General features: G+C 44.7%; 3 protein-coding genes across 5 annotated transcripts; 2 read left to right on the top strand and 1 right to left on the bottom strand.

Moving 5' to 3' along the window:
* Positions 1–2,965: 2,965 nt before the first annotated feature.
* LOC139573576 (FAST kinase domain-containing protein 4-like) lies at positions 2,966–25,539 on the top strand. Its single transcript, XM_071397194.1, has 11 exons — positions 2,966–3,101; positions 3,690–4,181; positions 4,399–4,719; positions 11,672–11,846; positions 21,364–21,521; positions 21,657–21,767; positions 22,137–22,281; positions 22,443–22,694; positions 22,772–22,883; positions 22,953–23,067; positions 24,904–25,539. The coding sequence occupies exons 2-11, from the start codon at positions 3,765–3,767 to the stop codon at positions 25,003–25,005; spliced, it is 1,908 nt and encodes a 635-aa protein (XP_071253295.1). The 5' UTR covers positions 2,966–3,101; positions 3,690–3,764; the 3' UTR covers positions 25,006–25,539.
* A 4,635-nt stretch (positions 25,540–30,174) lies between these two features.
* On the top strand, positions 30,175–53,245 carry LOC139573577 (uncharacterized). Of its 3 annotated transcripts, none has more exons than XM_071397195.1 (10): positions 30,175–30,545; positions 41,989–42,278; positions 42,364–49,927; positions 50,045–50,269; positions 51,004–51,092; positions 51,365–51,433; positions 51,558–51,704; positions 51,867–51,995; positions 52,819–52,941; positions 53,135–53,245. In XM_071397195.1, the coding sequence occupies exons 1-10, from the start codon at positions 30,461–30,463 to the stop codon at positions 53,147–53,149; spliced, it is 8,736 nt and encodes a 2,911-aa protein (XP_071253296.1). In that variant the 5' UTR covers positions 30,175–30,460; the 3' UTR covers positions 53,150–53,245. The 3 variants fall into 3 exon arrangements, with proteins under 3 accessions (XP_071253296.1, XP_071253298.1, XP_071253297.1); XM_071397197.1 differs by having other exon boundaries at positions 42,364–49,900; XM_071397196.1 differs by lacking the exon at positions 30,175–30,545 and adding an exon at positions 36,260–36,434.
* A 6,177-nt stretch (positions 53,246–59,422) lies between these two features.
* On the bottom strand, positions 59,423–64,204 carry LOC139573578 (Golgi-associated plant pathogenesis-related protein 1-like). The gene is made up of 5 exons (XM_071397198.1): positions 63,740–64,204; positions 62,600–62,708; positions 62,314–62,417; positions 61,610–61,687; positions 59,423–61,100 (listed from the first exon to the last, which is right to left on the bottom strand). Exons 1-5 carry the CDS (start codon positions 63,750–63,752, stop codon positions 60,940–60,942), a joined length of 465 nt encoding a protein of 154 aa, XP_071253299.1. The 5' UTR covers positions 63,753–64,204; the 3' UTR covers positions 59,423–60,939.
* Between the last annotated feature and the right edge of the window lie 7,458 nt (positions 64,205–71,662).

Genomic DNA, 71,662 nt, shown 5'->3' on the forward strand with positions numbered 1-71,662 from the left:
ATTAGAGGTAACTCTGGGTCTCCCTTTCATGTGGCGGTCCTCATGCGAGCCAGTTTCATCATAGCGCTTGATGGTTTTTGCAACTGCACTTGAAGAAACTTTCAAAGTTCTAGACGTTTTCTGGATTGACTGACCTTCATGTCTTAAAGTAATGATGGACTGTTGTTTCTCTTTGCTTATTTGAGCTGTTTTTGCCATAATATGGACTTGGTCTTTTACCAAATAGGGCTACCTTGTCATAATACAACTGATTGGCTCAAACGCATTAAGAAGGAAAGAAATTTCACGAATTAACCTTTAACCAGTGTCATGACGTTGGCCTGTGGGTAAGGTTTATGACCCCTCCATAAATACCTTTCTCCCTTCCCTCTCTCTCTTGACTCTACAGAGGGACTCTTGAAAAGCCTTTGTTAAACAGAGTCTAGGAACATCAAAGAAGTTGGGGGGAAATGAACCATATTTTGGTAATCCGACCAGTTGAACATATGCGTTGGTACTTAATGAATATGATGTCAGTTCGGTTGTCATCTGAGACATTCTCATCAATGATAGGATGACATAAACTCTACAGTGGAAAGTCTACACATTATAGTTATCAGATTCACATGGAATTGTTGGGCAATTTAAATGTTTGAATATAAAATTATTGGTGAAAAGATTAAATGTAATTTTAGCTTCCAAATGAGAGATTTGGGTTTTCATAAGGTTTGGGCTCTGCTCAATCAGTGGCCCGCCCCTGTGAAGATACATGGGTTATAAAACTATGAAAACACACTCTTCTCACTCCACTATATAAAGCCCTTGACGAAAATGTAACCTCCTATTCCGAGGATGTGAGGACGACGGTCCAAACGTTAAAAGGGACTAACATGTCAACTACAGAACTAAGCCAACCTCAGCGTGAGCTTTGGTTGTGAATGGTATGAACTTTGAACTCTTATTCACTACAGAAGTGATACCTCCTAGCCGTTGAGTTAGCAACAGCAGCTGTAAACGTGGGCTAGGAAAGGACAGACGGAGTATCCCGTCTACCACACAACGACGACACTACAACGTATCCCGTTCACCACCAGAGACACTCTTCAAAGGACAAAGGACTCTGTTGGGCAACACGGCCTTCCATCTACCACCAACCTATTGAAGCGCAGCTCAGAGTAAATATTTCTTGCATTTTCCTTTTCCAAATGGGCGGTAATTTAGAATGCATAAGATTCTGTATTTACGATAGAGTAGCTGCCTACGGCCTGATAGAGACATCACTTCTCCCTTTGTTCTTCAGTCTTCCTGCTCTTTCACTCAAACCCAGCCCCCTTTTCTTTGTGTAACCAGCTGTCATATGTGTTCCGTCCGCTAGGGACGTTTTCCTTTATGACATAATTTGTAATCAAGGTATGATTCATTCTGTGTATATGTAATTCTGTGTGATTAGTTAGGTATTTAGTAAATAAATAATTAAACCCAATTTTGTATTGCTGATTCAACTTGTTAGCCAGGGTTCGTGAAGATAACCAAGAATTTACAACTTTCAGATGAGACTGAAATAAGGTGACGATTAACATTGACTGCTATTGATGTAAAATATTACTAGGTCTTTAAGAGTTTATTCGGAAGATAACAGCTCTATAAATATTATTTTGTGGTGCCCCGACTTTCTAGTTAATTACATTTACATGATTAGCTCAATCAGGTAATATTAATTACGGAGAAAGGATTTTATAGAATAGCATGTCATATCACTTAATCCGGCATAGCCAAAGACACGACACCAGGCACACCTGCTAATTTAAATGCATTCCAGATGACTACCTCATGAAGCTGGTTGAGAGAATGCCAAGAGTGTGCAAAGCTGTCATCAAGGCAAATGGTGACTACTTTGAATAATCTCAAATATAAAATATATTTTGATTTGTTTAACACTTTTTTGGTTACTACATGATTCCATATGTGTTATTTCATAGTTTTTATGTCTTCGCTATTATTCTACAATGTAGAAATTGAGAAAAACCATTGAAAGAGTAGGTGTGTCCAAACTTTTGACTGGTACTGTCTGGTGTATGTTTCTTGCTTTTTTTATCATGGGATGTCATGGGACGGATGATTGTTTCCGCCAATCTACAAAAAAGTACGAAAGAGTACAAAAATGTATGCACTCACTACTGTAAGTCACTCTGGAGAAGAGCGTTTGCTAAATTACTCAAATGTAAAATATATATATATATATATCTTCCCAAAAGGGTGTTTTAACATAGTAATTGTTTGACTTTTCTGACTCATCAACAGCTTTTACATTTGTAAATGTGGCTTATAGGAAATCTCACATGAAAGTATAACATTTCTTTTTAGATGTTTTGCAATTTGAGGGAAAACAATGAGACGTTTAATAGTTTTGAGACTATGAAATGTGTTTCAAAATGTGTTTCACCCAGTAAAATAGTACTAGAGTAAAAGTTAAAAAGTATTTGGTTTTAAATATACTTAAGTATCAAAAGTAAAAGTATAAATCATTTCAAATTCCTTATATTAAGCAAACCAGACGGCACTATTTTCTTATTTTTTTAAATTACGGATCTCTCACAGTCAGACATAATTTACAAATTAAGCATGTGTGTTTAGTGAGTCCGCCAGATCAGAGGCATTAGGGATGACCAGGGATGTTTTCTTGATAAATGCATATATTGGACCATTTTCCTGCTAAGCATTCAAAATGAGTACTTTTGGGTGTCAGGGAAAATGTATGGAGTAAAAAGTACATTATCCTTTTAGGAATGTAGTGAAGTAAAAGTTGTCAAAAATATAAATAGTAAAGTAAAGTACAGATACTCCAAAAAACTTCTTAAGTAGTACCTTAAAGTATTTTTACTTAAGTACTTTACGCCACTGTGTGTATCTAATTCTATGGGTTCCGCGTATAGACATAAAGACCAGGTTCTGCAATTAAAAAAGACGAATTAAAGTGCCTTGAAACAAGCAGACCAATCGCAGCTTCGTCCGACAATCATGTGACACCGGTATCTTTGATGAGGTCATTTTCTTGCGACTATTGCTGACAGCGCCATGTGAATGTCGCCTTCGTCCACTTGCTATCTAGTTTATTTATCAAGGTAAGAACAGTCCTTTAAAGATAGAAATGACAGCTACATGTATTTATGTCTCCACAAGACCTGTTATAGGTGTACTTGTGAATGCAGAGAAAGTTGCCAGTCTGAGTTTCATAATTGTAATGGCTAGAACGGCATAAACCCTCGTCGACAAGGTCAGAATACGCTTGATGGCATCTCAGCTTTTGAGACAGGAATGTTGCTAGTAACGTTAATTCAGGTCAGTCTACTATGACTAGTTGCCACAACCGTGTCTATTCATTGATTTCCTGCAAGTGTTTTGCTTGTAGTAGTACAGCCTACACGATTGTTGACACAATGTTATGTTACACAACACAATTCCCGCGTTACTGTTACTAATTGCTAAATCGTCTCAAGATAGCTAGGCTAAGCTTGTTGACAGCAGTCCGTGGCCGGCAGACTACGGAGAATAAGAATATATAGTCCTTATCATAAAGTTGCACATTATGGGGTTGTTTGGGCATCGCAACATGTGATTGTAGGTTCAGAATCCCCAAAATAATGAGAACCACTGAGTGATATTCACTATCTTGAATTAACTCTCTCTCGCTCTTTCCCTCTCGCTCTCAGGTGTTAGCATGGTGACTCTGGCTGCTGTGTTGTGAATAGGATTCTCTCTGGTCTCGTGCTGCTCTCTATTCCTCCATGACCAGCCGTCTGCTGGGCCGATGTGCCCGTCTCCTCCCCAGGGCCACCCCCCAGGCCTTAGCCACCGCTGCCCGCCTGCCTACGCCTGCAGCTGGGCCAGCAAAGCCGCTGTGGGCCCAGGCCTGGCGGCAGCCTGTGGTAAGGGGACTATGTGAGGGCAGGAGTTTGGTCAAAGAAGAGTATCCCATCGAGCCCAAACGCACCCAGCTGGATGAGCTCTTAGAGAGGGCCCAATCTCCACAGGATGTCCTGCAGGCGTGGGCGGCACAAGGAGGAAAGGCCAATCAGGCGGCTAAGACTCTGGTTCAGCTTGTCAGATTGGCTGGGAGAGAGAAAGGTGGGGCTAAAATGGACCAATTTGAGCTGCTGAATGATCCCAGACTGCTGGACATAATGGACACAGTTATTGCACAGGTAGGAGAGGGTGTAGTAAGAAGGGGCAGGGGACAGGTAGGGTGAGAGTAGATAAGTGGAGGGTTGAGAGGGTATGAAGATGGGTAAGGAGGGGTGAAAGTAAGAGACATGGGGCAGGTTACAGTTAGGACAGAGGGTGGCTCAAAATATTCACAAAAACTTCGGTGCTCTCAGAGTTTCTTTTGAGTGTTTGTAAATTGACTGTCTCTTCCCCCAGGTAGCGTCAGTGTGGAATGGTACGCTGGTCTCTCTGCTGCGCTCCCTCTCTACTCTGGGTATTCCTCCTACAGCTGCAGTACAACGCTCCATCCAGACAGAGGTGCTGTGGCGTGTACGCAGACTCTCCTACAAACAGCTGTCTTTCCTGGCAGACTGGGGAGCAGGGCGGAACGGTCAGATGGAGGTGTTGCTGGTGAGCGCAGCGCTGAAACAGCTGGAGCTCCGCTGGACTGAGATCGCTGACGCCAGAACAGTCAGTACCCTGATGGCTAGGGCTGGACATCTCAGTCCTGCACTGATGGACAGACTGGAGGATAAGGTAACGAGCACCTACAGTGGCTTGCGAAAGTATTCACCCCCCTTGACATTTTTCCTATTTTGTTGCCTTACAACCTGGAATGAAAATCGATTTTTTGGGGGGTTTGTATCATTTGATTTACACAACATGCCTACCACTTTGAAGATGCAAAATATTTTTTATTGTGAAACAAAAAAGAAATAAGACAAATAAAACAGGACTTGAGTGTGCATAACTATTCACCCCCCCAAAGTCAATACTTTGTAGAGCCACCTTTTGCAGCAATTACACCTGCAAGTCTCTTGGGGTATGTCTCCATAAGCGTGGCACATCTAGCCACTGGGATTTTTGCCCATTCTTCAAGGCAAAACTGCTCCAGCTCCTTCAAGTTGGATGGGTTCCGCTGGTGTACAGCAATCTTTAAGTCATACCACAGATTCTCAATTGGATTGAGGTCTGGGCTTTGACTAGACCATTCCGAGACATTTAAATGTTTCCCCTTAACCTCTTGAATGTTGCTTTAGCGGGATGCTTAGGATCATTGTCCTGCTGGAAGGTGAACCTCCGTCCCAGTCTCAAGACTGAAAAGGGTTTCCACAAGAATTTCCCTGTATTTAGCGCCGTCCATCATTCCTTCAATTCTGACCAGTTTCCCAGTCCCTGCCGACGAAAAACATCCCCACAGCATGATGCTGCTACCACCATGCTTCACTGCGGGGATGGTGTTCTCGGGGTGATGAGAGGTATTGGGTTTGCGCCAGACATAGCGTTTTCCTTGATGGCCAAAAAGCTCAATTGTAGTCTCATCTGACCAGAGTACCTTCTTCCATATGTTTAGGGAGTGTCCCACATGCCTTTTGGCGAACACTAAACATGTTTGCTTATTTATTTTCTTTAAGCAATGGCTTTCTTTTCTGGCCACTCTTCCATTAAGCCCAGCTCTGTGAAATGTGTACGGCTTAAAGTGGTCCTATGGACAGATACGCCAATCTCCGCTGTGGAGCTTTGCAGCTCCTTCAGGGTTATCTTTGGTCTCTTTGTTGCCTCTCTGATTAATTTCCTCCTTGCCTGGTCTGTGAGTTTTGGTGGATGGCCCTCTCTTGGCAGGTTTGTTGTGGTGCCATATTCTTTCCATTTTTTAAATAATGGATTCAATGGTGCTCCGTGGGATGTTCAAAGTTACAGATATTTTTTTATAACCCAACCCTGATCTGTACTTCACAGCTTTGTCCCTGACCTGTTTGGAGAGCTCCTTGGTCTTCATGGTGCCGCTTGCTTGGTTGTGCCCCTTGCTTAGTGGTGTTGCAGACTATGGGGCCTTTCAGAACAGGTGTGTGTATTTATACACTGAGATCATGTGACAGATCATGTGACACTTAGATTGCACATAGGTGGACTTTATATAACTATTTATGTGACTTCTGAAGGTAATTGGTTGCACCAGATCTTATTTAGGGGCTTCATAGCAATGGGGGTGAATACATATGCACGCACCACTTTTAGTTTTAATTTTAATTTTTTGAAACCAGTTATTTTTTTCATTTCACTTCTTCACCAATTTGGACTATTTTGTGTATGTCCATTACATTAAATCCAAATAAATAAATTTAAATTACAGGTTGTAATGCAACAAAATAGGAAAAACGCCAAGGGGGTGAATACTTTCGCAAGGCACTGTATACTATTAACCCCACACTACGCTTATTAAGTTATCAAATAGACATACACTACTGTCTATATGTATTTGGACAGTGAATAAAAATACATTTAAATTGTTGCTATACTCCAGCATTTTAGATTTGAGACAGAATGTTTCATATTAGGTGACAGTAAAGAATCTTTTATTTTAGGGTATTTTCATACATATCTGTTTTACTGTTTAGAAATGAAAGCACCTTTATGTATCTAGTCCCTCCATTTTTTAAAAAATGTATAAGTATTTGGACAAATTTACTTAAAGTGTGTTAAAGTAGTCAAGTTTAGTACTATTTGTCACGATATTCCTTGCACGCAATGATTAGGGATGGGCATTTTACATTTTTTGACTGTTCGAATACGCGCATAATTTTTTCCTGAGTACTACCATTTTTCTAAATATATTTTTAGAACACAAGGACCGCACTGGAAAGAAATGTGCGCATTTATCTATAGGCCTATGCCAACAGTGCTTGACAATGCCACATTTATCATAACCATTATAGATAACAAATCCTAATTGCTAAATTGCTCCATATACACAGTGTTCGTTCAATAAAAAAGCAAGTGCCATGAAAGATTAATTTATTGAAACCTTAATATTAACTGGTTATATTATATCATGGAACACGATCTTCAAAAAGGCAGTAACCTCAGCAGTGGCGCTTGCTTGTAGAAACATATGTCTGTGCAATGGCATAGGCTTGCTTTGTTAATTTAGCAGACAAGATGCTATTATTTCCCGAGCCCTTATCACAGTCAAGACACCTATTTTATAGTAAAAAAAGCCATGATGTTCTATAACTGAATATTTTTCCAAATGAAAAAGTTGCCTCTGCGAAGTGATGTGTATCTTGGGATCTGGAACAGTTATTCTCAGTGATCATTTGAAGACGGCTCAATAAATGTTTTCGAAATCTGTCTTTTCAATATAAAGATGTTCTATTTAGTTTATTTTGCCTGTTCTTTGTAATTGGATTCACAATTCCACTCTTTAACTTTATCAAGGACCGCTCTTTAACTTTATCAAACTAATGTTTTTGTGTATTTTCAGTGTGGAACCTGTCTATATTTAGATGGGTTATAGCTCAGGCTAAACAATTCTAAATGGCACTAGCAGTTCACAAAGTAGCCTCAGCAGAAAATAGACGGGACACAATTATTCCAGAACTGCAGATCGTTGTTGAAACATATTTTCCAACATCAATCAACCAGTCCATTTTGAATATGTGATAAAACTGTCGTCATTTGGCAAGGAATGTAGCTTGTGTATCCCATCAGTTAGATACGGTTTAAAAATGTTATCGAGATTTTTTTCTGTAGGCCTAACTGGAGCTTGTGTGCATACTCAGCACCCGTGTGTGTAGGGAGCGGTCGGAACACAATAAAGTGAATGAGACACGGCGGGGAAAGAGAATTGTGTGATGCTTGGTTTCTTTTTTGTTATGCTCTGCAAATGCACATGTACAAATAGAACATTAGAGTCAAAGCAAATTGACTTAGTCAAGAAAACATTTAGAAAAGATTCAGGCCAAAATGTTACTTGCCTGTTCGGGCAGCCACAAAGCACATTCTATCGAATAGTTTTACAGTATTAGATTTTTTTAATTCTCTGGAAAAAGATCAAGACTTGACATCCGTTTGAGTACTTGATTACTCATGCCCATCCCTAGAATATATCAAGCTTGTGACTCAAACTTGTTGGATGCATTTGCGGTTTGTTTTTGGTTGTGTTTTGGATTATGTTTTGCCCAATAGGAACTCAGTGGTGAATAATATCTTGTGCCATTTTGGAGTCACTTTTTTATTATAAGTAAGAATGGATGTTTCTGAACACTTCTACATTCATGTGGATGCTACGATGATTATGGATAATCATGAATGAATTGTGAAAAATGGTGAGTGAGGAAGTTAGAGGCACAAAGATCATACCCCCCCCCCCCAAAAATGCTAACGTTAGAGGTTACTGTTCTTCCTTCAGAAAAGCATGTGTCAAAGATATTGTGCAAATCAACAAAGTTATCGTTCACATCCGCTTGTAAATGTCCATATTCACCAAAAATGACATTTCGGTAGCTTCTACCTATATACAGTGCCTTCAGAAAGTATTCAGACCGTATTCTAAAATGGATAGAATATATACTCTACCGTTCAAAAGTTTGGGGACACTTATTTCCTTATTTTTGAAAGAAAAGCACTTTTTTTATTTTTTATTTTTCATTTAAAATAACATTACATTTATCAGAATTAGTGTAGACATTGTTAATGTTGTAAATGACTATTGTAGCTGGAAGACGCAGATTTCTTTATGGAATATCTACATAGGCGTGTGTTCCAATGGCACGTTATGTTTGCTAAGTTGATCATTTTGTAAATCCTTTTGCAATTATGTTAGCACAGCTGAAAACTGTTGTTCTGATTTTAAAGAAGCAATGAACTGGCCATCTTTAGACTAGTTGAGTATCTGGAGCATCAGCATTTGTGGGTTCGATTACAGGCTTAAAATGTCCAGAAACAAATAACTTTCTTCTGAAACTCATCAGTCTATTATTGTTCTGAGAAATGAAGGCTATTCCATGCAATAAATTGCCAAGAAACTGAAGATCTCGTACGTGGTGTACTATTCCCTTCACAGAACAGTGCAAACTGTCTCTAACCAGAATAGAAAGAGGAGTGGGAGGCCTCGGTGCACAACTGAGCAAGAGGACAAGTACATTAGTGTCTAGTTTGAGAAACAGCGACTTCAACTGGCAGCTTCATCAAATAGTACCCGCAAAACACCAGTCTCAACGTCAACAGTGAAGAGGCGATTCTGGCATTCTAGGCAGAGTTCCTCTGTCCAGTGTCTGTGTTCTTTGCCCGTCTTAATCTTTTATTTTTATTGGCCAGTCTGAGATGTCTTTTTCTTTGCAACTCTGCCTAGAAGGCCAGCATCCCGGAGCTGCCTCTTCACTGTTGACTCTATAGAGTTCCTCTGTGTGGAGATTGGAGAACTTCCAGAAGGACAACCATCTCTGCAGCACTAAACCAATCAGGCTTTTATGGTAGAGTGGCCAGAGGGAAGTCACTCCTCAGTAAAAGGCACATGACAGCCCGCTTGGAGTTTGCCAAAAGGCACCTAAAGACTCTCAGACCATGAGAAACAAGATTGAACTTTTTGGCCCGAACGCCAAGCGTACCATCTGGGGGAAACCTGGTACTATCTATACGGTGGTAGCAGCATCACGCTGTGGGGATGTTTTTCAGCTGCAGGGACTGGGAGACTAGTCAGGATTGAGGCAAAGATGAACGGAGCAAAGTACAGAGAGATCCTTGATGAAAACCTGCTCAGGACCTCAGACAGGGGCAAAGGTTCACCTTCCAACAGGACAAATACCCTAAGCACACATCCAAGACAACGCAGGAGTGACAAGTCTTTGAATGTCCTTGAGTGGCCCAGCCAGAACCCAGACTTGAACCCAATTGAACATCTCTGACAGAGCTTGAGAGGATCTGCAGAGAAGAATCAGAGAAACTCCCCAAATACACGTGTGCCAAGCTTGTAGTGTCATACCCAAGACGCCTCGAGGCTGTAATCGCTGCCAAAGGTGCTTCAACAAAGTACTGAGTAAATGGTCTGAATAGTTTTGGAAATGTGATATTTAAGGGCTTGTAAGTAAGCATTTCATGGTAAGGTCTGCACCTGTTGTATTCGTGGGCATATGACAAATACAATTTCATATTTCAGTTTATTGAAAAAAATTATCCAAAATGTCGACCTGTTTTTGCTTTTTTATTGTATGTAGATTGAAATATGATTTAATACATTTTAGGATAAGGTGGTAACGTAACAAAGTGGGAAAATTCAAGGTGTCTGAATACTTTCCGAGGGCACTGTATGTATAACTTTGAGCTGGATTGCCTGTCTTTGCAATTCATTTATTTTAGTTTGCGCTCGTTAGCATATTTAGCTAGCAGCCTCCATGGAAATTCTCTATTACTTGTGCTAATTTTGTTAGCATTCTGGTAATGGATGCCAATGGGCTTTTCTGAATTTTTCTTGTCGCTCCGTTGTGTACTAAGCCGGTAATACCGTAGATCCCAGGGTGAGAAAAGGACGTTATGACGACATGAAAATCTGGATACTGCTCAACCCTTCCATCTGGTCCTGTGGCCTTGTGAATGTTAACCTGTTTTAAAGGTCTTCATCACATCGGCTACGATGAGCGTGATCAAACTGTCATCTGGAACAGCTGGTGCTGTCACGCATGGTTCAGTGTTGCTTGCCTGGAAGCGAGTGTAGAAGGCATTTAGCTCGTCTGGTAGGATCGTGTCACTGAGCAGCTCGCGGCTGGATTTACCTTTTGTAATCTGTGATAGTTTGCAAGCCCTGACACATCCGACGAGCTTCAGAGTTGTTGTAGTAGGATTCAATCTTAGTGCTGTATTGACGCTTTGCCTGTTTGATGGTTCAACGGTAGGCGTAGCGGGATTTCTTATAAGCGTCTGGGTTAGTGTCCCGCTCCTTGAAACGGTAGCTCTAGCCTTTATCTCAGTGCTGATGTTTTCTGTAATCCATGGCTTCTGGTTGGGATATGTACGTACGGTCACTTTAGGGACAACGTCATCAATGCACTTATTAATGAAGTGACGATGGAGTTTACTTCATCGGATGAGTCCTGGAACATATTCCAGTCTGTGCTAGTGAAACAATCCTGTAGCTTAGCATGAGCTTCATCGGACCACTTCCATATTAAGCACGTCACTGGTTCTTCTGGTTTTTGCTTGTAAGCAGGAATCAGTTTCCGAGAAACATAGGATATTACAGTTCTTCAGGTCATTATCAGGATTAATTTAGTAGTGTTCAGAAACATCTTATCTACTCACTCAGACAGAAAATTACTCCAGTCATCATTTACCATTCAGTTACTATTGGGCAAAACACAACCAACTCAAACAAGCTTGATGAAGTCATTGCATTTAAGGAATTTGGGACCAAATGCTAAACGTTTGACTACTTTGATACACTACTGTATAAGTGAATTTGTCTATACTTCTTCACATGGGCAGACTAAATACATAGTGCTTTCATTTCTAAACACTAAAACATATGTATGAAAATACCTCAAAAGGTGACATTCTGTACAGTTGGCTCATATGAAACACATCTCAATCTGAAATGCTGGACTATATAGCCATTAAAAAAAAAAACGTTTGCTTCACTATCCAAATATGCAACTGCCACCATCAAATCTCTCAACCCAACGCTCCTTGTCTTTTCTCTCTGTTCCCACCCCAGGCGTTAGAGCTAGCTGAAGGGTTTGGGGCGGAGGATATCCGCAGGGTGTGTGTGTCTCTGGCATCTCAGGGACGCCGGTCAGTGCCTCTGCTCAGAGCTCTGTCCTACCACTTCCTACAGAAACCCTCAACAGACCTTACCACACCGCTACTGTTGGACCTCGCCTACGCATATGGTACACACACACACCTGAGTAAAATATTTCACTTGTTGTGGATATTACATTTGTTTTATTTTCTAACTGTTATTTCAAGTCATTTCATCTCCATAGAGCTGCTGCCTATGCTGTCTGACAATCACTATTGGGTAGTTCTTCAAAGTAAATAAAGCATACTGGGGTTTTTTCTCTAGTGAAACTGCAATGTGCGCATTGAGCTCACAGGAAAAAAAATTGAAAGTAATGGAATTCAAAATAATTGAATCTATGTAGGTCAATAAGTTGTTTTAAAAACCGAACAATAACCAAAATGTCTTAATTGCTCAGCAGTAATATATACACACATAATCTGGAGATGTAAAAGGATGTGCCACAGGGTTGAATGCTGGTACCATTGTTATCCTCCTCCTTTGTTAACAATCTACCTAACATCAAACTACCTGCGGTCAACTGATATTTCAGCTGTGAATTTTTCAGTATTGCAACAGATTTAAAGGGGGTAAGTATATTTATATTTCCACACTGAGGTCGAAGTAACACTCTGTAATTGTGAAAATGATGATATGCCCTTTTGGTGTAAGAGCTGTTTGAAAAAAATACCTGTGGCCTCATTTATCAAAGTGCGTGCACAAAAAAACTATTTAACCTTGCGTGCGCCAGTTTTTCCATAAAGGTTGGTATTTATCCATTTTGAACTTGATGGGAAAGTGTGTGCATCTCCACGCAAATCTCAAACCATGTTGTGTGAACCACAACTTCTAGTGGTTCACACATTAGTAGCTCGGCAAACAATTCTGAATGTACATGCAATTTTCACATGCTTCACTGCAAATTTCTTCTGATGTAATTTAAGCATTGACATGGATTCTGAACATCCAATTTCGTTGGTTCTCTATGAACAATTGTAATTTTAAGAGTGAAAAATTAAACAGAACATCATTTGGGAAGATATAAAACATAATTGGGAGGAAAATGTCTGATTTTATAGGGGAAGAGTTGCAGGGGCATATCAGGATATCTTATAAGCATCTGGATTAGTGTTCCGCTCCTTGAAAGCGGCAGCTCTAGCCTTTAGCTCAGTGCGGATGTTGCCTGTAATCCATGGCTTCTGGTTGGGCTCCCGAGTGGCGCACGGTATAAGGCACTGCATCTCAGTGCTTGAGGCATCACGACAGACACCCTGGTTCGATTAAGTTTAAATTTAATAAATGTACGTCACTGTGGGGATGACATCGTCAATGCACTTATTGATGAAGCCGGTGACTGAGGTAGTATGCTCCTCAATGCCATTGGATGAATCATGGAACATATTCCAGTCTGCTAGCCAAATCAAATGTATTTATATAGCCCTTCTTACATCAGCTGATATCTCAAAGTGCTGTACAGAAACCCAGCCTAAAACCCCAAACTGCAAGCAATGCAGGTGTAGAAGCACGGTGGCTAGGAAAAACTCCCTAGAAAGGCCAAAACCTAGGAAGAAACCTAGAGAGGAACCAGGCTATGAGGGGTGACCAGTCCTCTTCTGGCTGTGCCGGGTGGAGATTATAACAGAACATGGCCAAGATGTTCATAAATGAACAGCATGGTCAAATAATAATAATCACAGTAGTTGTCGAGGGTGCACCAAGTCAGCACCTCAGGAGTAAATGTCAGTTGGCTTTTCATAGCCGATCATTGAGAGTATCTCTACCGCTCCTGCTGTCTCTAGAGAGTTGAAAACAGCAGGTCTGGGGCAGGTAGCACGTCTGGTGAACAGGTCAGGGTTCCATAGCCACAGGCAGAACAGTTGAAACTGGAGCAGCAGCACGGCCAGGTGGACTGGGGACAGCAAGGAGTCATCATGCCAGGTAGTCCTGAGGCATGGTCCTAGGGCTCAGGTCTTCCGAGAGAGAGAAAGAAAGAGAGAGTTAGAGAGAGCATACTTAAATTCACACAGAACACCGGATAAGACAGGAGAAGTACTCCAGATATAACAGACTGACCCTAGCCCCCCGACACATAAACTACTGCAGCATAAATACTGGAGGCTGTGACAGGAGGGGTCAGGAGACACTGTGGCCCCATCCGATGATACCCCCGAACAGGGCCAAACAGGAAGGATATAACCCCACCCACTTTGCCAAAGCACAGCCCCCACACCACTAGAGGGATATCTTCAACCACCAACTTACCATCCTGAGACAAGGCCGAGTATAGCCCACAAAGATCTCCGCCACGGCACAGCGCCAACCCAGACAGGGAGACCACGTCAGTGACTCAACCCACTCAAGTGATGCACCCCTCCTAGGGACGGCATGAAAGAGCACCAGTAAGCCAGTGACTCAGCCCCTGTAATAGGGTTAGAGGCAGAGAATCCCAGTGGAGAGAGGGGAACCGACCAGGCAGAGACAGCAAGGGCAGTTCGTGGCTCCAGAGCCTTTTCGTTCACCTTCACAATCCTGGGCCAGACTACACTCAATCATATGACCTACTGAAGAGATGAGTCTTCAGTAAAGCCTTAAAGGTTGAGACCGAGTCTGCTTCTCTCGCATGGGTAGGCAGACCATTCCATAAAAATGTAGCTCTATAGGAGAAAGCCCTGCCTCCAGCTGTTTGCTTAGAAATTCTAGGGACAATTAGGAGGCCTGCGTCTTGTGACCGTAGCGTACGTGTAGGTATGTACGCAGGACCAAATCGGAAAGATGGGTAGGAGCAAGCCATGTAATGCTTTGTAGGTTAGCAGTAAAACCTTGAAATCAGCCCTTGCCTTAACAGGAAGCCAGTGTAGGGAGGCTAGCACTGGAGTAATATGATCACATTTTGGGGTTCTAGTCAGGATTCTATCAGCCGTATTTAGCACTAACTGAAGTTTATTTAGTGCTTTATCCGGGTAGCCGGAAAGTAGAGCATTGCAGTAGTCTAACCTAGAAGTAACAAAAGCATGGATAAATTTTTCTGCATCATTTTTGGACAGAAAGTTTCAGATTTTTGCAATGTTACGTAGATGTAAAAAAGCTGTCCTTGAAACAGTCTTGATATGTTCGTCAAAAGAGAGTTCAGGGTCCAGTGTAACGCCGAGGTCCTTCACAGTTTTATTTGAGACGACTGTACAACCATCAAGATTAATTGTCAGATTCAACAGAAGATCTCTTTGTTTCTTGGGACCTAGAACAAGCATCTCTGTTTTGTCCGAGTTTAAAAGTAGAAAGTTTGCAGCCATCCACTTCCTTATGTCTGAAACACAGGCTTCTAGCGAGGGCAATTTTGGGGCTTCACCATGTTTCATTGAAATGTACAGCTGTGTGTCATCCGCATAGCAGTGAAAGTTAACATTATGTTTTCGAATGACATCCCCAAGAGGTAAAATATATATAGTGAAAACAATAGTGGTCCTAAAACGGAACATTGAGGAACACCGAAATGTACAGTTGATTTGTCAGAGGATAAACCATTCACAGAGACAAACTGATATCTTTCCGACAGATAACATCTAAACCAGGCCAGAACTTGTCCGTGTAGACCAATTTGGGTTTCCAATCTCTCCAAAAGAATGTGGTGATCGATGGTATCAAAAGCAGCACTAAGGTCTAGGAGCACGAGGACAGATGCAGAGCCTTGGTCTGACGCCATTAAAAGGTAATTTACCACCTTCACAAGTGCAGTCTCAGTGCTATGATGGGGTCTAAAACCAGACTGAAGCATTTCGTATACATTGTTTGTCTTCAGGAAGGCAGTGAGTTGCTGCGCAACAGCTTTTTCAAAAAGAAATGCGAGGAATGGAAGATTCGATATAGGCCGATTTAGTTTTTTAAATATTTTCTGGGTCAAGGTTTGGCTTTTTCAGGAGAGGCTTTACTGCCACTTTTAGTGAGTTTGGTACACATCCGATGGATAGAGAGCCACTTATTATGTTCAACATAGGAGGGCCAAGCACAGGAAGCAGCTCTTTCAGTAGTTTAGTTGGAATAGGGTCCAGTATGCAGCTTGAAGGTTTAGAGGCCATGATTATTTTCATCATTGTATCAAGAGATATAGTACTAAAACACTTGAGTGTCTCCCTTGATCCTAGGTCCTGGCTGAGTTGTGTAGACTCAGGACAACTGAGCTTTGGAGGAATATGCAGATTTAAAGAGCATGGCTTTCGACCTTCGACTCTCCCGAGCCCGTACGAGAGTTGTAGCGATGAGACAAGATAGTAATTACTAGCAATTGGATACCACGAAAATTGGGGGTAAAATAAAAAAAATGTAGTTCCTCAGTTAGGTGGTTAACTGATTTTTGTCCTCTGACATCCTTGGGTAGGCAGAGGGAGTCTGGAAGGGCATCAAGGAATCTTTGGGTTGTCTGAGAATTTATAGCACGACTTTTGATGCTCCTTGGTTGGGGTCTGAGCAGATTATTTGTTGCGATTGCAAACATAATAAAATGGTGGTCCGATAGTCCAGGATTATGAGGAAAAACATTAAGATCCACAACATTTATTCCATAGGACAAAACTAGGTCCAGAGTATGACTGTGACAGTGAGTAGGTCCAGAGACATGTTGGACAAAACCCACTGAGTCGATGATGCCTCCGAAAGCGTTTTGGAGTGGGTCTGTGGACTTTTCCATGTGAATATTAAAATCACCAAAAATTAGAATATTATCTGCTATGACTACAAGGTCCGATAGGAATTCAGGGAACTCGGTGAGGAACGCTGTATATGGCCCAGAAGGCCTGTAAACAGTAGCTATAAAAAGTGATTGAGTAGGCCTCAGATTTCATGACTAGAAGCTCAAAAGACAAAAACGTCTTTTTTTTTGTAAATTGAAATTTGCGGTTTTAAATGTTAGCAACACCTCCGCCTTTGCGGTATGCACGGGGGATATGGTCACTAGTGTAACCAGGAGGTGAGGCCTCATTTCACACAGTAAATTCATCAGGCTTAAGCCATGTTTGTCAGGCCAATCACATCAAGATTATGATCAGTGATTAGTTCATTGACTATAACTGCCTTTGAAGTGAGGTGTCTAACATTTAGCCCTATTTTGAGATGTGAGGTATCACGATCTCTTTCAATAATGGCAGGAATGGAGGAGGTCTTTATCCTAGTGAGATTGCTAAGGCGAACACCGCCATGTTTAGTTTTGCCCAACCTAGGTCGAGGCACAGACACGGTCTCAATGGGGAGAGCTGAGCTGACTACACTGACTGTGCTAGTGGCAGAATCCACTAAGCTGGCAGGCTGGCTAACAGCCTGCTGCCTGGCCTGCACCCTATTTCATTGTGGAGCTAGAGGAGTTAGACAGGGATCTATGTTGGTAGATAAGATGAGAGCACCCCTCCAGCTAGGATGGAGTCCGTCACTCCTCAGCAGGCCAGGCTTGGTCCTGTTTGTGGGTGAGTCCCAGAAAGAGGGCCAATTATCTACAAATTCTATATTTTGGGAGGGGCAGAAAACAGTTTTCAACCAGCGATGAGTTGTGAGACTCTGCTGTAGAGCTCATCACTCCCCCTAACTGGGAGGGGGCCAGAGACAATTACTCGATGCTGACACATCTTTCTAGCTGATTTACACGCTGAAGCTATGTTGCGCTTGGTGCCCTGACTGTTTCATCCTAACATCGTTGGTGCCGACGTGGATAGCAATATCTCTTTACTCTCTACACTCGCCAGTTTTAGCTTTAGCCAGCACCATCTTCAGATTAGCCTTAACGTCGGTAGCCCTGCCCCCTGGTAAACAGTGTATGATCGCTGGATGATTCGTTTTAAGTCTAATACTGCGGGTAATGGAGTCGCCAATGACTAGGGTTTTCAATTTGTCAGAGCTAATTGTGGGAAGCTTCGGCGTCTCAGACCCCGTAACGGGAGGAGTAGAGACAAGAGAAGGCTCGGCCTCAGACTCCGACTCGCCGCTTAATGGGGAAAACCGGTTGAAAGTTTGTGTCGGCTGAATGAGCGACACCGGTTGAGCATTCCTACAGCATTTCCCTCCAGAAGCCACGCATCCGACCACTTCCGTATTGAGCGAGTCACTGGTACCTCCTACTTTAGTTTTTGCTTGTAAGCAGGAATCAGGAGGGTAGAATTATGGTCAGATTTGCCAAATGATTTGCTAGGGAGAGCTTTGTATGTTTTTTTGTGACATGCTGGTAGAAATGAGGTAAATCAGATTTAGGTTTGCAACACTATTTGCCAAGAGTTTTCATCCATACTGTTCGTGGTTGTTTATTTACCAACACAGATGGATGCTGGCACTAAGACTGCACTCAGTCAGCTGTATAAGGAAATAAGCAAACAGGAAACTGCTCACCCAGAGGTGGCGCACCTAGTGGCTGGGGATTTTAATGCAGGGAAACTTAAATCAGTTTTACCTAATTTCTATCAACATGTTAAATGCGCAACCAGAGGGGGAAAAATTATAGATCACCTGTACTCCACGCACAGAGATGCATACAAAGCTCTCCCTCGCCCTCCATTTGGTAAATCTGACCCCAATTCTATCCTCCTGATTCCTGCTTACAAGCAAAAATTAAAGCAGGAAGCACCAGTGACTCGGTCTATTAAAAAAAAAGTGGTCAGAAGAAGCAGATGCTAAACTACAGAACTGTTTTGCTAACACAGACTGGAACATGTTCCAGGATTCTTCCGATGGCATTGAGGAGTACACCACATCAGTCACTGGCTTTATCAGTAAGTGTATCGAGGACGTCGTCCCCACAGTGGCTATACGTATATACCCCAACTAGAAGCCATAGATTACAGGGTAAAGGGTAGGGTAGAGCTGCTGCTTTCAAGGTGCGGGACTCTAACCCGGAAGCTTATAAGAAATGCTGCTATGCCCTCCGACGAACCATCAAACAGGCAAAGCGCCAATACAGGGCTAAGATTGAATTGTACTACACCGGCTTCGACGCTCGTCTTATGTGGCAGGGCTTGCAAACTATTACAGACTACAAAGGGAAGCACAGCCGCAAACTGCCCAGTGACACAAGCCTATCAGACGAGCTAAATTACTTCTATGCTCGCTTCGAGGCAAGCAACACTGAGGCATGCATGAGAGCTGTTTCAGACGACTGTGTGATCACCCTCTCCGTAGCCGATGTAAGACCTTTAAACAGGTCAGCATTCACAAGGCCGCAAGGCCAGACGGATTACCAGGACGTGTGCTCCGGGCATGTGCTGACCAACTGGCTTGCGTCTTCACTGACATTTTCAACATATCCCTCACTAAGTCTGTAATACCAACATGTTTCAAGCAGACCACCATAGTCCCTGTGCCCAAGAACCCTAAGGCAACCTGCCTAAGTGACTACAGACCCGTAGCACTCGCATCCGTAGCCATGAAGTGTTTTGAAAGGCTGGTAATGGCTCACATTAACACCATTATCCCAGAAACCCTAGACCCACTACATTTTGCATACCGCCAAAACAGATCCACAGATGATGCCATGTCTATTGCACTCCACACTGCCCTTTCCCACCTGGACAAAAGGAACAATTACGTGAGAATGCTATTCATTGACTACAGCTCAGCGTTCAACACCATAGTACCCTTTAAGCTCATCACTAAGCTAAGGATCCTGGGACTAAACACCTCCCTCTGCAACTGGATCCTGGACTTCCTAACGGGCTGCCCCCAGGTGGTGAGGGTAGGTAGCAACACATCTGCACGCTGATTCTCATCACTGGAGCCCCTCAGGGGTGCGTGCTCAGTCCCCTCCTGTACTCCCTGTTCACCCACGACTGCGTGGCCAGGCACGACTCCAACACCATCATTAAGTTTGCCGATGACACAACAGTGGTAGGCCACAACAACGAGACAGCCTACTGGGAGGAAGTCAGAAACCTGGCCGGTTTTTGCCAGAATAACAACCTATCCCTCAACATAATCAAGACAGAGGAGATGATTGTGGACTACAGGAAAAACGAGGACTGAGCACTCCCCCATTCTCATCAACAGGGTTGTAGTGGAGCAGGTTGAGAGCTTCAAGTTCCTTGGTGTCCACATCACCAACACACTATCATGGTCCAAACACACCAAGACAGTCGTGAAGATGGCACGCAAAGCCAATTCCCCCTCAGGAGGCTGACTATTTGGCATTGGTTCTACAGCTGCACCATCAAGAGCATCCTGACTGGTTGCATCACTGCCTGGTACTGCAACTGCTCGGCCTCCGACCGCAAGGCACTACAGAGGGTAGTGCGTACGGCCCAGTACATCACTGGGGCTAAGCTGCCTGCCATCCAGGACCTCTACATTAGGTGGTGTCAGGAAGGCCCTACATTTTTTTCGAAGACCCCAGACACCCCGGTCATAGAATGTTCTCTCTGCTACAGCATGGCAAGTGGTACTGGAGCGCCAAGTCTAGCACAAAAAGGCTTTTCAACAATTTTTACCCCCAAGCCATAAGACGCCATAAGACTCCTGAACAAGTAATCAAATGGCTACCAGGACTATTTGCATTGTCCCCCCCCCCCCGTCCCCCCCCCCAAACCCCTATTTTACGCTGCTGCTACTCTGTTTATCATATATGCATAGTCACTTTAACCATACCTACATGTACATACTACCTCAATTAGCCCGACTAACTGGTGCCTGTATATAGCCTCACTACTGTTATTTTTCACTGTTGTTTTTTATTTCTTTACTTATCTATTGTTCACCTAATACCAATTTTTTACTTAAAAATCGTACTGTTGGTTAGTAAGTAAGCATTTCACTGTTGTATTCGGCGCACGTGACAAACTTTGATTTGATGCTTGTGTTGATTTACTAACTCGCCTACGAATCCTCACAAGGCACCCCGACCTTCGCCCCCTGTATTTCTGTATTTTCTTCACGCGAATGACAGGATTTTGGGCCTGGAGAAGCAGTATATCCTTCAGGTCGGACTCTTTTTAAAGAAAATATTTGTCCAGTTCGAGGTGAGTAATTGCTGTTCTGATGTCCAGAAGCTCTTTTCGGTCATAAGAGACAGTAGCAGCGACTTTATGTTAAAATAAGTTACTAACAGAATAACACAGTTGGTTAGGAGCCCGTACAACACAGCCATCCTCTCCGGCACCATTATTTAAGTGTTCAATGATTTTATATATATGAATGAAAACGTGTATATGTTGCTTGCCTGTGACAGTTTGATAAATCCCAATAATTTGAGGTACATGCAAATCCTAGAATCTCCAAGTACGCCAGAATTGAGAAAGACATGTACACACGTTTGATGAATGAGGCCCCTGGAATTTCAGCCTGTTCAGGCGAGATGGAACTTTTGGCCCACATCATGATCTGATTATAATAGACCAATGATTGTTCATCTGGGTAAGTGGTGGGCTCTAGACCATCCTATCAGCCAATCAGGGCTGTGTATGTAAATATCTTTATATTTTCTAATGCTCACACAATCTGACAATTTCAAGTGCCAAAGGAGGTTCAGGGAAATAAATGATAAAAAATATTTTCATTAATTGAACACAGTGATTTGTTAGACACAGTGTGATCATTTCAAAATAAAATTACAAAGACTGCATGGGGGCTTTAAATGCTCTCTCTCTCTCTCGCTCTCTCTCTCTCAGGGAAGTTGAATTTCCACCACTCCCAGGTCTTCCAGCGATTGGCAGCCGAGTTGTTACCCAGAATGCCAGAGATTAGTTCTGCCGATGTCACTCGCTGCGCCAAATCACTAGCCTTCCTCAAGTGGCTCCATCTCCCATTGTTTGAGGCATTCGCTGAGGTCCGCACACACTAAGACACCGTTAAACACATCTCAAACTGATAGGATCATCTCCTAGTCCTCTTGATTAACCAATGTTGCTTAACTCATCCTCTCTTATTTTCTTCCTTTGTTTGATTTTAAAAAACTATTCAGCACTACAGCGTGAACAGTCAGAAGTACAGCACACTGCAGCTTTGTAACCTGCTCATGTCATTGGCCAGGCTCAACTTCCAGCCCAGCAAAGGGGAGGAGTTCTACAAGAAGGTAAACAATGAGAGTAGCAATTTGTTTGTTTATTTACCTGATGCTGTTTATTTATTTTGTAACCTTTATTTAACTAGGCAAGTCAGTTATGAACAAATTCTTATTTACAATGACAACCTACCCCGGCCAAACCCGACGACGCTGGGCCAATGGTGCTCCGTCCTATGGGACTCCCAATCACGGCCGGATGTGATGCAGCCTGGATACTCAAGGATAAATATTGTGTAGAACAGACGGTTCTCAGTCATGTCAGTGTTGCACATTACATTTCTATCAACTTTAGCTGATGAGGGGAAGAGACTTTTGGCTAGAGTACCTTCCCAGAATGTAGTCCGTGTTTGTCATCTGTCTCCTCCTGTGTGTATGTAGGTCCACTCTGCCCTGGAGGGTGTTCTCCCCAGCCTGGAGGCGTTCCTGCAGACAGACGTGGTGTGGTCTCTGTGTGTGTTACAGCAGGCCAAGCCCCAGCACATCACGGCCCTCACTCAACACACACATGTTGCCAAACTCTCAGGTAAACACACACGCACACTCTAGTACTGGTCCACCCCAGGAGATGGCAGCAGAGGACCGATCCACTGATGTTCTGTGTTAATAGCCCTGTGCTTTCTCAGCTGTACAGACTTGGGTGATTCTGATGATTTTATGTTGCGTTGCTATATTGCTGTTTTACAGAAGGCAGTCTGTCTCGAGTGGAGAACTATCGCCTGAAGCTCCTCCACATCATTGCTACCCTCCAGTTAGAACACCCAGAGTCTCTGTCCTCCACCCTGCCTACAGAGGCCATGTTGCTTCCCTCCACCCTGGGCCGGGACTCCCCCCTCTCCCCTCTACAGACTGGGCTGAAGGGGGCCCTGGGTAATCTGGTGGGGGGGAAAGCAGAGGCCCTACGTACCGGGGTCAACACTATATATGGCTGGACCATAGGTGAATACACGCGCACACACACACATAAACACTTTAAGGCTGGAACAACAGGTGACTGACGTGTTGTGTCCAATAAGATGGAGAGCTGGTGGTGGACAGTGAAATTAAGCCAATGGACCTGGTGACCCTGACGGCCCCTCACCTGCCTGGAGGAGGCGGAGCCAAGTCCTTACCTGAGGGGGCATGCAGGTGAGGGAAGAAGGTTGTCTGTGTTGGTGGGTGTGTGCGCATGTGTTCTGACAGTCCTTCTCTTTTCAGGTTAGCATTCCTGACCTGGGAGTTTCCTAACTATGGCTCCAGGAGTAAAGATCTGCTGGGAAGATTCACCATGATGAGACGGCACCTCAAACTGGCTGGCTTTATCCTTGTAGAGGTATGGAGGGATGACTAGGAGAGAGGGGGCAGTGGACTGAAAGAGACATTCTGGCAGTCATTATGACAGTCACTGTCCATCGCACACACAAACCCTAACCACAGCATACACACCACCTCCACTTTGGGTGGTGACCATTCTTGATACTCACAGGAAACAAAAAGGAGGACCAAGGCACTCTTCATATAATGAATTAAAATACCTTTATTTGTATGGCATGTTCAATGGAAACAAAGTTGTAAAACTCTGACGCGTTTCGGCTGCATGGCCTTTGTCAGGGAGTACTCACGGGGAAACTGTTGAGTGTGGAAAAACCCAGCAGTTCTTGACACACAAATCGGAGCACCTGGCACCCACTACCATACCCTGTTCAAAGACACTAAAATCTTTTGCACACATACACAATCCATGTCTCAAAGCTTAAAAATCCTTCTTTAACCTGTCTCCACCCCTTCATCTACACTGATTTGAAGTGGATTTAACAAGTGACATCAATAGGGGGTCACAGCTTTCATCTGGTCAGTCTGTCATGGAAAGAACAGGTGTTCTTAATGTTTTGTACACCCATTGTATAAAATATTGTGAATATAGCTTGGAAAATAGAACAATGGGACTCAGGGTAATGGTATGGTCTGTCTCCCAGGTCTAGGTCTGTCTCCCTCGAAAGGCCAGTGGCTAAACGGCGCGGTGACGTAGTGCAAGTCAGTAGCCATGGCAGCAGCAAGCATGCTCTGCTCATTTAGGGCCAAGGGCTGCCCCTGAGGTGCAAAGGCCAATAGTCGTCGTGCCTGGCGTGCTCAGCTCTCTCTTGCTGCTCTCTGCCTCTCAGCTCTCTCGCTCTCTCTCTCTCTCTCTCTCGCTCTCTCTCTCCCAGAACAATCGCGTTAGCCAATCTTACTGCTCTCTCATATCTAGGCCAATTGCGTTAGCCTGAGAACTGTGGTGCATGCTGGGTAAACTAGTAAACTGATGAGACTGTCCTTCTCCCCTCGCACGTCATTAGGCAAATTACGTTTACAGTGGTGGATCCCAAAATAAATGTGTGAAGTGATCAAAACCAATTAGATAGTTGTGCAAGACTTTTTATAATTAAAATAATAAGTAGCATATCGTTTTACATTTTTCTTTTTTTATATATATATATATACTGTACCAGTCAAGTTTGGACACCTACTCATTCTAGGGTTTTTCTTTTTACTATTTTCTACATTGTAGAATAATAGTGAAGACATCAAAACTATGAAATAACACACATGGAATCATGTAGTAACCAAAAAAGTGTTTAACAGATAAAAATATATTTAAGTAGACACCCTTTTCTTGACGACAGCTTTGCACACTCTTGACGTTCTCTCCGGTTGTGGCTAGCTGTAACACAGCCTGGGATCGAACCCTGGTCTGTAGTATGCCTCAAGCACTGCGATGCAGTACCTTAGACCGCTGCGCCACTTGGGAGGCCCTATCATATCGTTTTTAAACGTGCATGTTTTTCTCTACTGACGAAACAAAAGCTGATTTTAAAGTTGGTGTCAGATTTCAAAACTTTTCCGCGGTAGGATACACATGAGTATCCTCGATGAAAGATGGCTATTGAGGAGGGGAGGACACTCGTCCTACTAACGAATTGACACACTCCTCAACCACTTATTGGTGTCTGGGGGATGGAGGACAGAAGACTGAGGATATACTTTTGCCCAAATGAGAAAACCCTCTATATTGTTTCCAAACCTGATTTGCATAAAAACACTACTGGGTGTATGTCAGCTATAGTATTGCAAGGTAAAGAGTATTATTGATAGACAAACCACTGAATCTGTACTTTCTGTCCCTCCCTAGGTGCCATACTATGAGTGGCTGGAGCTGAAGTCTGATTGGCAGAAAGGGGCGTATGTGAAGGATAAGATGGGGAAGGCCATTGCTGAGGAAATGGCGAAGTGAACTAGGCCAAACAGCAGAAGTCTGGTTCAGTTCTAGACTCAATTGGACTGGAAAGAGGAGAGCCAGGATGCCAAGGACGGCTCACCAGAACCAATCTGGTCTCAAACAACTCTGAACAGCAACCACACGCACGCACACACACACACACACACACACTAATCAACCCACTCTAAAACAAGCCGCTTGGTGGAAAATCTCTTTTGTTGTTTTATCTTTGGTTGCCTTGCCGATGCGTGGGGCTTTCCTTGTTACCATGGAGACGGCCCCTGAGAGTTCTGTATGCTGAAGAGAGCAAACAGAGGGAGAAAGAGAGAGTGGGCCCTACAGCAGAAAGCAAGGGAAGAAAGACCTCTGTTGCTAAGGATATGTGTTCCTAAGTGACACTCAAAGAGAATAGAGAGCAGCGTCATAGAATCAATGCCCCAATGAATGTTAAAAGCTGTGTATCACCTGTGAATAGAGTGGTCTAATTAAATTATCAATATGAGCTTTGAGTGATATGATTTAATAAATTATTTTACGCTTTAATTTTGATATACGTGGTCCACACACTGTCTTTCATGTTGGCACCGATGTTCCATGACTGTAACTTTGTCTGTATATGAGAGCATCAAATCTGTGATCCATTGTGGGTCAATTGTGACTGACTGATCTACAAATAACAATAAGTTGTTATTTATGATGCAAGGTTATTTGTAGATCAGTCAGACATCATCCGCCTGCAAAGTGGAACAAGCTCATTATCTATGGCTCTGGTAGGTCTTGACTTCCCTCACAGTGTGTTTTAGAGAGGACATTGGGTTGGATGAGCTTCTATGGTATCATTGGTATCCTGATGGAGGTGTGATATTCAGCCTGAGGATGCTTCTCTTCACAAGTTACAGCTAATAATACGTATTTATTATCAAACGTCATTGGTCAGTGGTGTGTGTGTGTGTTGTGAATGTATCCAAAAGGGATCGGCTCACACACAGCTGTTGAGGTCTGTGCCGTACAGTGCCTTCAGAAAGTATTTTACATTTTGTTACAGCCTGAATTCAATTTTTTTTTTTATTCCCATCTACACACACTACCCCATAATGACAAAGTGAAAACACGTAAATGAAAATGTATGTCTCATTAACTTAAGTATCCACACCCCAGAGTCAATACTTTGTAGAAGCACCTTTCTGGGTAAGTCTCTAAAGCCTTGTTTATACAGCAGGTCTTAATGCTCAAATCAGTTTTGGGGTACAGACTGTCCAAACAGCAAGTTACAAGTGACCAAATTGGATTTGTGTGTGTTCGGATAGCAGTCATTTGATGACATGGCTATGCTAGTTGCCATAGTAACGACGGGTGTGCACGGTAGTGTAGGCTGATTGGTGGTGGTGCTCATGCTTCCTATCATGCAGAAGTTATCTAGCAAGCAAAGGTGACAATGCTTGCCATTGACTATTTTCCAGTTGATTTGAATATATAAAATCCAAGTGTAAGAACACCTTTAAAGCCTCAAAGTATAAGATTATCCAACTTTTGAAACGAGACCTTTTTGGCTAGCCAAGGCACTCCACTAGCTAGCTGGATAGCTCTTTAGCATTATAGCACATTCACTAATTTGTTTAAACAATTAACAAGCTAATTAGCTACCATGTATTCCTGTCAAACTGTCAACAGAGTAGCTAGCAACAAGATATGGAAAATAACAGTCTAAAAAGCCACCTTGAGAGCAAATAAATCAGATTTGACATTCAGACACAAGTCACATGGCCAGGAATCAGATTTGTATCGGGCTTCAAACCACCTATGAAGACATCATGTATGGCTAGATGCAGCCACCACCATGCTTGAAAATATGAAGAGTGGTACTCTGTGATGTGTTGTTGGATTTGCCCCGAACATAACGCTTTGTATTCAGGACATAACGTTTATTTCTTTGCCACATTTTCTGATGTTTTACTTTTAGTGCTTTTATTGTAAACAGGATGCATGTTTTGGATTTAAAAAAATATACACTGCTCAAAAAAATAAAGGGAACACTTAAACAACACAATGTAACTCCAAGTCAATCACACTTCTGTGAAATCAAACTGTCCACTTAGGAAGCAACACTGATTGACAATAAATTTCACATGCTGTTGTGCAAATGGAATAGACAAAAGGTGGAAATTATAGGCAATTAGCAAGACACCCCCAATAAAGGAGTGGTTCTGCAGGTGGTAACCACAGACCACTTCTCAGTTCCTATGCTTCCTGGCTGATGTTTTGGTCACTTTTGAATGCTGGCGGTGCTTTCACTCTAGTGGTAGCATGAGACGGAGTCTACAACCCACACAAGTGGCTCAGGTAGTGCAGCTCATCCAGGATGGCACATCAATGCGAGCTGTGGCAAGAAGGTTTGCTGTGTCTGTCAGCGTAGTGTCCAGAGCATGGAGGCGCTACCAGGAGACAGGCCAGTACATCAGGAGACGTGGAGTAGGCCGTAGGAGGGCAACAACCCAGCAGCAGGACCGCTACCTCCGCCTTTGTGCAAGGAGGAGCACTGCCAGAGCCCTGCAAAATGACCTCCAGCAGGCCACAAATGTGCTCTGGCGAGCACATGGAGGGCTGTGCGGCCCCACAAAGAAATGCCACCCCACACCATGACTGACCCACCGCCAAACCGGTCATGCTGGAGGATGTTGCAGGCAGCAGAACGTTCTCGACGGCGTCAGGATGTTTAAGATTCTGTTTCCATGTATTGTTTCACCTACAATCAGTGGAGGAAAAAGTAACCAATTGTCATACTTGAGTAAAAGTAAAGATACCCTAATAGAAAATGACTAAAGTGAAAGTCACCTAGTAAAATACCTATTGAGTTAATGTCTAAAAGTATTTGGTTTTAAATATACTTAAGTATCAAAAGTACATGTAATGGGGCAGCAGGTAGCCTAGTGGTTAGAGCGTTGGGCCAGTAACCAAAAGGTTGCTAGATTGAATCCCTGAGCTGACAAAGTAAAAATCTGTCGTTCTGCCCCTGAACAAGGAAGTTAACCCACTAGGCCATCATTGTAAATAAGAATTTGTTCTTAACTGACTTGCCTAGTTAAATAAAGGTTAAATAAAAATTACAAAAATATTAGTAAGAGTATAAATAATTTCAAATGTATATTAAGCTAACCAAATGGCAACATTTTAATTTACGTATAGCTAGGGGCACATTCCAACACTAAGACATTGTTTACAAACAAAGCATGTGTGTTTAGTGAGTCCGCCAGATCAGAGGCAGTAGGGATGACCAGGGATGTTATCTTGATAAGTGTGTGAATTGGACAGTTTTCCTGTCTTTTAAGGAGGTAAGGCAATAAATAGGCCATAGTAGCGAAGTAATTACAATTTTGCAAATTAACACTGGAGTGATAGATGTGCGGATGATGATGTGTAAGTAGAAATACTGGTGTGCAAAAGAGCAAAAAAGTAAATAAAAACAATATGGGGATGAGGGAGGTAGTTGTATGGGCTATTTACAGATGGGCTATGTACAGCTGCAGCGATCGGTAAGCTGCTCAGATAGCTGATGCTTAAAGTTAGTGAGGGAGATATAAGTCTCCAACTTCAGCGATTTTTGCAGTTCGTTCCAGTTATTGGCAGCAGAGAACTGGAAGGAAAGGCAGCCAAAGGAGGTGTTGGCTTTGGGGATGACCTGTGAGATATACCTGCTGGAGCGTGTGCTACGGGTGGGTGTTGTTATGGTGACCAGTGAACTGAGATAAGGCAGAGCTTTACCTAGCAAAGACTTATAGATGACCTGGAGCCAGTAGGTCTGGCGACGAATATGTAGCGAGGGCCAGCCGACGAGAGCATACAGGTCGCAGTGGTGGGTGGTATATGGGGGTTTGGTGACAAAACGGATGGCACTGTGATAGACTGCATCCAGTTTGCTGAGTAGAGTGTTGGAGCCTATTTTGTAAATGACATCGCCGAAGTAGAGGATCGGTAGGATAGTCAGTTTTACGAGGGCATGTTTGGCAGCGTGAGTGAAGGATGCTTTGTTGCGAAATAGGAAGCTGATTCTAGATTTAATTTTAGATTGGAGATGCTTAATATGAGTCTGGAAGGAGAGTTTACAGTCTAGCCAGACACCTAGGTATTTGTAGTTGTCCACATATTCTAAGTCAGAACCGTCCAGAGTAGTCATGCTAGTCGGGCAGGCGGGTACGGCAGCGATCGGTTGAAGAGCATGCATTTAGTTTTACTAGCGTTTAAGAGCAGTATTTTTACTTAAGTACTTTACACCACTGCCTAGAATGTAACACATGACAGTAATTAGCTGTAGAACTGACATGAGAGAACCATGACTGATCTACATATTATATTTCTGTAGCAGTTCCAACATATATGTAAATAACGTAAATATGTTATAATGAAAAAGGCTCAGATGGTTCCTTTTGAACTCTGGCCCCATGAGTGTTGAGCTCATGTTGCGGTATAGAGAGTTCGCTGCTAACTCCATTGATTGGTTGGTTTATTGACTGATTGATCATCACTGCTGAGCCCAGCCAGCCAGCAGTCCCAGTATTGACTGTTGTCATAGAGACTAGGTCCTGTCTGAGGGGAGTGTGTTTCTGTATGTTGCTGACCTCAGGTGAGCGAGGAGCAGGGAAATATGAGTAAGCAGATGAGAGAGGAGGATATTACCGCTGATGTATGAATGCCAGCCGGGCTGGAATTGACAGAGAGAGGAGACAGGGGATTCTGTTGAGCTGGCAGAGCAGAGGCAGAAACCCCCTGATACACACACATACTCACACACCCAGCGTGGGAAGCTTGGGGTTGCCATGGAGACTGCCATTGATCTGTGGGGTTTGGGGGGAACAAATGGAAAGGGGGAAGGAGGAGACTGAAAGTCTCCCTCTCTTTTCTTTCTTTGTAACTCTCTCCTTCAATCTCCCTTTCACTACCGTTATTTCCTCCATCACTTTTTCTGCAATAGCCCATCTTCTCCGCACACCCTCTCTCCAGCCCTCTGTCTCTGCAGTACCTTCCTGTAAGGATGGGGGCAGCACTCAGACAGCAGCAGAAATCTGCTGACATCATCGCTGAGTATCAAGTCATCACCAGGGAGGGAGGGAGGGAGGGAAAGAGGGATGGGAAGGAGAGAGGGATGGAAAGGAAAGAGGGAGGGGAGGAGGGAGGCAGTGCTGCTCAGCTGGGGAATGAGAGAGAATACTGCAGCTCCCTCTCAGATTCCACACAAACATATGCGCCCACACACACGCACACACACTAGCAGCATCGCGAGATCCACACACACTCTCACTCATAGCATCATCACTGCTCTGCTGCACCACAGAGAGAGGCACACTGAGCATTCACCCTCTTTCTCTCTCTCTCTCTCTGCCCCTTCTTCTACTGCGCACTCTCTCTCTGTTCATCTTGGCTGCTGGGTGGTGTGGAGTTATTGTTGCGTCAGAGCCAAAGAGATCCAGAAACAGCCATGCCGGGGGAGAGCTCTCACAGATCTGTCCCCAAAGAAAGACATCCGGAGCTTGGAGCAGAGCAGACAGGCCTGCCTGAACCAGGTAAGGGGGTGAGGGGAAAATGAGAGAGGGAAGGAGGACAAGGTAGAGTGGAGGTGGCAGAGGAGAGACAGGGAGGGGGAGGATTATGCGAGGCACTAGGAAGGGGAGGAGATGTAAGAGTTACAGAGAGGCTGGTAAAGGAGGGATAATGGATACCTTCTATAATGCCATGTGGGAAGCAGACAGACCGACAGACCGACGGATTAGAGAGGTAGAGCTGGGTCATGTCTGTCTGTGTCTGTCTATCTGTGATCCCCACTCCAGTCCTAGTTCCAGCTCCAGCACCCTAGCCTTCATCCCCAGACCCCCCATCCACAACACCTACCCTACTTAACCCCACAAACATCCCCTTCACCCTACCTGACCCCCAGCTCCATATTCCCCGTTCCCCTCCCTAACCCCATACCCATACCCACACCCCCTTCCCCCACTCTCTCCCCAGCCCCATCTCACTGCCCAGTGGTGGTGTGTTTTCTCAGGGCAGAGTGGAGCAGCTCCTCCCTCCCTCTCTTGTACTTGACTTCCCTTCCCCCAGTCTCACCATGCAGGGACATGACACAGCACCGCACTCAGCAGCAGCATCCACACAGTAACAGCAGGGCCAGATACTGAAGGAACAGATTCAGACAGGGACGGATGTAGGGGTAAATCAGAGTATTTGAAAACGTATTCTTGTTAGATAAGACACCGACTACTGGAACTGTGTGTGTACATGTCACTATATGCTACTTACTGCTAACATAGCTATTGGTGTCCATATGGTTATTGGTATTGTTGTTATGTTGCATCTGGTAGGTTTGTATCTAGCAGACAATAGATGTATTCTGTGTTGCATCTCCCAGACTGTGTATTTACCTGTGTATTATGTTTGTGAGTTAATTGTGTTGAAGTGAAGAGGGATAAGTACACTCAGGGGATAAAATGTATGTGTCAGACAGTAGAGGTACAGTGTAAGGGTTAGGGCAGGGTTCCCCAAATGGCGTCCGAATTTGGCCTGCAGCTGAATGTAGTTGTTGATCCCTGGGTTATGGTATTATCTCTCCGACAGTAGAGGCAGTTGGGGTATAAGGTACAGTAGTCTAGAGGTTAGAAGAGGCGGGCCAGCAGCCGAAGGTTTCTGGTTCAAAAAGGGCAATGGAACTGGAAGGCTGCTGGTCTCTGCCCTTGAGCAAGGCCCCCCACAATTTCTCTCCATCCAGGGTTCTGTGTAGGTTCAGACTGTACAGTAGAGGAACATGTGGTATAGGTAGGTCCAGGAGTTTTGAGGCACTGTGATTTTACCTGCATTGTCCACTAGTGTTGCTGCAGGTAGGAAATCCTAGGAAATGTTCGGTAATTGACACAAGCTGTCTCCTCCAATCAATCAATGTCTAGTTGTGTGTAGATCTGCAAACCTTTATCGCACCAAACCTAATATTTGGCAGGGAATACTATTTGTAGATGAGTGATTCTACACCTCAATTTGCTGAAGCTGACCCTCTCGAACGGAATTGGAAGTTGTAGCTAAAAATAGGACAATTAGGGGCAGAGTCAATGAAAGCAACTTTGGAAGTTTATTGTAGTGAATTCGGGAGGGTTTCCCCGTCCTGGACTTGAACCTAGGTCCAGTGATTGTCAAACCAACACCTTAATTGTTATGCCAATAGGAACTCTTGGTGTTGGCATAACATTTAAGGTACTGCCTTGACAGTCGCTATATCTGGGTTCAAGTACCGGTCAGGGCTACCCCCCAAATTTGCTACATTGGTGTCAGAAGTGGGATGGCGCCCGTGAGGCCATCCAAGAGGTGTGTACACGTGTGGGTAGACTGGGGACACACTCTCCTGAAGGAAGAGGCTAGTGAATCAACCTTAACCAAACACCTAGTGAGCCCATCAAGAGGTTCAAACCTCTTTGCGTAACAATGAAATTGTTGGCTTGACAGTCGCTGGACACACACACAACCAGACATTGATTGATTGATTGGAGACAACTCGAGTCAATTACAGAACATTTTCTAGGATTTCCTATCTGCAGCAACACTATTGGACAATGCTGTAAATGCACAATGCCTCAAAAAGTTCCCCAAAACACCTGGCCCTTGGTATAGGTTCTATAGTGTATATGTATAGTAAAGAGATTTATGGTATAAGGTGCCACACAAGTATAGTAAAGGGATTTATTGTATAAGGTGCCGTACAGGTATAGTAAAGGGATTTACGGTATAAAGTGCTGTACAGGTATAGTAAAGGGATGTACGGTATAAAGTGCTGTACAGGTATAGTAAAGGGATTTACGGTATAACGTGCTGTACAGGTATAGTAAAAGGATTTATGGTATAAGGTGCCGTACAGTAAAGAGATTAGATGTACGTCTCAGACAGCACGTATCAGCTCTGCTGGTCTGGCACTAATGCTGTGATGTAATCCAGATGGCTTTTTGGAGTAAGACGTCTAGTCTATGTATTATTGCACTGCCATTAGTTTTTCGTAAAATACCCATCCTACTAGTTTAGATTTAATATAAATCATATCCTTACATTGTCTTGTCTGTACTGTACTTGGAGTTTTCTGATGAAGTCCTTTAAATCCAAAACATCACTGTTTTGAAATGAGTGCATCCTGCACTGAGAACGCTATGGTTAGATGAGTAGAGAAGGCAGCAGAATAGGATGATGGCGGGAGAGAGAGAGAGTGGGAGGGAGGGAGTTAGGGGGAAAGGCAGAGAGCTGAAGAGAGGTAGTGTGAGGCATTTGGCTCCTGGGGCTTGTCTCAAGGCCTGGGACTGTCTTGAGCAAAGGCTGAAATAGAAGCTCCCTCTGGGGCCTGACAGGCCGTGGAAGCAGACTCTGTGACGCAGTTCCAGCCTGTTCCAGCCTGCTGCGGCCTGCACACTCCAAGCAGGTGTGTGTAGGCAGAGCTACACACACATTGATGCGCACACACACACACACACACACACACACACACACACACACACACACACACACACACACACACACACACACACACACACACACACACACACACACACACACACACACACACACACACACACACACACACAAGTGTGCATCGGCGGTGTCGTACCCACAGCAACTATTAACACATTCCCACACCAGAAACCGTGGATTGATGGCAGCATTCGGAGAAACTGAAAGCGCGAACCACTGCTTTTAACCAGGGCAAGGTGACCGGAAACATGACCGAGTATAAACAGTGTAGCTATTCCCTCCGCAAGGCAATCAAAGAAGCTAAGCGTCAATATAGAGACAAAGTAGAGTCGCAATTCAACGGCTCAGACACAAGAGGTATGTGGCAGGGTCTACAGTCAATCACGGATTACAAAAAGAAAACCAGCCCCGTCGCGGACCAGAATGTCTTGCTCCCAGACAGACTAAACAACTCCTTTGCTCGCTTTGAGGACAATACAGTACTGACACGGCCCGCTACCAAAACCTGCGCACTCTCCTTCACTGCAGCCGACGTGTGTAAAACATTTAAACGTGTTAACCCTCGCAAGGCTGCAGGCCCAGACGGCATCCCCAGCCGCGTCCTCAGAGCATGCGCAGACCAGCTGGCTGGTGTGTTTACGGACATATTCAATCAATCCTTGTCCCAGTCTGCTGTTCCCACATGCTTCAAGAGGGCCACCATTGTTCCTGTTCCCAAGAAAGCTAAGGTAACTGAGCTAAACGACTACCGCCCCGTAGCACTCACTTCCATCATCATGAAGTGCTTTGAGAGACTAGTCAAGGACCATATCACCTCCACCCTACCTGACACCCTAGACCCACTCCAATTTGCTTACCGCCCCAATAGGTCCACAGACGACGCAATCGCAACCACACTGCACACTTCTCTAACCCATCTGGACAAGAAATATACCTATGTCAGAATGCTGTTCATCGACTACAGCTCAGCATTTAACACCATAGTACCCTCCAAACTCATCATCAAGCTCGAGACCCTGGGTCTCGACCCCTCCCTGTGCAACTGGGTACTGGACTTCCTGACGGGTCTTCCCCAGGTGGTGAGGGTAGGTAACAACATCTCCACCCCGCTGATCCTCAACACTAGGGCCCCACAAGGGTGCGTTCTGAGCCCTCTCCTGTACTCCCTGTTCACCCACGACTGCGTGGCCATGCACGCCTCCAACTCAATAATCAAGTTTGCAGACGACACTACAGTGGTAGGCTTGATTACCAACAACGACGAGACGGCCTACAGGGAGGAGGTGAGGGCCCTTGGAGTATGGTGTCAGGAAAATAACCTCACACTCAACGTCAACAAAACAAAGGAGATGATCGTAGACTTCAGGAAACAGCAGAGGGAGCACCCCCCTATCCACATCGACGGGACAGTAGTGGAGAGGGTAGTAAGTTTTAAGTTCCTCGGTGTACACATCACGGACAAACTGAATTGGTCCACCCACACAGACAGCGTGGTGAAGAAGGCGCAGCAGCGCCTCTCCAACCTCAGGAGGCTGAAGAAATTCGGCTTGTCACCAAAAGCACTCACAAACTTTTACAGATGCACAATCGAGAGCATCCTGTCGGGCTGTATCACCGCCTGGTACGACAACTGCTCCGCCCACAACCGTAAGGCTCTCCAGAGGGTAGTGAGGTCTGCACAACGCATCACCGGGGGCAAACTACCTGCCCTCCAGGACACCTACACCACCCGATGTCACAGGAAGGCCATAAAGATCATCAAGGACAACAACCACCCGAGCCACTGCCTGTTCACCCCGCTATCATCCAGAAGGCGAGGTCAGTACCGAGAGACTGAAAAACAGCTTCTATCTCAAGGCCATCAGACTGTTAAACAGCCACCACTAACATTGAGTGGCTGCTGCCAACATACTGACTCAACTCCAGCCACTTTATTAATGGAAAATTTATGTAAAACATGTATCACTAGCCACTTTAAACAATGCTACTTAATATAATGTTTACATATCCTACATTACTCATCTCATATGTATATACTGTACTCTATACCATCTACTGCATCTTGCCATCTTTATGTAATATATGTATCACTAGCCACTTTAAACAATGCCACTTTTATATGTTTACATACCCTACATTACTCATCTCATATGTATATACTGTACTCTATACCATATGTATATACTGTACTCTATACCATCCACTGCATCTTGCGTATGCCGTTCTGTACCATCACTCATTCATATATCTTTATGTACATATTCTTCATCCCTTTACACTTGTGTGTATAAGGTAGTTGTTGTGAAATTGTTAGGTTAGATTACTTGTTGGTTATTACTGCATTGTCGGAACTGGAAGCACAAGCCATTCGCTACACTCGCATTAACATCTGCTAACCATGTGTATGTGACAAATAAAATGTTGATTTGATTTGATTTGACACACACAAACAAAGAAACCTTAGAGTGGCACTTGTCTTATTGTGTCCTTGTAATCATCTCTGTGACAAATGTGTGTGTGTGTGTGTGTGTGTGTGTGTGTGTGTGTGTGTGTGTGTGTGTGTGTGTGTGTGTGTGCGTGCGTGCGAGCGTGCGTGTGTGTGTGGCTGGGTGAGTGGGTGGGTGGGTGGGTGTGTGGGTGTGTGCGCACGTGCAGGGGCTTATCTGTGACATGACTCAGCATAACAATCCAGTGATAACATCCCCACCCTGGGCCTGGGCAGGGATAGACACAGTGCAGCTAAGTGCTGACGCCATTAGCTATCAGCTAGACCACAGGGACAGAGAGAGGAAGGAAGGTAGGTGGTAGGGGGAGACAGGAGAGAAAGGAAGAAATAGAGACAGGGTAAAGAAAGGAGGGAGGGAAAGAGGACAAAGAGAAATGCAGCAAGAAGAGGAGGATGGGCTATCAGAGAAAAACAAAGAGGGAGGGAAAGAGAGAGTCCGCATACTCCATCAGTAAGTGATATCTGGGTTCCTGGTGGAGCAAGTGTGTGTGTGTGTCTGTGTGTGTGTGTGTCTGTGTTTGTGGGTCTGTGTGTGTGTGTCTGTCTGTGTGTCTGCGTGTGTGCTTGTGTGAGTGCTTGCGTGTGTGCTTGTGTGCATACGTGCGTGTGTCTGAGGTCACTGTGCATGGCGAGAGAAGAGAATAAAGTCCTGTTCTCTGGTCAGTGTGTGTGTGTTTGTGTGTGTGTTTGTGTTTGTGTGTGTGTGTGTGTGTGTGTGTGTGTGTGTGTGTGTGTGTGTGTGTGTGTGTGTGTGTGTGTGTGTGTGTGTGTGTGTGTGTGTGTGTGTGTGTGTGTGTGTGTGTGTGTGTGTGTGTGTGTGTGTGTGTGTGTGTGTGTGTGTGTGTGTGTGTGTGTGTGTGTGTGTGTGTGCATATCCCTATGTCTGTACCAAGGTTATTATAGTTTAGTGCTTTTCTAGGAGTTTTTATTTCTATTCGTTTTTCGATTTGGATTTGCAATTCACTTTAGTTTCAGCTCATTTTCAGACCTGATTTGCTAGTTTTTATTGTATATTATTTAGTTAAATTTTTTAGGGAGGCTGAAGCCATTTGAATTATTATATATTTTATTTTATGTTATATCGGAGATGTGCCCATTGTTCAACTGCGAATCTGCTATTTTATTGGCTAGAATGTTCCAGCCTCCCGCCTCCTCCCGCCTGCCTTCTGCCTTTCCGGACATTTATTCCTATTGTTAGAACATTGAGGTCCATCTCTTGTCAGTATATTGATACTCTTTGGTAAATACATTAGGTGATGGGTCAGGTCATAGGTTAGGTTAGGTTTAAATGATAAAGTCAATTTCAATGGACTTGGATTTGAAAGGAATAGTGCCAAGACCGGTGCAAAAAAAATATGGGAGAAGCAAACTCTCTCTTGGCCATTTTTACACCAGTCCAATTATTTTTTACTTTAGTAGTACAGTACATGCCCTAAGTTTAGAAGAAAAACTAAAACTGAAGATAATTCATGATGGTTTTTATTTTATTTGAGTTTGTTTTGGAGTCAAAGATAGTTTCAGAATAGTTTTAGTTTTTCAAACAGATTTGTTAGTTATTTTATTTCAGTTACTAAATTGTTTTTTCATGATTAGTTTTCGTTTTCTTTTTCGTTTCAGTTTTCGTTTACTATAATAACCTTGGTCTCTGCACTCACAGTACATGACAGGACTCAGTGTATTTCAGGGAAATCTCATAAGGAGTTTAGTGTGTTGTCTTAATTTCATCCTGCAGAACCGTAACGTCAGTAAGGAGCAGCAGAGCTGATCATAATAGAATGGAAACTACCCCCTTTGTCGACCCCTCTCTCATTTTCTCTATCTCTCTCTCTCTGACTGATCCAGACCCCCTTCTCCACTCGCACTCTTGCCCTAGTTCTTCTCCTCCATTCTGTCATTTTCTCTCAAAATGATCCTTCGTTCCTGTTGAAGCTTATGGAGACGATGGCATAGTCACTGGAGTGGAGTGTGTGATTAGAGAGAGAGAGAGCACAAGAGAGAGCAAAAGACAGAGAGAGCTCAAGAGAGAGAAAGATGAGGTGGGACAGGAGGAGAGAGAGCGAAAGTGCAAAGACAAAGCAAGAGAGCTAGCAGCATTAGGCTAATTTCAAATAAGAGAAGGAGTAGCATAAACTAGCTACCATGTTGGCATAATTTTACCACCAAGCACTGAGAGCAGTGGTAGCATGATATTTTCAAATTGTACATGAAGTAGCTTGTGAAGTTATTTAACTGTGCTAGCTGTAGTACAATCAAGAAACGGAAGAGGGCAAACAGACACCCTGCATGTAGCTCCCCTTCAGGATCAGGGATGAATATCACACAGGACCAGCATGTTCTCAATGTTACCCATCAATCAATATGGATTCTTCTTTATTCAATTCCTTTCATTCTCTCTTGTCTTTTCTCTCTCTTTCTACTTTTCTCACTTTCTTGCTTGGCCTTTCTCTGTCACACCCCTTGACTTTTTGGACATTTTGTTGTGTTACAGCCTGAATTTAAAATAGATTAAATTGAGATTTTGTGTTACTGGCCCCAGACACAATACCTCATAATGTCAAAGTGGATTATGTTTTTAGAAATGTTTACAAATTAATAAAACATTTAAAGCATTCAACCCATTTGTTATAGCATGCCTAAATAAGTTCAGGACAAAACATTTGCTTAACAAGTCACATAATAAGTTGCATGGACTCACTTTGTGATTTTTGAATGCCTACCTAATCTCTGTACCCCACACATACAATTATCTGTAAGGTCCCTCAGTCGAGCAGTTCATTTCAAACACAGATTCAACCACAAAGACCAGGGAGGTTTTCCAATGCCTCACAAATAATTGTTAGACGGGTAAAAAAAACAGACATTGAATATCCCTTTGAGTATGGTGAAGTTATTAATTACACCAAGGATTGTGTATCAATACACCCAGTCACTGCAAAGATACAGGTGTCCTTCCTAACTTAGTTGCTGGAGAAGAAGGAAATCCCTCAGGGATTTCACCATGAGGCCAATGGTGACTTTAAAACAGTTACAGAGTTTAATGGCTGTGATAGGAGAAAACTGACATTGTAGTTACTCCATAATACTAACCAAAATGACAGAGTGAAAAAAAGGAAGCATGTACAGAATAAAAATATTCCAAGAGTACCTCTCTTCATACTATAAAAAAATTATATTCAGATGTTGTACAATCCAGGTGTGCAAAGCTCTTAGAGACCTACCCAGAAAGACTCAAAAATGTAATCGCTGCCAATGGTGATTCTAATATGTATTGACTCAGGGGTGTGGAAAACCTATGTAAATTCAGAGGTGAAATTAGCATGTAAATCTTGGTGGGGCAAAAGAAAAAGAAGTGGGATGCATGCCAGCAAAGCCACTACACAACACTAAACAATACATTAATTGCACTATAACGGTGACAAACAGTGCCCACAAACTGTTAGTGCCTACATAAAGCTGTCCCAACAGCAGTCCCAACATCTTACCACTGATACAACTGGCTATCAGCGGAGCCTTGTCTGGCAGCGAAACAGTTCATTCAGCTTCATTTACAAGGCATATAACCTATGGCATAAGGGGACGACAAGCGGATTAGAGGCAATCTGTAATTTTGATTAAGACATTAATGAGAGAGCTAGGACGAATGTAACGTTAGTCAATATAACTATTTGTTTAGCACTTTTGAAATGTACAGCAACATAATTCAGAACATGGGCCATTCTTACAGTGTTCTTCCTGTACACTAAGTCAGAACCGTAGGATTAACAAAGGGGGCATATAAGCAGACAATGAAAGCTCTTACAATATTCGATGATTATATTTCTCTGAAACAGGTTATAGGCTACAGTAGAACAGTCAGAGCAGTAGGCTAAATTAAGAATGGTAAATAGACCAAATTATTAGGTTGAAGCACACGGGCTACGAACATTTTACTACACAACATACACTTAGCTACAGTATACATATCTCCCTAGCATATTGCATCATGCATGCAGCAGCATACAATACATTTTTGGACTCACTATGCTCACTTAAACAGGAAGGTGGCACGGTGGTCCTTCGTTGGCAAGTTTTGTCATCAAAGTCTGGCATTCTCTGGATTTATGGTGCTTTCATCGGAGGCCAGATTTACCATTCCGAATTGGAGGACCGTTCAAAATGTATTTTCCCAGTCGGAACTCATTTATTGCCGACTTCCCAGTTGTCTTGAACTCACTGAAGTGAAGTGAAGTTTTCGTAGTTCCAAGTTAACAGTTGTTTTGAGCGCAGCACAAATAATGCTTCATTGACAGCATGTCCAATGTTGAATGTTTATCGTTTTAAACTTGGAAAAGAGACCCTTAATCCCAGATTTGGGACCACACAGCCACTGTCACTGATTCCTTCCAAACCACTCGTTGAATTTGCGATTTCCAACTTGTTTTGTATAATGTTTATGTGCAATGGCCAATGAGCACCAATACATATCTATAATTTCTCTTCATTATTTCTCTTCACATGACAAAGATTAAAAAGGATTTACCAGTGGATTGTTGACTTGATTCATGATGATGACTGCTAGCTAAGATTGTCAAAGTATGATGTTGACATGATCAGTCCAATCAATGCTACTGTACATATAATGTGATTTGACGTCATTTTATCTGTGGCCAATGACCTTGAGCCTTCTTGGATGGGCACTTCTAATGTAACACCCAAAGGGCTAGTATTTTCAAGGTGTCCTCTTACACTTGGCAGTGACATAAAGTCCCCATGAGTGACCGAACACTGAGCCAATCACGGCGCAACGCTAAATATTTTCTGCTGGCTTGCCCACCACCACAGAAAGCACTGAGCTACTGTAGGCTGAAACACCTGCATTTTGTAGCTGCCTTACTCAAGAAAACAAAAAAGAGACCATGTTTGTATGCGGCTATATTAACTCCACGATATATATTATTTTTTACATTGTTTGCAAACTGATATGTGACACGTATTAATGCCAAAATAACATGCACAATTAAAAAAAATTCTAAAAACATGTTTTCATTTTGTCATTATGGGGTATTGTGTATAGATTGGTGAGATACAAATATATATTTAATCCGTTTTGAGTTCATGCTGTAACACAACAAAATGTGGAATAAGTCAAGAGGTATGAATACCTTCTGAAGGCACTGTATATACTGTATATTTGAATCTATGAGCTCTGCTTATTTTAATCCATGTGCTCTGCTCTGCTGTATGTGTGTGTGTATGTGTGTGTGTTTCTGTTCTGCTGACTTTGCCCTATGGCGACAGAGCTGTCAGTCTGACTTTGCTGATAGGATAAGAGAGGGGGGAGGAAAGATGAGAGGAGGGGCAGAGGGGAAAAACACCAACATGCACAGTGCGGGCTCTACTGCCCTAGCAGCAGGTACCACAGCCAGATATGCAGACTTCAGCAAACTAAGGGTGTATTCCATTCCTTTGGGGGTCAGGGGTTACTACTGTGGAAGGGAAAGAGCCTGAGTAATGAACTACCCTGGGCAGTGAGCCCTGTAAATGGAGGGAGCACACATTTCTTTCATTCAGAACTGCCAGTAAATGGGCTCCATTCACCCAGCTGTAGTTGATGGACTGCAAGCAATGACAGTAGGGGCCTTATATATTGATATGTTGATGCCACTTGATGTGTACCCTGCTGTGAGTGTGGTCTTTTCAGTCAAATGTTATCTCTGACATTTAGGTGACATTCTAGATCCTCTAGGTATGGCTGTGTGTGTAGCGGTAATGAAGAGACAACAAGCTTCAAGGAGAGAGCTGAAAGGACTGTTTCTATTCAACAAAGGCAAAGAGGCTACAGCATCCATTACAGATCTTTTTTTATTTTATTATTTTTAATACATTCAGGAGGTAAACTGAAATTCCAGTTGCCTTTTCTCCATTACAGTTACTGTTGCCAGGTCATAAAGCAGCTAGTGATTCTGACCTCATGGACATAACATTACATTACAGAAACAGTTTCTTCTCTTTCGCTCCTCTTTCAGACATGACCAGACATGCCTCCACTGACTCCACCCCTAGTGACAGTGGCTCCACCCCTAGTGACAGCGGCTCTAGTCCCTCCCCCAGCACCCCTCAGAAGCTGCTCCCATCATGCACCTCTCCTTTTGGGCCGCGGCTGGTCCGGGCCACGCCCAGCTCCTCCGCGACCCCGCGACCCCAGCCTGAAGGTTCCGACCGTCGCCACAGTAACACGATCCGGCTTAGCGGAACGTTTGGAGGTCACGGACCCTGTGGACGCCGCAGCGGACCCGTGAAGATGGAGAGAATCAAGGTCTGTGTGTGTATGTTTACCAATGTTCTCCTCTTCTCTTTATGTTTTTCCAATGTTCATCCAATGTTCTCATTATGTTCTCCAGGTCCTGATGGGCTCAGAGGTGGAGAGTGACTACAAGGAGCCAGAGAACATGGACACACGGGTGGTGATGGGCCAGGAGGCCCTGCTCAAGACCAAGAAGACCCTGACAGGGAAGTGCCCTTGCGTGCAGAGCAGCCAGGTGATACCCCTGCCCGGAGGCCAAGTCTTGGAGATCCCTAACCATCCCTCAGAACCACAGGCCGAGTCTGGGGAAAAGGCCCAACTGGACACAGGGCAGGAGAGAGACAATTCACCTCTGACCCCAAAGATGGAGCAAGAGCAGGAGAGAATCCCTGTCCTGCCCATTAGCCCTCTCCTCACCCCTCTCCTAACCCCCCTCATCCCTGCCTCCCCTCCCTCCTCAGAGCCAGTCACAGTGGATGTTAGTTTGACGGGCAGCTTAAGCCCTTTGGAGGCAGGGCTGTCTCCCTATGGTGAAATGCCTTTTGTATGTGCCATGTATGCCATGCCCTCCCTGTCCGAGCCAGCCTATCCCCCTGCTATCCTATCCTTCACTGAGCCGGCCTATGCCGTGGACCCTCTGAGAGTGGGCGTTCCCTCATCCCTGGATCCTGACCTGTACTATACCGCCCCCTCCACCCCCATCAAGATGGCTGCTCGCCCCTTACACCTCAAACATCGCTCTTACCCTGGCTCTCCAGCCTCTCCCCTCTCACAAAACTCCCCCTCGGACAGCGAGGACCTGTGCTCCCCTCTCACCTCCCCCTCTGGCTCCTACGTCACGGCGGAGGGGGGCAGCTGGACCTCTTCCACCTCCCCCTGCACCTCCCCCAATCTGCTCCTGGCAGAGGAGGTGCAGGAGGCACCTGCATGCTTTGTCAGCTCGCTGTCCGAAATCGGAGACGAGGTGGGAGAGGATAGGGGAGCAGTAGGGGAGAGGGCAGAGGAGAAGGGAGGAGGAGCAGCAGAGTGGCGGTTCTGCCTCTATAAGGGTCTAGCAGAGACTGTGATCCTGGAGGAGGAGGAGGTGCTGAGAGGGGAGGTGAGGGGGAGGAGGAGTGAGGAAGCGACAGTCTCAAGAGGTAGCTGTCGCCCTCGCTGGGTGACAGAGGACACTTCCCCATTGAGGAGCAGCAGTGGCAGAAGCACTGACTCCCAGGAAGAGGGAGGGGAGTCGGAGGGCTCGCTCTGCCCAGCAGAGGATGCTCTAGCTGGGGGACAGCAGTACTCTAGTCCCCTGCTGCAAAGAGGCCTAGAGCTGGAGCTGCAGGCCTGTATGGCTGAGGAACTTTACCCTCCCATTACCAACCCAGAGGGTGGAACAGACTCCCCACGGCTGACCTCCATCTCCTTCCCCTTCACCCCAGACATGGGGAACCTAAGCCATCACACCTCCAGTGTCAACCCTGCCTCCCCCAACCTTACCCTGGACACCTGCTCTCCAGATGTGTCAGACGGGGATAACTCCAGTCCATACGGAGAGATGGGTACCTTCCTGATGTTCCCAGGCTCCTACAGTGATGATGGAGAGATGGAGGAGGAGGAGGAGGAGAGGATGATCCCGGCCTCTCTGCTTAACTTTCCCCTCCACACCAGCCTCCTCTTTCAAGCAGACTCCATGGAGATCACTCTCTTCCCCACAGAGGAGGGGAATGAGGGAGGAGAGGGAAATGACAGGAACGAAGGGAACAATGTGGATGCATACGCGGCCGGAGAGGAGGAGGGGGACGTGGAGGATGATGATGAAGATGATGATGATGAGGAAGAAGTGGAGGCTAAGGTAGAGATAGAGGAGGCTAAGGTAGAAATAGCGATAGAGGAAGAGGTGGATGAAGAGGAGGGTGAGGATGTTGAGGAAGAGGAGGAGGAGGGTGAGGGTAAGGCTGTAAATGACCCAGCTGAAGAGGACAACTCGGCCTCCTTCCTTCATTCACTGTCGGAGACTTCCATCAATGAAGGTCTGGATGAGTCCTTCTGTTTTCATGATGACACTGACGACTCACTAGACTCCGCCTCTTATAATGGCGAAGAGGATGAGCGGCTGTACAGCACAGAGAGACATGCTGAACCCCCCACAGGACCACCCACAGGACCACCCACAGGACCACCCACAGAACCACACCAAGCCAAACCTCAGCCTGAAACTAGACCAGAGGCCCACAGCACTGAACTGTCCCAGTCCCAGAGCAGACCTAGCCTAATCAATCCCCCAGGAGACAAAGAGCCCCGGCATGAGGATCCTCCAGGACCCAAACCACCACAACCACAACCTGCACTTGCACCTGCCCAACTTGCGGAATCAGCCCACCCCAAGTCCTCAAACAGCGGCAGTGGGAGTGAAATGGGGAACTCCTCAGAGTCCTCTGACCCTCCTGTCCCCGCTCCTTCTCAGGAGAGCCCTTCTGTCTCTACCTTTACCCCTAAACCTTCTACAACCCCTTACCCTGCCTCGATTACCCCAAAGACTACCCCTGCTACCATGTCAACCTCTAAAACCAAGCCTGCATCTCTCTCTAACCCCAACACTAACTTTGCTCCTGCCCCAAATGCTAAATCTGCTACAGTCTGTACCACTAACACTAACCCTGCTACAGGCTCAACCCCACAAAATAACTATGCTACTGCCTCCACCCCCAAAACTAACCCTGCTACTGTCTGTACACTTGAAATGAACCCTGCTACGGTCTCTACCCCTAACACTAACAGTGCTCTTGCCCCTAACGCTAAATCTCCTACGGCCTGTACCACTAACACCAACCCTGCTACAGCCTCAACCCCCAAAACTACCCCAGGTACATGCTCTACCCCAAACCCTGTTGCTACTCCTAACACTAACCCTGCTGCTACAATCAAGGAGACAGCGTCCCACAGCAATCCTGTCACCCTGGCAACCCTGCCATCCCATAACAGCCCTGTGAGTCTGGCAACAGAAGCAGGGCAAGCCAAAGCAGCTGCAGAGGAAGTACAGGCTGGTACGGTGAAAGAGGAGGACAAAAGGAGCAGTGCAAAGAGAGAGAAAGACAAACAGAGCAGTGGGGAGAGAGGGAGGGACAAACAGAGCGATGGGGAGAGAGGAAAGGACAAACAGAGCGGTGGGGAGAGAGGAAAGGACAAACAGAGCAGTGGGGAGAGAGGGAGGGACAAACAGAGCGGTGGGGAGAGAGGAAAGGACAAACAGAGTGGTGGGGAGAGAGGGAGGGACAAACAGAGCGGTGGGGAGAGAGGAAAGGACAAACAGAGCAGTGGGGAGAGAGGGAGGGACAAACAGAGCGGTGGGGAGAGAGGAAAGGACAAACAGAGTGGTGGGGAGAGAGGGAAGGACAAACAGAGCAGTGGGGAGAGAGGGAGGGACAAACAGAGCGGTGGGGAGAGAGGAAAGGACAAACAGAGCGGTGGGGAGAGAGGAAAGGACAAACAGAGCGGTGGGGAGAGAGGAAAGGACAAACAGAGGGGTGCGGAGAGAGAGAAGGATGAACAGAGCACAGAGACTTCAGACGAGGACCACACAGAGGAGACAGACAGAGACTCGTTCAAACTACTCATTAAGCCACGCCCCTCTAAGTCCGACACACCCCGGCCTAAACAGAAGACCTCTGAGCCCCGTAAGCCCCTCCCACGTGTGTTTGGGGTGGCAGCGGCTTCAATCCGGTCCAAACCGCTTCTGGTGTCAGTGCTGGAACTGGACCAGAAGAATGAGAACAGCAGCGCTGAAGGTGTGGACTCCCATCAGGTCCTTGAAGGGACCACTGCCACCAATGACCTGAACAAGGGGGTCCCTCTGCTCTCGTACCCGAAAGAGCCTAACCCCAGCAACATCCCTGTCTCTTCCTGCCCTGAGAGCTCACCTGACCTGGCTGACAACCTGTCCCTGACCCCTGACATCTGCCCATGTGACCCCGCCCAGGAGAACCTGAGGGAGAACACCCTGAGCACTGAGGACGGGGGCCCTGGGGCCCTGGGCTCCCCTCACACACCCCTGGCTGTCTCTCCCAAGAGGGAGAACTCAGAGACAGACGCAGGAGAGAGGAGGGGGGATGTGGGCTGGAGGGCTGATAAGAGGGGGTTAGGAGCAGGGGCTGGGGCCTGGGGGGCAGGGGAGGCCCAATCTCTCTCTCTGGGGCAGGCCTGTGGGTTGGAGGCACAGAACCTGTTACTGTGTGAGGTGGAAGGGCATGCTGTTGGACAGACAATTGGACAGACGATTGGACAGACACTCTCCGGGCTGCCCAATGTCGGCACAGACGAGGATGAGGTGGATGATATAATGGGGGACGAAGAAGACAACAACAGCCTGTGTGGTCGGCCAGACAAGATGGCAGATGTTGAGCTTGTGGGAGAGGGAGTGCCAGAGTCCAACCTGTCCAGCTGGAGGTCCATCGAGGAGATATCAGAGGCAGGGGGAGGAGAGGACGGAAGCTCCCAATTCCCAGAGGATGATGTCAGCAACCTGCAGAGTCACCCGGAAAACAAGGAGGAGCAGGAAAACAACAACAATGACTCCATGTTCCTATCCTCTGGAATGCCAACCTGTGTGACTCTGAATGCCCTGTCAGAGGAGGTGAGACACCAGAGCCAGAGTGTGAGTCTGAGGGCGTCCCTCTCAAACATACCACTCACAGAGGTGAGACCACAGGCTGCTGCAGCCTCCGATAGGCCAACAACATCAACGGACAGCTCAACACACCAATCAGACATAAGACAGGCTTCCTCGTCCATGGAAAGCCCTGGGCGTGTCTCACCACCAGGGGGTAAACCACAGACTGTCTCAGACCAGAGCCCTGGTTCAGTAGAGGCAGCCATTTCCAGACCCAACAGTAACACAGATATTAACCCAGCAGTCAAACAGGCAGACCTTGCTCTATCTCTGCTGGGTGGGGCGTTTGGATCCTTCAGCCATAAAATCAGACCAAGCAACTCCAAGTCAGGCAGACTGTTCCAAGAAACTTCCCCATCAATGAGGAAAGACACAGTAGAGAAGGTCCAAGTTTCCCAAGAAACTTCTCTCTCAGTGGGCAAAGACACAGTAAAGAATGTACAAGTCTCCCAAGAAATTTCCCTATCGGTGGGCAAAAACACAGTAGAGAAGGTCCAAGTTTCCCAAGAAACTTCTCCACCAGTGAGCAAAGACACAGTAGAGAAGGTCCACGTTTCCCAAGAAACGTTCCCATCCGCGGGCAAAGACACAGTAGAGAAGGTCGAAGTTTCCCAAGAGACTTCCCCATCAGTGAGCAAAGACACAGTAGAGAAGGTCGAAGTTTCCCAAGAGACTTCCCCATCAGTGAGCAAAGACACAGTGGAGAAGGTCCAAGTTTCCCAAGAAACTTCCCCATCAATGAGCAAAGACACAGTAGAGAAGTTTCACGTTTCCCAAGAAATTTCCCCATCAATGAGCAAAGAGACAGTAGAGAAAGTACAATTTTCCCAAGAATGTTCCCCATCAGTGAGCAAAAACATAGTAGAAAATGTCCAAGTCTCCCAAGAAACTTCCCCATCAGTGGGCAAATACACAGTAGAGAAGGTCCAAGTATCCCAAGAATCGTCCCTATCAGTCGGCAAAGACACAGTAGAGAAGGTTGAAGTTTCCCAAGCAACTTCCCCATCCGTGAGCAAAGACACAGTAGAGAAGGTCCAAGTATCCCAAGAATCGTCCCTATCAGTCGGCAAAGACACAGTAGAGAAGGTTGAAGTTTCCCAAGCAACTTCCCCATCCGTGAGCAAAGACACAGTAGAGAAGGTCCAAGTATCCCAAGAATCGTCCCTATCAGTCGGCAAAGACACAGTAGAGAAGGTCGAAGTTTCCCAAGAAACTTCCCCATCCGTGAGCAAAGACACAGTAGAGAAGGTCCAAGTATCTCAAGAATCGGCCCTATCAGTCGGCAAAGACACAGTAGAGAAGGTCCAAGTTTCCCAAGAAACTTTCCCATCAGTGAGCAAAGACACAGTAGAGAAGGTACAAGCATTCCAAGAATCGGTCCTATTAGAGGGCAAAGACACAATAGAGGAAGTCCACGTTTTTGAAGAAACTTCCCCATCAGTGGGCAACGACACAGTAGAGAAGGTCCAAGTTTCCCAAGAAACTTCCCCATCAGTCAGCAAAGACACAGTAGAGAAGGTCCAAGTCTCCAAAGAATCTTCCCTATCAGTGGGCAAAGATACAGTAGAGAAAGTACAAGTTTCCCAAGAAACTTCCCCATCAGTGAGCAAAGACACAGTAGAGAAGGTCCAAGTTTTCCAAGAAGCTTCCCTATCCCTATCAGTGGGCAAAGACACGGTAGAAAGTGTGAAAAAACTGTGTTCCCAGCCTCAGCCAGAGGAGACAGAGCCACAGACGGTGAGCCAAAGAGAGGGCGGTGGCGGTCAGACGACTGACAGGCACATTGACCAACCAAAGATGAGCGTGGCCTTAGAAGGGCAGGAGAGCAGTGTTTGTATCTCAGGGGAAAGTGAGGTTGAGGAGAGAGCAGAGGAGAGATTCTCTCCAACAGAGAGTATTCCAGAACCTGCACAGCGTCAGACACCTGAGGGAGAGCTGAGCACAGAGAAAGCCATCACTCCTCCTCAGCCAGAGAGGAGAGGGAAGCAGAGGAAGCAGAGCAGAGACAGTCAGCTGCGCAGACAATCTACGTCAGGCCCTGGGTCTACTGATCAACCACAGGAACCAGCTCTCCCTGCCAAGACCCTAGCAGACGCCTCCCCACCAGGGAAACAAAAGAATAAGAACACGAGGGGACAAAAATCTGTTGCAGATACCAGACAGAGGACACCTGTGAAGGGCAAACCTGAAGCAGAGTCCGAGAGAAGAGGGGAAAACAGAAACGTCTCCGTTGCCCCGACTCCCCCTAGTCCTACCAGCCTCTACCCTATAACTCCCACTCTCCTAGTCAACCAGGAAGTGAACACGGAAGTGCACCAGAAAATGCTTGCTAACAGGCCGCTGCCTGGCTGCCAGACAGAAAGCAGGAAGGATATCAACGATAACAATGTGGGGAGTGGCCATGCCTCCCCTACAGAACAGAATAGGTCCTCTTCTCCTCCACCTCTTCCCTCCTCCTCTCCTCCCCATCTCTCCTTCTCTCCTCATTCCTCATCTCCCCCACCTCTTCCCTCCTCCTCTCCTCCTCCTCTCTCCCCCTCTCCTCTCTCCTCCTCTCCTCCCCCCAGTACCTTTGCGATGCCGCCAGATGAGGACCTCCCCACCCCCATACAGGAGTCCCAGCTTCTCGTCACCACAGTCCAGCCTGTCACCCCACTCCTAGACACCCAGCCTCAATCAACCAATGTTCAGGCAGCCTCTGCAACCCTTTCTACTACCCCTATCGCCCTTCCTAAGCACCCCCCTATACCCACCGAAAGTGTCCCTATGTCCCCTACCCCCTCCTCATTTCTATCTCCACCCACGTTAGCCCTGCCCTCAACCCCCAGCTTTACCCAGCCCACCCAGGAGTTTCTGCCACGGCTGGAGCCTCCAACCACAATGCCTGTCCTAGACATCCGCAGGCAGGTCCAGCCCCAGCCCCAGCCCCAGCCCCAGCCCCAACCAAACATCCTCACCGAGCCCAACAGACAGGTCAAAACAGGTCAGTCACAAAGCCCACAGGACAGAGGTGAGTTACACTCAGGAGAGATAGGGGTGTGGGGTGATTTGATTTTCTCTTTTTGGTAATCAAGAATCAGTGAATCATGAATCAGTCCAACCTGTGTGAACTTGGATTTTGTTGCAGATGGGATGGACACAGACAGTGATGATGATGACACTGCTGTTCCTCTACGACGTCACATGACTCAGCCCAGGGGGATTGTGGGAAACCCTTCTCATAAAGAGTCTGGTTCCTCCAATCAGCGAGAGGTACTGCTTCACTCCTCCTGCCAACTAACTGAGAGACAGACAGACTGTCCAATCAGCCACAAGAATTCACAGGAGCTGGACCTGTCCTTCAAATACAACTGTACGTGTTCTCCAAATCCAAATCTCTCTCTATGTCTGTCTGTTTCTCTCTGTCTCCTTGAGAAAGGGATTCTGAGAAGTGACTCCACCTATGACCTTCCTCACACACACAGATGGCTCTGAATATGTCTAGTGGTCCTGCTATGGTCCTGATGAAGGACATACTTCAGATTCTAGGAAGATTCTCAATAATACCCCGTCGACCACAGAACACTGCTGCAGCTACTGAATAATGGAGGAGAAATACTCCGAGAGAGGATCATTTTATCCAGGAGGAATACTGTTATTGCACATCTTTCAATAGAGGTTATTTCAGGGCAACCGTCAGTCAACCTGAAACCTCTGAGTCAATCTAGCTAGAACTGACCTCCCGGTAGATGATACGTACATAGAATCATGGATGGGGATTTATGTGTACTGTATGTGTGGTAGCACTGCAGCATAATGAACAATGCTACATGCGTTGAAACACAGTAGTACAGAATGTAATTGTACGCCATAACATGCGTGTTCCATAGCATAGAGATGAAATGTCATTGCTATTTAATGAGGTGATCTATTTCTTCTCTAAGATCAGTGATTAGGTTAGCCGTAGAGCTTTATGATGCTGTCCCATTACCAGAGTGCTAACGAGCTACAACATGTCCTCATCATCTACATCTCAGTCATTAGTTACCATAGCAATGAGGATGTGATGCAGTCCTCTGAGAGTAACAGTGTGTGTGTGTTCCACAGTGGGCTCCTGCAATGAGTCGGAGAGTGAGGGATCAGTGCCAGAGTTGGAAGAACCAGAGAGGGTGCCACTGAGATCCTCAGAACCCCAGGTGAGTCTACCGTGTGTGGGCAGAGAACACTCGAGAAGTCCCCTCACCCCCAAGGGTGGAAACCTTGCGTTCACTGTGTGTTATGTAATAACATATTGATGTCATTACCTTTAGGTAGGAAGGATGCGTGTTGTGGGCCTGTATTTTCTGAATGCGTCGCAGCTTCAGAGATATGTTCCATATTATCAGTCTGGATATGGGTAAACTACTGTAGAATGTTCTCAGGTTTGATGTGTTGAATTGATTTTGTTGTCCTCCCTTCTCTCTCTCAGCCCATCTCTCCTGCTGATGAGGGGATTAACAGACCTAAGCAGAGCCGCAGTGAGAAGAAGGCCCGCAAGGCGAGATGTGAACACAGAGCTGCTTCATGTGGCAGACTCAGCTAATCAAACACAGAGCAAATGTGTGTGTATTCTGTGTGTTTGGCCGCATCATGGTGTAACCAGTGTGTGTGTGTGTGTTTAGGCCATGGGTAAGCTGGGCTTGCGGCCGGTCCACGGTGTGACCAGGATCACTATAAGGAAGTCGAAGAGCATCTTGTTTGTCATCAGCAGACCTGACGTCTTCAAGAGCCCCGCGTCAGACATCTACATCGTGTTTGGAGAGGCCAAGGTGACATCCTAACCTTCTCTCTCTCTCTCTCTCTCTCGCACTCTCTCTCTCTCTTGCTCTTTCTACCCCCTCTCTCTTTATCCCCCTCTCTCTCTCTTTTCTCTCATCTACATTGTTCAGAGGGCAAGGTGACCTCTCTCTCTCTTCCTATTTCCTCCCTAGATAGAGGACCTGTCTCAACAGGTGCACAAGGCAGCGGCAGAGAAGTTTAAGGTCCCGGTGGAGCCCTCCCCCTTGGCGCCCCCTGCACCACCCAGCCTCACCATCAAGGAGGAGAGCGAGGAGGAGGAGGTACGGACATGCATGCTCACTCATTATGTCAAGGAAAAACACCAATCTTTACACTATTCTTACTCTTGCATGTACAGTAGTTTTTTTAGATCTTAATATGAAACAATTCTGTCTAGTGTTGTTATATTTCAGTCATCTCTACTGCAGTGGTGGAAAAAGTACCCAACTCATACTTGAGTACAAGTAAAGATACCTTAATAGGAAAAGACTCGAATAAAAGTGAAAGTCACACAGGAAAATCCTGCTTCAGTAAAAGTCTAAAAGTATTTGGTTTTAAATATACTAAAGTAAATGTAATTGCTAAAATATACTTAAGTAAAAATCATTTCAAATTACTTATATTAAGGAAACCAGACGGCACCATTTTCTTGTTTTGTTTAACTTACGGATAGCCAGGGGCATGCTCCAACACTCAGATATAATTTACAAAAAAATAATGTGTTTAGTGTGTCCCCCAGATCAGAGGCAGTAGGGATGACCGTGATGTTTTCTTGATAAGTATGTGAATTAGATCATTTTCCTGTCCTGCTAAGCATTCAAAATGTAACAAGTACTTTTGGGTCTCAAGGAAAATGTATGGAGTTAAAAGTACATACTTTTCTTTAGGAATGTAGTGAAGTAAAAGTAGTCAAAAATATAAATAGTTAAAGTCAAGTACAGATACTCCCAAAAACTACTTAAGTAGTACTTTCAAGTATTGTTACTTAAGTACTTTACACCACTGTTCTACTGTTGTTAGCCTGATGGCTAATAAGAACTGTAGCATTGTTTTTCATGTTCAGAAGTAGTACAACTGACTTTGACATTGACCTCTGTCTGTCAGGTGGACGAGGGAGGTTTGGAGCAGAGGGATATAGAGCTGGTGATGGCCCAGGCTAACGTGTCCCGTTCTAAAGCTGTCCGCGCCCTCAGACACAACACCAACGACATCGTTAACGCTATCATGGTGAGGAGGGAGTGATGAAGGAAGGAATCTGTTGTAACACACTATGTCCACGTTGGGCCTACAGTTGTTGTTCTGACCTGCTGATGATTGCAACAGTGCTTTTTCAACAGGTTTTGAAAAAAAAGCTTAACAATATACGTTCGGCACGCATCCAACCCAAAGTAATTGTCTTCCTCTTTCTTCTCTCCCACAGGAACTGACAATGTGAGAGGACCCCCACCAAGCATAAATGCCACAGTCACATCTGTATCGCTGCTATGTTGCATTCTCCCTACCTGCTAATAAACAGTCTGTTATAACCACACTAGTGGGCGATACTGTTAACCACCCTAATACTTTACGTCATGTCCAGTATATACAGTTGAAGTCTGAAGTTTACATACACTTAGGTTGGAGTCGACAAAACTCATTTTAGAGCCACTCCATAAATTTCTTGTTAACAAACTACAGTTTTGGCAAGTCGGTTAGGAAATCTACTTTGTACACAACACAAGTCATTTTTCGAACAATTGTTTACAGACAGATTATTTCACTTATACTTGACTGTGTCACAATTCCAGTGGGTCAGAAGTTTACATATACTAAGTTGACTGTGCCTTTAAACAGCTTGGAAAATTCCAGAAAATGTCATGGCTTTAGAAGCTTTTGATAGGCTAATTTACATCATTTGAGTCAATTGGAGGTGTACCTGTGGATGTATTTCAAGGCCTATCTTCAAACTCAGCGCCTCTTTGCTTGACATCATGGGAAAATCAAATGAAATCAGCCAATACCTCAGAAAAAAAATTGTAGACCTCCACAAGTCTGGTTCATCCTTGGGAGCAATTTCCAAATGCATGAAGCTGCCATGTTCATCTGTACAAACAATAGTACGCAAGTATAAACACAATGGGACCACACAGCCGTCATACCGCTCAAGAAGGAGACACATTCTGTCTCTTAGGGATGAACGTACTTTGGTGCGAAAAGTGTAAATCAATCGCAGAACAACAGCAAGGACCTTGTGAAAATGCTGGAGGAAACAGGTACAAATGTATCTATATCCACAGTAAAACGAGTCCTATATCAACATAACCTGAAAGGCTGCTCAAGCAAGGAAGAAGCCACTGCTCCAAAACTGCCATAAAAAAGCCAGACTACGGTTTACAACTGCACATGTGGACAAAGGTCGTACTTTTTGGGGAAATGTCCTCTGGTCCAATTAAACAAAAATAGAACTGTTTGGCCATAATGACCATCGTTATGTTTGGAGGAAAAAGGGGGAGGCTTGCAAGCCGAAGAACACCATCCCAACCGTGTGGCAGCATCATGTTGTGGGGGGGGGGGGGGGGTTGCTGCAGGGGGGACTGGTGCACTTCACAAAATAGATGGCATCATGAGGGAGGAAAACTATGTGGATATATTGAAGCAACTTCTCAAGACATCAGTCAGGAAGTTAAAGCTTGGTCGCAAATGGGTCTTCCAAATGGACAACGACCCCAAGCATACTTCCAAAGTTGTTGCAAAATGGCTTAAGGACAACAAAGTCAAGGTATTGGAGTGACCACCACAAAGCCCTAACCTCAATCATATAGAACATTTGTGGGCAGAACTGAAAAAGCATGTGCGAGCAAGGAGACCCACAAACCTGACTCAGTTACACCAGCTCTGTCAGGAGGAATGGGCTAAAATTCACCCAACTTATTGTGGGAAGCTTGTGGAAGGCTACCCAAAATGTTTGACCCAAGTTGAACAATTTAAAGGCAATGCTACCAAATACTAACGGAGTGTATGTAAACTTCTGAACCACTGGAAATGTGATGAAATAAATAAATGCTGAAATAAATAATAATAATTCTTTCTACTGTTATTCTGACATTTCACATTCTTAAAATAAAGTAGTGATCCTAACTGACCTAAGACAGGGAATTTTTACTACGATTAAATGTCAGGAATTGTGAAAAGTAAATATAAATGTATTTGGCTAAGGTGTATGTAAACTTCTGACTTCAACTGTATAGTGAAAATGGGGCATTTTACAAGCAGTCACATTTATTACATAAAACTGGTTAAAATATCAAACTTAAAATACAAACAGAATACAAAACATACAGTCAAACACGTGTTCAGTTCATAAAACAGGTCAGTTTAAATCAAACCCACAAAAACATGCCCACAATAAGCAAAACATTATACAGTGGGGAGAACAAGTATTTGATACACTGCCGATTTTGCAGGTTTTCCTACTTACAAAGCATGTAGAGGTCTGTCATTTTTATCATAGGTACACTTCAACTGTGAGAGACGGAATCTAAAACAAAAATCCAGAAAATCACATTGTAAGATTTTTAAGTAATTAATTAGCATTTTATTGCATGACATAAGTATTTGATACATCAGAAAAGCAGAACTTAATATTTAGTACAGAAACCTTTGTTTGCAATTACAGAGATCATACGTTTCCTGTAGTTCTTGACCAGGTTTGCACACACTGCAGCAGGGATTTTGGCCCACTCCTCCATACAGACCTTCTCCAGATCCTTCAGGTTTCGGGGCTGTCGCTGGGCAATACGGACTTTCAGCTCCCTCCAAAGATTTTCTATTGGGTTCAGGTCTGGAGACTGGCTAGGCCACTCCGGGACCTTGAGATGCTTCTTACGGAGCCACTCCTTAGTTGCCCTGGCTGTGTGTTGCGGGTCGTTGTCATGCTGGAAGACCCAGCCACGACCCATCTTCAATGCTCTTACTGAGGGAAGGAGGTTGTTGGCCAAGATCTCGCGATACATGGCCCCATCCATCCTCCCCTCAATACGGTGCAGTCGTCCTGTCCCCTTTGCAGAAAAGCATCCCCAAAGAATGATGTTTCCACCTCCATGCTTCACGATTGGGATGGTGTTCTTGGGGCTGTACTCATCCTTCTTCTTCCTCCAAACACGGCGAGTGGAGTTTAGACCAAAAAGCTCTATTTTTGTCTCATCAGACCACATGACCTTCTCCCATTCCTCCTCTGGATCATCCAGATGGTCATTGGCAAACTTCAGACGGGCCTGGACATGCGCTGGCTTGAGCAGGGGGACCTTGCGTGCGCTGCAGTATTTTAATCCATGACGGCGTAATGTGTTACTAATGGTTTTCTTTGAGACTGTGGTCCCAGCTCTCTTCAGGTCATTGACCAGGTCCTGCCGTGTAGTTCTGGGCTGATCCCTCACCTTCCTCATGATCATTGATGCCCCACGAGGTGAGATCTTGCATGGAGCCCCAGACCGAGGGTGATTGACCGTCATCTTGAACTTCTTCCATTTTCTAATAATTGCGCCAACAGTTGTTGCCTTCTCACCAAGCTGCTTGCCTATTGTCCTGTAGCCCATCCCAGCCTTGTGCAGGTCTACAATTTTATCCCTGATGTCCTTACACAGCTTTCTGGTCTTGGCCATTGTGGAGAGGTTGGAGTCTGTTTGATTGAGTGTGTGGACAGGTGTCTTTTATACAGGTAACGAGTTCAAACAGGTGCAGTTAATACAGGTAATGCGTGGAGAACAGGAGGGCTTCTTAAAGTAAAACTAACAGGTCTGTGAGAGCCGGAATTCTTACTGGTTGGTAGGTGATCAAATACTTATGTCATGCAATAAAATGCAAATTAATTACTTAAAAATCATACAATGTGATTTTTTGGATTTTTGTTTTAGATTCCGCCTCTCACAGTTGAAGTGTACCTATGATAAAAATTACAGACCTCTACATGCTTTGTAAGTAGGAAAACCTGCAAAATCGGCAGTGTATCAAATACTTGTTCTCCCCACTGTATATACCGTTCGTATATACACTACCATACAAAAGTTTGGGGTCACTTAGAAATGTCCTTGTTTTTGAAAGAAAAGTACATTTTTTCCCCCAATAAAAGAACATAAAACTGATCAGAAATACAGTGTAGACATTGTTAAAGTTATAAATTACTATTGTAGGTGGAAACGGATGATTTTTAATGGAATATCTACATAGGCATACAGAGGTCCATTATCAGCAACGATCACTCCTGTGTTCCAATGGCACGTTGTGTTAGCTAATCCAAGTTTATCATTTTAAAAGGCTAATTGATCATTAGAAAAACATTTTGAAATTATGTTAGCACAGCTGAAAACTGTTGTTCTGATTAAATAAGTAATAAAACTGGCCTTCTTTAGACTACTTGAGTATCTGGAGCATCAGCATTTGTGGGTTCGATTACTGGCTCAAAATGGCCAGAAACAGAAAAATGTATTCTGAAACTCGTCAGTCTATTCTTGTTCTGAGAAATGAAGGCTATTCCATGCGAGAAATTGCCAAGAAGCTGAAGATCTCGTACAACGCTGTGTACTACTCCCTTCACAGAACAGTGCAAACTGGCGCTAACCAGAATAGAAAGAGGAGTGGGATGCCTCGGTGCACAACTGAGCAAGAGGACAAGTACATTAGTGTGCCTAGTTTGAAAAACAGACTGGCAGCTTCATTAAATAGTACCCGCAAAACTGCAGTTTCAACGTCAACAGTGAAGAGGCGACTCCGGGATGCTGTCCTTCTAGGCAGAGGACTCTTGGCATTCTCTCAACCAGCTTCATGAGGTAGTCACCTGGAATGCATTTCAATTAACAGGTGTGCCTTGTTAAAAGTTAATTTGTGGAATTTCTTTCCTTCTTAATGCGTTTGAGCCATTCAGTTGTATTATGACACGGTAGGGGTGGTATACAGAAGATAGCTCTATTTGGTAAAAGACCAAGTCCATATTATGGCAAGAACAGCTCAAATAAGCAAAGAGAAATGACAGTCCATCATTACTTTAAGACATGAAGGTCAGTCAATCAGGAAAATTTCAAGAACTTTAAAAGTTTCTACAAGTGCAGTCGCAAAAATCATCAAGTGCTATGATGAAACTGGCTCTCATGAGGACTGTCACAGGAAAGGGAAACCCAGAGTTACCTCTGCTGCAGAGGATAAGTTCATTAGAGTTATCAGCCTCAGAAATCACAGCCCAAATAAATGCTTCACAGAGTTCAAGTAACAGACATATCTCAACATCAACTGTTCAGAGGAGACTACGTGAATCAGGCCTTCATGGTCGAATTGCTGCAGAAACCACTACTAAAGGGCACCAATAAGACGAAGAGACTTGGTTGGGCCAAGAAACACGAGCAATGGATATGAGACTGGTGGAAATCTGTCCTTTGGTCTGATGAGTCCAAATTTGAGATTTTTGGTTCCAACTGCCGTGTCTTTCTGAGACGCAGAGTAGGTGAACGGATGATCTCTGCATGTGTAGTTCCAACCGTGAAGCATGGAGGAGGAGGTGTGATGGTGCTTTGCTGGTGACACTGTCTGTGAGTTATTTAGAATTCAAGGCACACTTAACTAGCATAGCTACCACAGCATTCTGCAGTGATACACCATCCCATCTGGTTTGCACTTTGTGGGACTATAATTTTTCCCCACAGGACAATAACTCAACACACCTCCAGGCTGTGAAAGGGCTATTTGACCAAGAAGGAGAGTGATGAGTGCTGCGTCAGATGACCTGGCCTCCACAATCACTTGACCTCAACCCAATTGAGATGGTTTGGGATGAGTTGAACTGCAGAGTGAAGGAAAAGTAGCCAACAAGTGATCAGCATATGTGGGAACTCCTTCAAGACTGTTGGAAAAGCATTCCAGGTGAAGCTGGTTGAGAGAATGCCAAGAGTGCAAAGGTGTCATCAAGGCAAAGGGGGCTACTTTGAATAATCAAAAATATATTTCGATTTGTTTAATTATCACTTTTCGTTTACTACATGATTCCGTATGTGTTATTTCATAGTTATGATGTCTTCACTATTATTCTACAATGTAGAAAATAGTAAAAATAAATAAAAACCCTTGAATGAGTAGGTGTGTCAACTTTTGACTGGTACTGTGTGTGTGTGTATATATATGTATCCTACAGCATTAGAAATTAATTGTTTGTATATGCTCTCTCAACTCAACTGTTTCCTTACAAATACAACCAGTCACCAAAGGTTTTAGCATTCATGAAATGTCTAAGTGAGTAGATTACTGTAGCAACATCACAGGTGAATCTCTATCCCCACTAACGATGGAATGAGTAGGTCGAAACGGAGTTTGGTCAATGGTGTGCATATACATTTTATGCATTTGTTAGTCACAGTGGTTTTGTCATACATACACACACACACACACACACACACACACACACACACACACACACACACACACACACACACACACACACACACACACACACACACACACACACACACACACACACACACACACACACACACACACACACACACACACACACACACACACACACACACACAGACAGACACACATACACACATACAGTGGCAAGAAAAAGTATGTGAACCCTTTGGAAATACCTGGATTTTTTGGTCATAACATTTGATCTGATCTTCATCTAGGTCACAACAATAGACAGACAAACAGTCTGCTTAAACTAATAACACACAGACAATTATACATTTTCATGTCTTTATTGAACACACCGTGTAAACATTCACAGTGCAGGGTGGAAAAAGTATGAGAACCCTTGGATTTAATAACTGGTTGACCCTCCTTTGGCAACAATAACCTCAACCAAACGTTTTCTGTAGTTGCGGTTCAGACCTGCACAACGATCAGGAGGAATTTTGGACCATTCCCTTTTACAAAACTGTTTCACTTCAACAATATTCTTGGGATGTCTGGTGTGAACATGCCACAGCATCTCAATCGGGTTGAGGTCAGGACTCTGACTGGGCCACTCCAGAAGGTGTATTTTCTTCTGTTGAAGCCATTCATGTTGATTTACGTCTGTGTTTTGGGTCGTTGTCCTGTTGCATCACCCAACTTCTGTTGAGCTTCAATTGGCGGACAGATAGCCTAACATTCTCCTGCAAAATGTCTTGATGAACTTAGGACTTCATTTTTCCGTCGATGATAGCAAGCTGTCCAGGCCCTGAGGCAGCAAAGCAGCCCCAAACCATGATGCTCCCTTCACCATACTCTACAGTTGGGATGAGGTTTTGATGTTGGTGTGCTGTGCCTTTTTTTCTCCACACATAGTGTTGTGTCTTCCTTCCAAACAACTCAACTGTAGTTTCATCTGTCCAGTAGCGCTGTGGAACATCCAGGTGCACTTTTGCAAACTTCAGATATGCAGCAATGTATTTTTGGACAGCAGTGGCTTCTTCCGTGGTGTTCTCCCATGAACACCATTCTTGTTTAGTGTTTTACTATCGTAGACTCGTTAACAGAGATGTTATTATGTTACAGAGATTTATGTACGTCTTTAGCTGACACTCTAGCATTCTTCTTAACCTCGTTGAGCATTCTGTGCTGTGTTCTTGCAGTCATCTTTGCAGGATGACCACTCCTAGGGAGAGTAGCAACAGTGCTGAACTTTCTCCATTTATAGACAATTTGTCTTACCGTGGACTGATGAACATCGAGGCTTTTAGAGATACTTTTGTAACCCTTTCCAGCTTTATGTCAACAATTCTTAATCTGAGATCTCTTTTGTTCGAGGCATGGTTCACATCAGGCAATGCTTCTTGTGAATAGCAAACTCAAATTTTGTGAGTGTTTTTTATAGGGCAAGGCAGCTCTAACCAACATCTCCAATCCCGTCTCATTGATTGAACTCCAGGTTAGCTGACTCCAATTAGCTTTTGGAGAAGCCATTAGCCTAGGGGTTCACATACTTTTTTCAACGTACACTGTGAATGTTTAAATGATGTATTCAACATAGACAAGAAAAATACAATAATTTGTGTGTTATTAGTTTAACCACACTGTGTTTGTTTGTTGTTGTGACTTAGATGAAGATCAGATCAAATTTGATAACCAATTTATGCAGAAATCCAGGTAATTCCAAAGGGTTCACATACTTTTTCTTGCCACTGTATATAAAGTCAAGGACACAAGTCAAAGTGCAAATGTCTTTTGGATGGTCAGCTCCTGGGGGATGGGGGTGATGGGTCAGTATGTTCCTCAGTCCTTGGGCGGCAGGACGTTGTTGTCAAAGTGTCCCTGGTTGGTGATGTTCCCTGCTGGAAAGTACCTGGCTACCACAAATGACGAGCCATCTGGCGCACTGGCCTTCCCCACACCCAGCTTCTTACTGCCCTTCCACACCATTGCTGTGAAATGACCTGGTTAGAGAGAGAGAGAGAGACAAGCTAAACACATTCACTGAAGGAAGCCGTCTGCAGCACTGCTCCTCTAAATATATACAGTTACAGAACCCTATGTTCATCTCCTCCCACCCTCTATCGTCCCGTACATATACACTCTTTCCCCTCTATTGCACACTCCCATCTCTCCCCCTCTGTCTTTCCTCTCCTCCTTTATCTATCAGCAGCACATGAGTTGATAGGAGTGATCCTGACGCTGCAGGGTCGGTCACACTGAGCAGGAAGCTTCAGGAAGGGAACAGGAATGACTATAAAGAACTGTGATTTTCCCACAGGCAGCAGTGTTCCATGCATGTTTGTGAGCTGAGTCCCAGATCTACACAGTCACAGAACGGTAATGTCACGTTTATAGAACAGAAAACACACAGTCCAACCCTGAACCCAGCCTGGGTGAACACAACACTGTGGCATGCAGCACTACACCGAGTCAGAGTGTGTGTGTGTGTGAGTGTGCGCGCGCGTCTCACCTGTGCCAGAGGAGAAGCCGGGGCGGTTGAAGTTGTATTGTTTTACCTCGTCATACCAGCGGTCGGCCACATCCTTCCCTATACACAGAGAGGACAAAGGTTGCAGGTTATCACATAACATTATACTTGTTTGTTGCCTTTGTCACTATTGTTTAACAGTAACTCGGGCCAAAACCCACAGAGATGACAGTGGCAAGGAAATATTATCCAAGATGGCAGCTTTCCAAGGCAACAGTGCTAACCCTTTAAAAGCTGCCAAAGATTTAGGTGGGTCAGAAGAACACGGAGAGGTTTGAGAACCCCAGTTTCAGAGGAGAAGTCCAGAGAGAGATGAACTGAGCATGACCCAGTGATAGTATGTATCAATAGGAGACTGTTTATGAATCACAGCAGACTGTCAGGTCAGTGCACAGACATAGTTGTGCTCTGAGTCATGGTCTTGTTGCTGAAACACACTCCGAACACAGAGCAGGGAAATGGACCCCAGCTGATCCTGCCTGGGCAGCCACTGGACAGGATAGTCTATAGTTTAGACCTAACTAAACCCTACAGAGACTCTGGATCGCTCTCTTTAATGTTACTATCTGTACCGTACACAGTGAATAATGTATCTGTCCTCATTTCCATAACTACACATATGCAGGCTATGTCAATGTTTGTGGTTGATCATAGCATTAGGAGTCAGTGGGTTAGAGTGTGTGTACCTGGTTGGTCATAGGAGGCCCAGGCCAGGTTCTCGCCACAGCTCCCCCTACTGGACTCAACACTGTGCTTCAGGATCCGTGTGCTGGCCAGAGACTCAGCATACCTACAGGGTGGAGATAGTTGTGGTAATAGTTAGATAAAGACAGCTGATATATGGGTGCAGTTAGGTGAAGTGGAAGGAAGTAAGGGTTTGGGTGTAGTTGGCCATGTCTCTGATAAAGGTGGTGGTGGGTGGAGGAGATAGATAAGTGTGTGTGGGGTGGGCCCAATGTGTGTGTGACCCACCTAGTGGCATCTCTACTCAGCTTGCTGCTCAGCTTTAGAGGGGGCGCCTGGTGCTTCCTACGATACTCGTTATGACTCTGCAACACCTCCTCCGAAAACTGCTTAGAAGCTGAGAGAATCACATAAAACGAGATGACATGAAAAAACTGAAGGATAAGTGTCTATTGTTTCCCTTGTTTTCACTATAATATACAATCAAACTTTCAAATCATTAATACAACTCAATAAAATGGTAGGCTGCAGATAATCAGACAGTAACTTAGGCAGTAGTAAATCTCCAGTAAGCCCCATACATATGGCTGTTCCCAGGCTTGACTGAGTCTATATACTACTAGACAGACAAAACCAGGGTATGAATGAATGGGGGACACATCCTCCCTCTCCCCCTCTCCCCAGCCTGGTGCCAATCACAGCCCTACTCGCGCATCTCCATTCTCTCTGGCATTCACACAATGAGGCGATTCTCACACACACACACACACAATTTTATTTGCTAAATACACATATTTAGCAGATGTTATTGCGGGTGTAGCGAAATACAAAGTCTGTTACGGTCTTGTGATGGATCAGTGGTTGCAGTCCTTGGGGCTGGATCCTTGACCCAGACTTAGCTTATTCCTAAACTAAATACCACTTTCAATGGAGGATAATGTTGTTCTGGAAACTGGCCCCTAAAATGTTATGTCAATCGATATCAAAACACACACACACTCACATAACCAGACACAGTTTGCAAATAGAGAATTCCCCTACTAGCACAGCTATTCCTGATACTCTCAATAGTGGTTTCATCTTTACCACAGAAGAGAAGAAACTGACCTAGCGCATAGGCGTTACAAGACCATGTCAAATAAATATGTACAGCTTTTTAAAATCCACCCCTTTTTCCTGTTGCATGATAACAGCCCATTGGCACAAACTGAGAGCTAAGCCTCTTTTGTAATCACACACACACACACACACACACACACACACACACACACACACACACACACACACACACACACACACACACACACACACACACACACACACACACACACACACACACACACACACACACACACACACACACACACACACACACACACACACACACACACACACACACACACACAATTAAATCTCATGTAGTCTTACCTGATTTGCCCATGACGCAGAAACTCTCTCCTGTTCCCTTTGGCTCAGTTCTCTGATGGTCTGAAGCAGCTGCTATGACTTTTGTTTCTGTCCCTCTCTCCCTCTCCCTTTCTGTATTCCTATTTTTCTTTGTACACTTTATTCCTCTTGCTGACACTCCTCCCTCTAGTAAACTAGTCTTTCTCAAACCTTTTGCTTCTATCCTCTCTCACTCTTACACACCCTGCCTTTTCCTTGGCCACACACACACAATATCTTCCTTCTCTGTATCCCTCTGTAACACACAGGCTCTCTCTTTCACTCTCTCTCTTTCGCTCTCTCTCTCTCTCTCTCTCTCTCTCTCTCTCTCTCTCTCTCTCTCTCTCTCTCTCTCTCTCTCTCTCTCTCTCTCTCTCTCTCTCTCTCTCTCTCTCTCTCTCTCTCTCTCTCTCTCTCTCTCTCTCTCTCTCTCTCTCTAACTGAAAGGGGAGACCGAGTACGCATGGCTGTTCTGATGACATCATCTCTATGAGACACATGCCCTTTTATGGCCTGAGATTCCTGCTTTCTGCTGGACATGATACTAACTGCTCTTAGTTTAGTATAAACTAAACTGTTTCATGTTATCTAAAAGGATGAGTGACTGTAACTGTTTTGGCAGAGTTAATATGCAAACCCTTGTCACGTGCGAACACACATACAAGAAACACCCACATTAAAGTCTTATTTGACTTCAGTCATAGCCGCTGCATTTTTTATTGAGCAAGCTAAAAAAACAATGCTATTTTTAAGTCTACATTTCTTTAAAAAATGACTTTCCTAAAGAATTGCTCCAGGACACCGTAAGCTATTCTACCTGCCAAGGGCATCTGGGGTGTCATGATTCCAAAGCCTGAACTCTCTCAGTAGAATCAGTTTGACACAGAAGGCTGGTAATTTGTTTGGTGGCTTGATCAGTGTAGTTGCACTGAGTTGGGGCGATGAGTCCGATAAGGTTGACGGCTGGAATCTGTGAGTTGGAGATATGGGAAGTGTCGGCAGTAGGGAGTGATCATTACCCCATAGTATTCCCAGTAGGCCGGAGGGAGGAGGAGGTGTCAGTGGATGGAGTAGGCAGGTGGGTGTTTGGAAGGGCAAAGTGGGACCAGTTTCAGGAGCTGAGTGAACAGGTGATGGCTCAGGTGGATATGAGAGGGGATGTGGGTAGTATGAATAACTGGGTGAGAACAGCATTAGTGGGGGCAGCTACTGTTGCTATACCTAGGAGTTCAGGGAGGAGGATGAGGAGTGTGGGGCAACGGTGAGGAATAGGAACGGGGCATTTAGAGTGCTGAAAAGGAACAGGGCATTTAGAGTGCTGAAAAGGAACAGGGCATTTAGAGTGCTGAAAAGGAACAGGGCATTTAGAGTGCTGAAAAGGAACAGGGCATTTAGAGTGCTGAAAAGGAACAGGGCATTTAGAGTGCTGAAAAGGAACAGGGCATTTAGAGTGCTGAAAAGGAACAGGGCATTTAGAGTGCTGAAAAGGAACAGGGCATTTAGAGTGCTGAAAAGGAACAGGGCATTTAGAGTGCTGAAAAGGACAAACAACATCTGATTCAGTATAAGCAGGCCCAGGCCCTGGTGAGGAGAACTATTCGTCAGGCAAAGCGATCATTTTGGCATCAGTTCTGTGACACCTTTGGAAGGGCGACACCTGTGGGAGAAGTGTGGGGGATGATCAAGAGGATGAGTGGGGTCAGAAGGGAGTGGGATTATCCAGTGTTGATAAGTGTGGAGGATTTGGCAGTAACAGATGAGAAGGCAGAGATGATGGCCGAAGTGTTTGTCCAAGTGCATAGCTCGGCTAATCTGTCAGAGGAGAGAGACGGGGGGATAGAGAGAACGAGAGAGGAGCACCCTGGAGTGCTGGATAGGGAGGATGTAAATGATCCGTTGAATGAACCATTTACCATGGAAAAAATGAAAAGGGCAATAGGCAAGGCTGGGAAAGATGAGTTGTGTTACGTCATGTTGACCCGTCTTAGAGATGAGGCACTGGATAAGGTATTGGGGTTGTACAACAGAGTGTGGGAGTAAGGGAAACTGTCAGGCAGCTGGAAGGAAGCAGTAGTGGTACCAATCCGGAAGCCAGGGAAGGACCCACGAGGCCAACAAGCTATGGGCCAATAGTTTTAACATCACATGTATGGAAGATTATGTAAACTATGATTATGGAGAGGCTAACTAACTTCCTGGAGAGCAGGGGGCTAGTATCGCCACATCAGAGTGGGTTCAGAAAGGGGAGAGGAACCACGGCCCAGTGCTCTGCTTAGAAGCAGAGGTCAGGAAGGCTCAGGTGAATAAGGAGACTGTTGTTGCTGTCTTTTTTTGATGTGCAGAAGGACTATAATATAATGTGGAAGGAGGGGTTGCTAATCAAGCTTGATATTATGGGGGTAGAAGGAAGAACGTACAACTGGATAAAGGACTTCCTGTTTGGAAGGTCTATCCAGGTGAAGGTGGGGAAGTCTCGATCAGTCAGCTACCTGGTGGATAACAGTACACCGCAGAGGAGTGTGATTAGTCCTCTGTTGTTCTCAATCATGATCAATGATGTTTACTCTCAGGTACGGCCGGATACTGGGAGTTAGTTATTTGCAGATGATGGAGCCTTATGAAAGAGGGGAAGAAATGTGCCATACATAGTCAGGAAGGTGCAGGAAGCAATTGATGAGGTATAATGTTGGGCGTTAATGTGGGGACTCTGATCATTACCAGGAGGAAGGTGGGAGATGAGGTACGCTGGAGGTTATATGGGAGAAACTTGGAGAGGGTGGGGACCATCAGGTTCCTTGGGGTGTAGTTTGACACTAGACTGACCTGGGCAAAACACATTGAGAGAGTGGTGGGAAAGTGTAAGAAGGTGCTAAATTTGATGCGCTGTCAGACAGGGAAGGAGGGGGGGCTGGGCGTGCCTCATTGAGGACCATGTATGTTGCATTCATCTGATCTGTAATAGACTATGGCATTATAGTGTATGATTCGGCACCCCGGACCTCACTGGAAAGGCTAGTTGTCATACAGGGACAAGGAGTCAGAATATGTAGTGGGGCGTTTCGGACCTCCCCAGTGTCCGCACTACAGGTGGAGATGGGGGCTATGACATTGCAGATTAGGGGACAGCAGCTGGCAAATAATTATTTGTTCAATCTACAGGGACATGGGTGTCTCATCCTGCAAAATGGATTCTACAGGCATGCTGGGAACATGAGCGAGGACAGAACACAAGCTTTTGGTGGGTGGGTAATACCCAGGCAAGGGAGATGGGACTGTATGGAAGGGAGTTTAGCCTCATGATAGCTATTCCTGTGACCCCACCATGGCTACTCGTATATACAGCCAGATCACCTGGCTGTATATACGGCAGAGCTGATGGCCGTACTGTTGGCCTTGCAATGGGTGGAGGAAGTCATGACAGAGTAGTTATTTGCTCTGACTCATGTGCAGTGTTGATGAGTCTGCAGTCCTATAGCAGACAAGACCTGCTGTATGAGGTACTACAAACCCATGGCAGGGTTAGACAGATGGGTATACAGACAAGATTTACTTGGGTCCTAGCCCATGTGGGGGTGAAGGGGAACAAGGCAGAAAATGTACTGGCTAAACAAGCACTTAGTAGGGTGGTTGTTGTTGTAATTTCAATGAGGAAGGCAGAGGAAAAAAGTCTGAAATGGACAGTGGTGGTGCAGAGATGACAGGAGCAGTGGAATAGAGACACTAAGGGCAGGCATCTATTCCAAGTACAGAGGAAAGTCAGGGATGGGAGGATGGCAGGAAGAGACAGAAGAGAGGAGGCTATTTTTACAAGACTAAGGGTGGGACACAGCCAGTTGAATAGGACTTTGAATGTGATAGGAAGCATCCAACAGGAAAGTGTGATTATTGCCAGGAAACAGAGATAGTGGAGCATGTACAGTACTGATACAGTATGAGAGGGAACGAGAGAGGCTGAGATCCAGTATGAGGGAGAAGGAGCTACAGGAAATTAGTTTAAACCCTACTGGCGCACGGATCCCTTTAATGGGATCATTTTCGTAAACAACCGCTGAATTGCAGAGCGCCAAATAAATAAAAAATACTACAAATATTTATTTTCATGAAATCACAAGTGAAATATATCAAAACACAGCTTAGCTTGTTGTTAATCCACCTATCGTGTCAGATTTAGAAAATATGCTTTACAGCGAAAGCAATCCAAGCGTTTGTGAGTTTATCGATCACTAGACAAAACATTACGAACAGCTAGCAGCAATGTAGATTGGTCACGAATGTCCGAAAAGCAATAAAATTAATCGCTTACCTTTGATGATCTTCGGATGTTTGCACTCACGAGACTCCCAGTTACACAATAAATGTTCCTTTTGTTCGATAAATATGATTTTATATCCAAAATAGGATCCGGCAGTCGTGACGGGAAGACGAAAATTCCAAATAGTATCCGTAAAGTTCGTAGAAACATGTCAAACGTTTTTTATAATCAATCCTCAGGTTGTTTTTAACATAACTAATCGATCATATTTCAACCGGACGGTAAACTATCAATACTAGAGAGAAAGAAAATGTAGAGCAACAACTTTCGCGCGCATGAACCATGACACCTGGCCATCCACTGACGCGTTTTGATAAATCTCGCTAATTTTTCAGAGTAAAAGCTTGAAACTATGTCTAAGGCCTGTTCACAACCTGTGGAAGCCATTGGAAAAGGAATCTGGTTGATATCCCTTTAAATGGAGGATAGGCAGGCAATGGAACAGGGATTTTTCAAAATAAGAGCCACTTCCGGGTTGGATTTCCTCAGGTTTTCGCCTGCAAAATCAGTTGTGTTATACTCACAGACAATATTTTGACAGTTTTGGAAACTAGAGTGTTTTCTATCCTAATCTGTCAATTATATGCATATTCTAGCATCTGGGCCTGAGAAATAGGCCGTTTATATTGGGAACATTATTTTTCCAAACATAAAAATTCTGCCTCCTAGCGTCAAGAAGTTAAAGAGCACACTTAGTAGGACGCCATTAGATTCAGTCTGAAATATTTTATATTTGTGGGACTGTGATAAGGGAATTATATGCTTAAAGGTAATGATTAAAGTATTCCACCCAGAAACGTAATTATTAGTGTTATTAGTTTATGTAGCATGTATAATGAATGAATAAAGTACTAAACATAAGTCCAATAACGTTCGGTAGAGACATGTGAGGGAGAGAAATGTGTGTGTGTGTGTGTCTAAGAAAATACCGAGAACAATTCAACTGTGTTTGACCCGACCTGGCTAGAACTCTGAGAAACTTATGATAGGACAGGGCGTCTTTACAAGTCCTTTCAAGGTTCCTCTAATCTCGGGGGAATGGAACTGTCGGCTTGGTAGTCATAAACAGTAGATACAACTCACCTACTGTTCGTGTGTATGGATGTGCGTAAATAAGGAGTGAGTTATAAACTGGATGTCTTTGTATTATGGACTTCAGAACGTTCTCTGAATAAACTGTACAGACCTTTTGCATAAGCTGAGTCGTTGCCTAATTATTATTAAACCCAGGGTCTTACAAACCTCGGGAATTAGTCAAAGCTTTAATAATTGTTAGTTATTATCATTGGGATTGAAAATTCTCTTGACAGGCTGGCAGGTAGGATATTTGTATTTATTATGGATCCCCATTAGCTGCTGCCAAGGCAGCAGCTACTCTTCCTGGGGTCCAGCAAAATTAAGGCATTTTATACAATTTTAAAAAGATTACAATACATTCACAGATTTCACAACACACTGTGTGCCCTGAGTCCCCTACTCCACCACTACCACATATCTACAGTACTAAATCTATGTGTATCTGTGTGTATAGTTCGTATGTTATCGTGTGTATGCATGTGTCTGTGCCTATGTTTGTGTTGCTTCACAGTCCCCGCTGTTCCATTAGGTGTTTTTTAATCTGTTTTTTTAAATCTAAATTTACTGCTTGCATCAGTTACTTGATGTGGAATAGAGTTCCATGTAGTCATGGCTCTATGTAGTACTGTGCGCCTTCCATAAACTGTTCTGGACTTGGGGACTGTGAAGAGACCTCTTGTGGCATGTCTTGTGGGGTATGCATGGGTGTCCGAGCTGTGTGCCAGTAGTTCAAACAGACAGCTTGGTGCATTCAATATGTCAATACCTCTCATAAATACAAGTAGTGATGAAGTCAATCTCTCCTCCACTTTGAGCCAGGAGAGATTGACATGCATATTATTAATATTAGCTCTCTGTGTACATCCAAGGGCCAGCCGTGCTGCCCTGTTCTGAACCAATTGCAATTTTCCTAAGTCCTTTTTTTGTGGCACCTGACCACACGACTGAACAGTAGTCCAGGTGCGACAAAACTGGGGCCTGTAGACCTGCCTTGTTGATAGTGTTGTTAAGAAGGCAGAGCAGCGCTTTATTATGGACATATTTCTCCCCATCTTAGCTACTGTTGTATCAATATGTTTTGACCATGACAGTTTACAACCCAGGGTTACTCCAAGCAGTTTAGTCATCTCAACTTGCTCAATTTCCACATGATTTATTACAAGATTTAGTTGACGTTTAGGATTTAGTGAATGATTTGTCCCAAATACAATGCTTTTAGTTTTAGAAATATTTAGGACTAACTTATTCCTTGCCACCCACTCTGAAACTAACTGCAACTCTTTAAGTGTTGCAGTCATTTCAGTCGCTGTAGTAGCTGACGTGTATAGTGTTGAGTCATCCGCATACATAGACACTCTGTCTTTACTCAAAGTCAGTGGCATGTCGTTAGTAAAGATTGAAAAAAGCAAGGGGCCTAAACAGCTACTCTGGGGAATTCCGGATTCTACCTGGATTATGTTTGAGAGGCTTCCATTAAAAAAAAAACTCTGTGTTCTGTTGAACAAGTAACTCTTAATCCACATTATAGCAGGGGGTGTAAAGCCATAAGCTGCACTGTAGTCTAACAAGACAGCCCCCACAATCATTTTATCATCAATTTCTCTCAGCCAATCATCAGTAATTTGTGTAAGTGCTGTGCTTGTTGAGTGTCCTTCCCTATAAGCGTGCTGCAAGTCTGTTGTCCATGTTAATCCACTTTGGCAAGCATTGTGGACCACTGCAGTGCTATATATACAGTGCATTCGAAAAGTATTCAGACCCCTTGACTTTTTCCACATTTGTTACATTACAGCCTTATTCTAAAATGGATGAAATTGTTCCCCCCCTCATCAATCTACACACAATACCCCATAATGACAAAGCAAAAACAGGTTTTTAGACATTTTTGCATATGTATTATAAATAAAAAACTGAAATGACATTTACATAAGTATTCAGACCCTTTGCTCAGTACTTTGTTGAAGCACCTTTGGCAGTGATTATAGCCTCAAGTCTTCTTGGGTATGACGCTACAAGCTTGGCACACATGTATTTGGGGAGTTTTTCCCATTTTTCTCTGCAGATCCTCTTAAGCTCTGTCAGGTTGGATGGGGAGCATCGCTGCACAGCTATTTTCAGGTCTCTCCAGAGATGTTCGATCGGGTTCAAGACCGGGCTCTGGCTGGGCAGCTCAAGGACATTGAGACTTGTCCTGAAGCCACTCCTGCGTTGTCTTGGCTGTGTACTTAGGGTCGTTGTCCTGTTGAAAGGTAAAGTTTTGCCCTAGTCTAAGGTCCTGAGCGCTCTGGAGCAGGTTTTCATCAAGGATCTCTTTGTGCTTTGCTCCATTCACCTTTCCCTAATTTTCCCCACCGTAGGCATGGTGCCAGGTGTCCCCCAGTCGTCACACTTAGCATTCAGGCCAAATAGTTCAATCTTGGTTTCATTATACCAGCCGGCTGTCATGTGCCGTTCACTGAATTAATGGGTTGTGTCTGGCCACTCTCCCATAAAAGCCTGATTGGTGGAGTGCTGCA

Source organism: Salvelinus alpinus, chromosome 4 (assembly GCF_045679555.1).
Source record: "Salvelinus alpinus chromosome 4, SLU_Salpinus.1, whole genome shotgun sequence".
NCBI lineage: Eukaryota > Metazoa > Chordata > Actinopteri > Salmoniformes > Salmonidae > Salvelinus > Salvelinus alpinus.

Bases quoted from the DNA above. Each gene is read 5' to 3' on its own strand.
- LOC139573578 (XM_071397198.1), bottom strand. The intron at 62,418-62,599 runs GTGGGTCACACA...TCCACCCTGTAG, and splicing joins CTGAGTAGAGATGCCACTAG to GTATGCTGAGTCTCTGGCCA. The intron at 61,688-62,313 runs GTACACACACTC...CTCTGTGTATAG, and splicing joins GGCCTCCTATGACCAACCAG to GGAAGGATGTGGCCGACCGC.
- LOC139573577 (XM_071397195.1), top strand. From the start codon at position 30,461: ATGCCGGGGGAGAGCTCTCACAGATCTGTCCCCAAAGAAAGACATCCG. The intron at 30,546-41,988 runs GTAAGGGGGTGA...CTCCTCTTTCAG, and splicing joins GACAGGCCTGCCTGAACCAG to ACATGACCAGACATGCCTCC. The intron at 51,434-51,557 runs GCGAGATGTGAA...GTGTGTGTTTAG, and splicing joins GTGAGAAGAAGGCCCGCAAG to GCCATGGGTAAGCTGGGCTT.
- LOC139573576 (XM_071397194.1), top strand. From the start codon at position 3,765: ATGACCAGCCGTCTGCTGGGCCGATGTGCCCGTCTCCTCCCCAGGGCC. The intron at 4,182-4,398 runs GTAGGAGAGGGT...CTCTTCCCCCAG, and splicing joins TGGACACAGTTATTGCACAG to GTAGCGTCAGTGTGGAATGG. The intron at 22,884-22,952 runs GTGAGGGAAGAA...TTCTCTTTTCAG, and splicing joins TTACCTGAGGGGGCATGCAG to GTTAGCATTCCTGACCTGGG.